The following is a 59,233-nucleotide window of genomic DNA, read 5'->3' as shown; positions in this document are numbered from 1 at the left end:
TGGTCAAGAGTACCTAGCTGGAGGGCTAGTCTAGTGTGCATGTTTTCATTGTCAGGGGAAACTGGGGGTGATTAGGGAAGCATGCCCTGTTTACAATGGCCTCAGTAATATGTTGATACAGACCACTTCCTGCTGTACCAAATCATTTAATATTGTTTTAGTTTGGCTCGCTAGGAAATAATGATTATACTACCACTAGCATTTTAAAACATTGGACTGTTTGATGTGGTCAAGACAATCTGATCAACAATTACAGTCTGTTCTACTGTTAAAGTCATGTAATTGTGAAGAAATCTGATACTTGTTAAAGCAATCACAAAGCTAAGACATTGATCCAAATACTCCCATTTAAATCTGCTGTGTTTAGGAATCACTTAGGATTAGATGCAATCAGCTGTGTCCTAGTAAAGTTGATCAAAGAAATTGTTGTGGTCTGAGTGCTTTGTTTTGACAGGAGAGCCCAGCAGAAAATAAGGAAGAGAGTTGGGAGACATTAGGTAACACACAGAGCCAGGATTTGAACCCATAACATTGCTCCAGCTGTAGTAATAACCCTGAGCTTCACTGTAGCATGGAGGAGGGGCAATCTTAAGAAAATATAGCTAATTTAAGGTTGTTTTTCTTTTTAGCAAGCACGCACTCTGATCTAGAAAAGCCGATACAGTAATACTCATTGTTTTTAGTCATCTCTCATCATATATCCTTTACATGCCCCTAACTTCAGGTCTGGACTTGAGCCCTGCTAGGCCCAGTGCCTTTATGCTTGTGGGTGTGCCTGTATAAACTAACAAAGTGTACCATACACAAAGCCTGATTGCACTGTTTATACTGTTCCAGTTTGATGTGTGAATGCTAAGTGGGGGTTCAAGGTGCGTGGTGAGTTTTAGAGACAGGTTGAGTGGGTGGCATGGACCTGAGTTATGTAACGGTTTTGACTTTATCTAATCTGAGTGCAGGTACAATATTGTGGACAGTAATTATATGTTGCTTAAAGTCTATAGGAGAATTTCAACCTGACTGGAGGAGCAGGGCCCTATGGTGAGACACAGATCAGAGACAGTTAAACCAATTATCATTGTTTCTCTGGTTTAGGCCATTCTTGCAGTGTTGAGCTTGTTTTTGATACCATACACAATACATGTCCCACGATAGAGGTAGAACATATATTGTGTATGCAGAATTAGAATATTGAGAACAGTATTTTGTGACATTTCTGTAAATTTGTGGTTAATTTCACAGTACTTTTTTGTACAATAATTTCAATGTAAACCACAACATTTACGTGAGAAGGTTTTGATGGACTGTCATGATATTGACAGATTATTGTCAGATTAATAATAATAATAATAATAATAATAATAATAATAATAATAATAATAATAAATATTGCTCATCCCATAAAGAAAGAAGTGCAAAATTGTTGTTTTTTGAAGATTTGTCAATGTAATATTTGAGGATCTTGTCTAATAATAATATAACACAAAAAATGTAAATATATCTGATAAATATACAAACGGAATGAAACTTGCAGTGTAATCTTTCAATAACATAAAGTGATTTTAGGCATGTTTCAGACACAGTTTAGCACATTTCTGATGAATTGCGAAAGTATAACATTTTTATCGTTGCTGGAATATTTGTTATTAACTTCATCATTCTTTCTGGCTGCAGTGAAGTCTACACATGGCAAATGCTAATGTATGTGGCTCTTTAAAGAGGCAAATAAGTGTAACAATGTAATGGATCAGGTCCAGCCTGTCAAACCCAAGATGATTTGTTTGGCACAAATCATGGAGTGTCTCTGCTTTGTCTGCACAGCCCAAACAAGGACTGAAAGTGACTTTACATAGGTCAGGGGTCATTCACAGTTCAGCTCAAAAATCCCGGTGAGGACCAGGATTGAGTAGTTAACACTGGGGATTGCATACTTTCATGTTGGGAAACTAAGCAGAAATTATGATCAGACAAGCCACACAAGCAGCTTAAACGTGCTTAAACTTTTCATTGTCATATCAAAAAGATTTTATTTGTCCCCAAGGGGAAATTCAGATTGTGATTATAATTATTCTATATAATCCATATATAATCCATAAAAAACGTAATTGACAACACACATCATAAATGTAATTCCACACACTGAGATCAAAACAACTTAACCAATTTACTGTGGCTTTAAAACATCATAAAACTTTTATGACTTCTAGCTTAAAATGCAAACCTGTGATTACTGATGAATTCATTTGCTGTATGGCTCAGTGTACAAGACCTGTTATTATTTTGATTACTAATATAACACCATGTTTTTATTTTCTCCACCTGAGCTAGGTATGCACCAATACCAATGCTGGTCTAGAATACACAATACTGAAAAAAATAGCTGAAACAGGTATCGGTTCCATAATATTGGTTAAGCCAATATCTTGGTTGGGCCTTGGTTGTATGTTATAAGACTATTTACAGGCTGATTTTGTCATGATGTTTCATGTTTAAACTTTTATTCATACAAAACAATTCTGTCATTAAAAATAACAGTTATCTGTGTAATCCGTCAGTTGTGTATGGAAGCCCGTTTCCGCCATGAAAAAAAAAATAAAAGCCCCACAGAAAGTCGAAATTACGAGTTTTAAACTCGTAATTAGGAGTTTAAAACTCGTAATTATGAGTTTAAAACTCGTAATTATGAGTTTAAAACTCGTAATTACGAGTTTAAAACTCGTAATTAGGACTTTTAAAACTACTAATTATGAGTTTAAAACTCGTAATTATGAGTTTTAAAACTACTAATTATGAGTTTAAAACTCGTAATTAGAACTTTTAAAGTCTTAATTGAGCTTGTAGCACACTGCAACTGAGTGTACAGAGCAGAGGAGACAGGAGGAGGACTGTTATGTTTATCACCTACATACTTTTAAAAAATGAATAAATTAAGCTCCAGTAAAGTTTCTGGCGTCTTGAACAAATCAGTGGGCCCTGAGTGCTGTTCTGACCACTCATGAGCTGTGCTCTGTGTCTGTGAGCGCTCGTTTTCCTGGTCTGAGCAGAGTGCCAGCTGGTCACAACCCCGCTGGTTTATTGAGGAAATTATTAAAATACCAAATTCATTTAATCAAAATTGATAAGGTTCACTTTTTGTAAATGTTACATTCCCAAAATTACGAGTTATAAACTCATAATTCATACTTTTAAAAGTCCTAATTACGAGTTTTAAACTCATAATTAGTAGTTTTAAAAGTCCTAATTACGAGTTTTAAACTCATAATTAGTAGTTTTAAAACTCATAATTACGAGTTTTAAACTCATAATTAGTAGTTTTAAAAGTCCTAATTACGAGTTTTAAACTCGTAATTACGAGTTTTAAACTCATAATTACGAGTTTTAAACTCATAATTACGAGTTTTAAACTCCTAATTACGAGTTTAAAACTCGTAATTTCGACTTTCTGTGGGGCTTTTATTTTTTTTTTCATGGCGGAAACGGGCTTCCATAGTTGTGCACTTATGATCCTTAGCAAAAAAAAAAGGTCTACACTCTAAAACTTTTGTCCAATTGTTAGAATATTTTTTTTCTTTTGCTTTAAATAACAGTTAGATAACACAATTGGATCTAAGTAAGGAAATAAGTGCCATATTCTGTCCCTACGCTCTTGGTTAATATCAGACTATCAGTATCGAAGCCAAAAAAGATGGATCGATACATCCCTACATTGAGCCCAAAATCTAAGACTTACAAAGCTACTAATGATTTAAAAACATTCCACAGGACATGGGCTCAACAGAAAAGGATCAGTCGTCACTTCATGAAACACTTCTGCGAGGCATGCATTCAGCAGAAACTCGCGGAAAATGTCAAGACTTCAGAAATACTGTATTAATCCATCATTATCAGTGACACTGACACATTTGCTAACATTCCACAGCCTTCATTTTGCAAATTTGAAACAAAATGGACATTTCTCGTTCTTTGACCTTGGGCGTGTCCACACTTGTCCTGATTTGGTTCTGGTTCAGGCCCAGTGTAAGTTCTAATGCAGTTTTGGTTTAGTCCCATTCTAGTCCTGGTTTAGTTCTTAGCTTAGTCCCAAGTTTAGTTATTGTGGCTATTGTGCGAGTGTGAATGCACAAGTGTGATTATTTGGACTTTTTAGCATATCGGCTATTGGCCTTAAATCTCCAGCATAGGCTAGTATTTTGTTTTGGTCAATCTGTTGCCTAGAAAATATACATAGTTTCATAAAACAGTACTACACAGCTCTCTTATAGGCCTGTGGTAAAACAAGAGCAGAGAGAGAGAGAGGGAGGTTTATAGTATATTTAAGTTACATAATTTGGGAAAAATAATCAAAATTGGTCCTACATATTGGCCCAAAAATATTGAAGAGCTTATCGGCCATTGGCTGCTCTGTATTCATAACTCTCCCCCTCATAAAACTCACTCATTCATAAAGTCCCAGTGATTGACACTTGCCTTTCCAGTAGTATGGCCTGAACTTGAAAGGTTTGAGCTGACACTTACTTAAAGGTGACATAATGTGTTAAATGGACTTTTATGAGTTTTTAACCATGTTACAACGGTATGCCTTCATCATTGGTTTACTCAAAGTTGTATTTTGATTGATTCATGCATGTTTGAGTAATTGTCTTGCATTGAAGACTTGCATGTGTGTTTTCATCTAGCCCCTATCCACGCCCACAGCTCTGTAATTAGTAGAGTTAAAAAATTCTCACATTTCAATTTTTCATCAATAAAAACAAGTAAATGAAAAGCAGATGTTTACTACGACAAAACGCCACTATGAAGTCAGTGGACCTGTTTTATTATTAAGCCATTTTATCTTAATTTAATACTTTGATTACAATGAACAAAATGGAAAATGATGATCTGCGCTATGTTATAGTTTCATACTAAATACTACCTCAAAAAGCATGATATGTCTTCTTTAATACATCAGTATAATTTATCTTCTCCTTTTTGCCCATGTTTCCCTATACAGTTAAGAGTAATTATAAATGCCATTTTGCTTGCCACTCCTTCCATACGAGCTCTAATTACAATAGGAAATCATGTAGTGTATTGGCTGGTCAGTGAGTGCATGTGAGTGCATGTGAGTCCACAGAGTAGCGTGTTCCAGTGGTGTTTGTTTACTGTGGCGTGAGGAATTTACCACAGTCTTGCTGCTCTGTCCATGCTGAATGTTGGGAAAAATGTCTGAGTAATTAATACAGAATTCCCTTTTGGGTTCTATAGGAGGTGATTCATTTATGCTACTGTTATATTATAGGAGCACAAATGTGAAAAGTGTGAATGGGGATTCAACAGGGGGCAGAGGGAGGAGTGCCATGGAAGTATTGTGTAGTAATTGTACCAAGGTGTGTCCCTTTGGCACCAGGACACTCAAGATCTAAAGCCCTGATAGAGCGGGTGTTTGCCTGGTCTGGCACACAGAACGGATCAAATGCCCCTATTCACTTTTCACTTCTTTATAGGCTATTGTATTGTCATTGATTCTACTGTAGTCCCAGGAGACTGCTACACCTTACAAGACCTTTATAAAGTCGCTACTTCACACTCACGCATAAAATGTTCTGAAGAGCAGGCTCTTGTCCCTAGATGACATCATAATCAGGTTATCATATGGTTCAAATTTACTTGAGATGGATTAATTCTGAGGTTTAAATATATGAATGAATGTATATGTGTATATATATTATATATTATATTATATTATATTATATATATATATATATATATATATATATATATATATATATATATATATATATATATATATAAATATAATAATTATTGATACTTTGCAGTGACATCATGCTGGAGGTATTCTACATGTATGCGTAGAAAGGCAGAATGTTCAGCAATATCACACATTAACAAAGACTGCCAAAAGAGTTTTAAGATCTGTCTGAAAACTCAACTCAACTCATACTAAATGGATTTAAACAACACATTTTCAGGAGCCTGTGATAAATGCAACTATTTATGGCCCTGTTGTTTCATTTTCAACAAAAAGGTGAGAGTGACTAACTGAAAAACAGATTAAAGTCTAACAAAGCCTCAGATAGAGCAGTGCTTACAGTTAGCATCACACCCCCAGCGAATGCTGATGACATCAACTACAAAGTATCAATAGATGTCTAATACAAGCCCTGCTGCCTGGTGAGCCAGTCCTTTATACTTTCTGTTTGAATACAGGAGGATCTGGAACCTTGGAACCAGATCATAGAGCCATGTAAACATCCAATTTTGGGACTTTCCGATCACAGTAGCTAATCTGTAGCATGTGTCTGAAATGCAGAAGACATTTCCTCTGAATATTCTCGTATCATTCAGAACAACAACTTCTTTTACCTCTGACCAAGTTTAGTAATTCACTTTTTGATTCCACGGAAATCTAGGCTGTTTGAAAGACCTTTGGCTTTTGTTTCTTTTTTACTTGGAAGCTGTGAAGAAATTTAGTTGTTGACTGGGAATAGGAGATAAGATACAGATACAAACAAAAGCGTGTTGTCTTGGCTCGCCAGACATAAAGGCTTTGGACTTAAGGACATTTTATTATCTAAATACAACCTGTGGAACTTGTGTTTTTGAATGTGATTAATTGGGCACTTTTAGTATGCATGCAATGAGCTGAGTAGCTGAGACGTAGTTCCTATAATTACAAAATATTTAAACTAGCTTTCGTGCTTTTTTTTGCCTCCAAAGCCATGGCACATTGCACGCCCGATGAAAGTAGAACAATAGTATAGTAACATAATGGATTAACCAAACAGTCACACTCACGAACGGGAAATACAGTGGCCATGACTCACTCTCCCATGGCAACTTTTGGTGAGGAACAGAAAAAAATGGGCTTAAAATCTGGCCTCAAATCAGGATCTGAACTTCCTGTCATGTGACTAGGGCTGAGTCATAGATGCTGCTCTGCACATGAGGGCTCTTATGATTGTGGCCTTGGAAACTGTAGACAAATACTGCACAGCAAACCAGAGACATAAACAGACAGACTTATGTTTATGCTGACAAAATGACTACCATTGTGGACAAGGAGATAGAGATTAAATGAAACAGCAGCAAAGGGACAGAGTGTTACAGAACCAGCTGCACTTTTACTGACACTGGAGCCTGGTACTGCAGAGGGCACAGTAACCTACATGTGAAACATTCATTTACCTATGTTTGCATGTTATGGTATGTTTGTAGTTGTCTTCCTCTGTTCGTCTGCTCTATCTGCTTTGACTCAAGCGACTGTTGAGGAAGTGTCTGAAATGCCTTAATATAATGTTAGAAATTCTGCTTTTTGCAAGTAAAAATGGGTCCATTGATTTCCTGTTCAAAACTGCAGAAGTGACAGGCCCCACCCCTCCATAGTGGTATTTCACCATAACTAGCAGCAGATTTTCATGAATTTACATGAAAACAGTGATTTTCTTAAAATATGGGATAACACAAACATGAATGAGCCAAGGATAAAGGAGAAGCATTATAAAAGCTCATGAAAGTAGCGTAGCATGAGTAGTGTAATATCTCCCCTTTAATAACTTGAACTATGAATGTAAATATAATAACACTGATTATGAGAATGTACCAGAAACCTCCTCTTTATTGACTCACACAGTTAGACGTCTAGAGTTTAGTGGTGCGAAAAGTGGCCTCCAGCAAAAGGCCTTTGTCCATATCTGTGTTTACTGCACAAGACAGAAGCCTGGAAGCGTCCATGTGAGGAGCCGTGAGGGCAGCTCAGAGGAATGTGCTAAAACTGGAGAAAGAGCAGAGCGAGACAGAGACAGAACTGAGGGGTGAAAGGGAGGGAATGTGAAGGAGGAGAGAGAGAGAGAGTGAGGGAGTTTACAGCACGTCATACAGGGGTGTTGTCATGACAACCACACAACCCTGAAATTATAGTCTGTATGTTTGGACAGCTTCTTATGGGCTTACTAGGTTTGCCCCTCTACTTTGCAGCTCCTTTGTCAAACGGGCAAATTTTAACCACCCTGAAAACGCGATTTGTTTTTATTTAGAGCCAACATAAGTTAACATTGTGTCAGCTGGTTGTCATGACAACGCCCCTGTATACATCCCCTAACTTCCCGTTAAATACTATGAGTCTACTACACAGACTATAAGGTTTAAAGGGAAGTTATAGGCCGTTTCAAACATGTACACAGAACTGGGAGATACTGTTGACTCATTGAGGCTGGACCCACTCCTCATGAATCAACAGTCCATTTTAGCTTGTCCCATTGAAAAGAGATAGTGACACTGTGCCTAGCAAACGTTTTGAAAGTTCAGAAGTTGACGTAATACGCTCTAATGTCATGTCTCTTCTATGTCTAAATAGTCCAATTGACACAAACACAAAATAAACTTCATTAATAAATAATGTTGAGGTGAATAGACTGGCATAGGGCACATTATTGTGTTTAATTACCGGTACATAATAATTCAATAAACTATGTGGGTGGCTATAAATCTACGACTCACAAAAGGCTTAGCTATAAACAGTGATTATAGGAACACAAGTGGAGATTAGAGGATGAGCAGTGGGAATGAAACGAAGGAGTAATAAAGTGAAATCTGGAGTTGCAGACGAACAAGAGCCTCAGTGTGGGCTGGATTTATGGTTCTTAGCTGGAATGTGCAGTGTCCAATTCCTCACTGGTCCACAACTGGAATCCTGAGCACACCTGAGGGGCCCGCCAAGTGACCTTTCACCACAAGGTCAAGTCCAAATCAGTAGCGACGCTCGACTCACGACTAGTAGGCCTGTTATTAAGCATACTATTGATTTTGTATTGCGGTTTGCTTTGGGGGGGTCAACAGTGGTGAAGTAAGCTACACTACAATAAAATAATGTTGCTATTTGACACTGGAAACGCATTTGGTATAAAAATCTTCTCATTGACAGCAGACAGTCTGGTGCTGGGGAACAAGAAAGACATTAAAATCACAAATCAAAACATAAATAATCACAAAGAATCATCATAAGATTAACAGAGAGAAGAGTGCAGAAAAAAACCTTTCAGTCAGATGCACAGCTAAACAGAAACGTATTGAGCCTGGATTTAAAGAAGTCTCACATCTTTAGAAAGACTGTTCCAAGTTTTAGCTGCATGAAACTGAACAAGGAAGCGGTCAGAACAAAAAAGGTTTCATACTATTTGCCCTAATTTACTTTGCGTACACCTTTATTACAAATATGGACCTGTAGCAATACTGATGTGTCCTAAGCCCACCAGCTGCCCTCTTTTTCATTGAGGGCTTTGCTTGTGAAGAGGTCCACTGGCCACAGATGAATCACACATTTTGGCTCCGATGGAATTCCAAAGTCAGGGCCAAATTCCAAGTTAAACACGGAAACACTTCCTTACTTTCACCGTGCTTATCTGCTAATTTCTTTCATGTTTTTTTTCTCCAACTCCTAAGAACCTCCTCACCTTTGGTTGCGCGATCAGGCATTTTCAGGGAATTAGACATGACCTGACCCAGCTGAGTCCCAGGGTGGGGTGAGTGAGCTGGGGAGTAAGGGAGGCCTGCTGTGGAGATACATGTTCCTGACCTTTTGTATTTTACCAGATGAAACTGGTTCTCATGCAGCACCTCAAACCATATGTGCACACATGCTTGCGATTTGTAATGCTATTTTCTATAGAGAGCCTATGCAATCAAATACATTTGACCAAAAATGTGTTTTTTTATTCTTGTTTCAAGCACAATGTATAAAAGGTGATGCATAAATAAACATAATTATAGGCGCCCCATTTAAAAAAAATCTTAATTATCTGATCAGCTCATTACCCAAAGCTGCCAGCTCAAACCAATGCTTACTGTTACTCTTAGGCAAGGCACAAGTCAAATTTTTTATGTATGAATGATATCTGCGTGCGTGCGTGTGTGTGTGTGAATGAATGGTGGTGGACAGAGGGGCTGATAGGGCAGATCGGCAGCCTTACATATATCAGTCCACTCTGGGGCTATGGGTAAAGTAGTTTATAGAAGTGATTTACCACACTTTATTTTGTGTGGGGACAGAATCAATAACTCAGTGCAAAACAGTTTGAAGATCTATGTCTTAAGTTGACGTATGCCTCAGTGATGAAGACATGTATGACATAATTAAAGCCTATAACAATACAAATTCTAAAATGTAATTATACAGATTTAAATGGTAACCTGGGACACAATTTTAGGAAATACAAGATAAAAAAAATAAATAAAGAGCTGACTGATTCAAGCCAAAATTTGCCAGAACAATTGTGATTGACCTGCTGATCAGTGTAGGATGACTTGTGTAAGGAGACACCTGACTCACTCTACTCACTCTACTTTGAATAAACTACACCTAGTATTCTGGTCTGATCAGGTCTGTGTGGTTAACAAATACAAAGAGTATTTAAGTATTTACATAGGCAGTCTAGAGGATTATATCCAGCTCTCCTATGAAGGCAATACTTTAGGGCCCACAACACTTAACAATTAACATTTAACTTAGAATTCAGAAGTTATGCAAAACATATTTAAATGTATGTACTGGACTGCAGCAAATAAAATATCTTCCCTGATTTATCTTCACTAATATCTTAAGTATTTTTTGCATTCAGACTAGTTCAGATAAGGTCAGTCTTTAAGTCATTTCCGTTGCAATAAATTTTGTTTTAAGATGTTTACTTAAAGCTGTTTGAACCTGACCTTGTTCTGTATGTGCCCTGGCGGGTGAACCCTGACCGCGCTCACTTTCCAGGGTTAAAGCAGGGCCTGTTTTCTGTTTGTTGTGATGTCACGAAAGAGAGGGGGTTTTTTTTGTTTATAGAGTTTACAGTGCAAACACATAGTACATTTAGCAGCAGTACAGACAGCTCCACAGTGATTCATTGGACTGTCCGAGGGCCTGGGCTTCCTTGCATAACTACTGCATTATGTAACCAATTGTCTGTATGTGTCTTGGGCAGTCTTTCCGTGTGTAATATATTGTGACTAGTGTTCAGAGGCTTCACCTTTCCCCATTTGTCACTGCTAAACAAAGGTTACTGTGGTGGTGTGTCAGAGGTGCTGGTATGCTGCATGTAAACTAGATCCTTCCAGAGCTTTTCTAGGCAGAGCACTCCTGGTGAATTATTGATATGGGCTACACCTGGTGGTTCTGGTCACACCAGAAATGCACCCGTCGACTGTAGCACTATCAATCACCACCTTAAGCAATTTGTCTATTAAATATACTAAAGTAGTGTAAATGCAGAATACACCAATAGCAATAGCCATACATTTTATTACAAAATACAGCTCAAATGCATAATGGTGCACCATGTAATTCTATTGTGGGGTTAGCCATCTGCTTGCATTTTAATTTTTATTATTCCATTATGCATATTATATTATAGCTCTATATATGTATATATGTCCATTCATCCATCCATTTTCTTCCGCTTATCCGGGGCTGGGCCGCAGGGGCAGCAGTCTAAGCAGGGACTCCCAGACTTCCCTTACCCCAGACACGTCCTCCAGCGTGTCCTGGGTCTTCCCCGGGGCCTCCTCCCGGTGGGACACCAGAACACCTCTCATACATATATGTATATATGTATGTGTGTGTGTGTGTGTGTGTATATATATATATATATATATATATATATATATATATATATATATATATATATATATATATATATAAATTATACATGGGGAAAAAAATATTCTTACGGTGAGGGTCAACACTTCACAGATTTGACTTGTAACTTGACATAACATTACCTGCTTGTCTACATGTCCAATGCCACACTGTGGAACATTCTAGGCAAAGCAATGACATCTCCATTAAGAAAAGTAGGTGGTAGACACTCCACCACTAAAGTTAAATAGTGCACCTTTATCTTAGAAAGTCTGTTCAGTTCGGTGTTTTATAGAAGATTTGCTGCAGATGATTGAATCTGGGGATAATTGGATAAATATGTTATCTTTGTTGACACAGGGATTTTGGAAGCAGCCGCAAGCATGAAATATGTGGAGCTGTGGATGTGCCCCAGAGGAGAGTCGTATATGAAGAACACAGGAGACTCATATCCTGTTATGTTCTTATGTTTTCTTTAGGATTAGCCGGTTAACATGTGACAATTAGAGATCATATACTATATAAGTGCTTGGAAAGGGACCTACAAGCACACTGTTATATTTTATTCAAAAAGTCTTTAATGTTAAGCTTCTAAATTGTCCTAATTGTCATATCACATATGAATGAATGTTTGTGTCTCAAGGGAAAAGGCTACAACCAAGTGCAAGAGATAATTGGAATAAGCAGAAGAATCATATCAAGATGTTATTATTGATCCCTGAAGTCTGCCTTTGAAATATTTTTGGCTTATTTTTATATGGGTGGAGTACAGTGGAAGATACTCACTGGTTGCACAATGATTGTCACCAATTTGAGGTGATAAACCACATTTTTAACACAGTGACTCCTGATAACCCACTGCAGTGTAGCAATAAAAACAAAATCATAAACACTGTTGAAACAGGGTTTATTAAAACCAGATTAGACTTACCTACATCACTAGGTTAAGTTTAAGACATATTTTATTGTCCCTGTAGAGAAATTTGCCCTCTGCATTTGACCCATCCTTCATTGCCGCTAGGCCACTGGTCAGAAGATATGAACACTACAGAGCAGCGCCCAGGGATCCATCTCCAGATCTTGAGCTAGGCTTGCTTGGGATTACTTTAACCCATTGTACATGTTTTAGACTGTATAGAAGAGAACAAGATTACATGGAGGAAGGTCACCAATACACGGCAGAACATCGAAAAAAGAGCTCATACGACTTTGTAATAGTTAGAATAGTTAAACAAAAGAATAAAGTGAACTTCTGGCTGTAGTGAAAATGTGGTCAAATATATTACTCAAACGCTCTCATAGAAGTGAATTGTGTATCTCTCCCTCCCCCGCCGACTCCTCCCCTGCTGCTCTGACGTTGCTCTCTCTTTTTTTATTACAGTTTTACCAACAGAAGCCTATGTGCAGATTTCCACGTGCTTCTACTGCCTCTCACGGCCATCCCTCCAGACAGCAGACCAGCAGACCAGGTAGACAGGCTGAAGAATAACTACTCTCACCTACTGCCTGGGGACAAATTCTTACAAATGAGCCACTGGTAGTAGATAGTAGAGATATTTGTGTTTGGTTGACAAAGGAGAGAGGACAAAGAGGTAAACTACAGGGATCAAACAGATAATTATGAGTTTGATGAAGGCCTAGCTAGAAGCAGACATTTCCTTTAGTGTGTTGTGCGCAGATAAACACTTTTTATAATTCAACTCCAAGAATGACATTTTCCCAGAAATCCATTGTTTTAAAGTTGAGACACAACACCTTTAATGTGGCCGGACTCCGGAGGCAGATAAGGAATCACGATAAACACTCCAGTTCACCTCTCCCACCCTTCCCAACACACAGCGTGGTACTAGAAGTCGCCGGCCCCTCCTTTTAGGCCCTTCCCTTCACAATTGTTTTCATTTCTACAAGACATGGCAAAATAGGGAGTGCCAAATAAGTTCAATAATACCTTTTTGAATGCACAGTTTATTGCTTTGTTTTGTTGGATAAAGTTGTTTTGCATCAGTAGAGTGGCAGCTTGTTATGAAACGGTGAAGAAAAAAGTTTAAAATTACAGGAAATAGCACAGTTCTAAAAAGTTCTACACACAATTCCATCCAAAATTCAGGGACAACACAAGGACAAGGAACAGATTTTTTAAAGATGCATGTAAGAAAATTTAGATTTTTATTAAAACTATTGTGTACATTAGACACACGTTGGCTGTATAATACTGTCTTATTTACAGTATGGTTGCTAGGTAACAGTTATATCTGCTGCCCAACCAGTATGTAAAATTATAAACACATAAAATTAGAAACAATAAACCAAATGTGTCAAACTAGGGCAAACTAGGTAATGTTTTAATGAAAAGTATAATTATAGTGCAATTAGTTAGTTAATTTGTGCAATGAATTGTCTAACCTGCTGTATGCACTTTAATTCATCGAAAGAGTCATTGACAAAACTGTACTACATTATCTCTCTCTCCTTATTACTATGGCCATCAGAAAAGTTGAAAGCAGTCAAGGACAGTGGTGGGAGGATAAAGGCTGACACAGAATGAGATTAGACAAAACTGGAATGTCATATGGTTACCTGTTATTACTACACCTGCACAGTACTGCCCCCTTCTGATCCTCCGTGTAACTTAACTCATGACTCTGCACTTCTGAAAGCAACAGCAGCCTACATGCATGAATTAAAAATCCAATCGTGAATTTCTGAACAAGCTAGATACAGATGTCACCAGCATTGTGTCATGTTAGAAAAATGGAGTGTACTTCCTGCTCCAGCCGTGTCCAGCTGTGTGGGACAGTAGCAGAGAATAAGCGGCCTTTGTCTGAGCCAGCTGCCAGTGTTTGCATGTAACCCGACACTATTATGTAATATGTGCACTGTAGATTTATGCCTCAGCCAATACAGGAGACGCTAAGTCCACCAGCAAAAGAACAGAGCAAAACCTTTAGTGAGTAACACAATGAGGACGATTTATAATGATTCCCTGTTTTAATGTTTTTTTTTGTCGCTAGCGTAAAGAGCTCTTTGTTTATTATGGTGTTTAAAGATGCACAGTGCTACTTTACTGGTGGAAGGTCTGTCATAGAGATGCATAGAGTAAGTACTACCTGGACGACCGAGGGATTACACAGACGTCTTTCCGAAGAATGCTCCACAGAATGGCATTAAACTGATAAACTCCTAGAGGCATCAATGGTACAAAACATTGACAAAACATTTAATTTCACCATTTTACTGGCAAAGCAATAACATCTCCATGGAGACAAGCAAGTGGCCGACCTGCTTCCAAAAAATTACATAGTGTACCACTAAGTTGTTAGCTGTTACTGCAAAATATTTAGACCTGACTATTTCACATAAACGTGGAAGGAATGTTTTGGGACTTCTGTGTTATAGTGACTTTCATCTGACCTCATTTTTAACTCCATTTTGGAAAACTCTTCCCGTAAAGCCTTTTCATTTGGGCTGTTGTGTCACTAAGCACGTGTGTCGTTTCCATAGTTACGGCTACATCTGCACTCACTGGAATCCGTGACTGAACTGTTACACACACATGCACTGAACATTAACCAAGAGGTCACCCATTTAAAAAGGTAAAACTGATTTTCAAAACCCACTATCCTACTACTCTCTAAACATTCTCTAATGATGAGAGTTCTTCTACCACTACCATTTAAATATTCTAATCAAACATCTGTCTCAGTTTATAGAAATCCACATAATGATTTGACATATGTTTTATACTTTCCTTACTCAGCCTTTTGAATTTACTATTATTATTATTACAACATAGCAATTTAAGTACAAGTTTAATTAAAGTACGAAAGAATTAAAAACACAGCTACTATTACTGCACTTACTACTATACTACTACACACAAAATGGATTCTCGTGAGTGTTATAATTCTGTTACTTCATCAAACACATACCTAGAGTTGTGTTTTGTTTTATTCACACATGTTTAAGTCTTTATTGTTAGTCTGTCTGCATCCCCGAAGTTGAAAATGCTCACCTTATGATGTCATTTAGTGGTAGTTTTCACGTTAACAGCTTCTTTTACCTTTAGTTCAGTAGAGATTGACAATTCCAATGAGTAATCATCCAAATGATTCTAGTGAAGGTGTGTGGAGTTTAAAAACACAGTGGAGCACTTCCTGTATTACATTACAAGGTCCCATCTTTCTACAAGACATGGCAAAATAGGGAGTGCCAAATAAGTTAAATAATACCTTTTTGAATGCACAGTTTATTACTTTGTTTGGTGGGATAAAGTTGTTTTGCATCAGTAGAGTTGCTGTTTGTTATGAAACGGTGAAGAAAAAAGTTTAAAATGACAGGAAATAGCACAGTTCTATTCTACTCACAATTCCATCCAAAATGCAGGGACAACACAAGGAACAGATTTTTAAAAGATACATGTAAGGAAATTTTGACTTTATTAAAACTATTGTGTACATTAGACACATGTTGGCTGTCTTGTACTGTCTTATTTACAGTATGGTTGCAAGGTAACAGTCATATCTGCTGCCCAACCAGGATGTAAAATTATAAACGAATAAAATTAGAAACTATAAACCAAATTTGTCACATCACGAGGTTCCATCCTGTGATGTGTTTTCTAGCTAGCTCTACCCAGCCTAAATATGTAGTCTTTGCTACACATGTGTGAATTAAACAAAACAAAACTCCAGGCATGTTTTTGAAGAGAAAAAACATTATAACATAGATCAGTGTAATATAATCTCTTTAACCATTTGTACTGCACGTCTAATTATATATCCACCTAAATATTTAAAAAATGCACTGTTAAAGTTACTATCATCTATTACTATTAACCCTAGTTATACATCAAACCTAAAGTTCATATTGTAGAGTAACTATTCTGCTTCCATCTTTACTAACAGTAAAGATGGACAAGATAAATTTCTACTTTTCGCAGTTTATTATTCCACTAATGTTCATAGCAAATATTTAAACAGCACTCATCATGATGAATTCCCCTTTTGTGCACCTCACCGTTTAATGGGTAATCTGTCCTGATAATTTAAGACTAGTGTGAGCACTGTCCTTGTAAAGACACTTCTCCACTATCTGCTCCACTCCTGTTTATGTACAAACACCACATTCTTGCTGGGGAGACAACCGCGCGGGATCTGAGCCTGAAGGTCAAACTCAGGGAAAAATGCAGCCTGATGAAAACGATTAGACTCCCCATGGCATCTGAATCATAGCCATAAATGGAGGAGGAGGAGGGGTCCAGAGTGCTATGTCGTTATGGAACACAAATAAGGAGGCTGCAAATGTGAAGCAGTAGTGAAGTGAAACTCAAGACCAGTGACAAAAAGGGAAGATTTAGAGCTGTGCATCATAAAAGGAAAGTGAAAAGGAGGCGCTACTTTTAGATTGTTAATGTGTTAAGCACAAAGTATACCGGCACACCCAGTTCAAAGGTCAGCAGACAACAAATAGACATAAACTTCACACCCACTAGCTCTATACACAGAGTGAGAAAACACATGCAGTAATGAACGGAGTCACAAAAGTATGTTCATGTGAGTAAACAGGGGAGTAAGTTTACACAGACGCCGCGACTACAGTGCACTCATGAATGAAGTAAAAGTGTACTAAGTATGCAAAAATGTTGGGAGCCTCATGCAAAATGTATAGGCTATATGATTAAAACTTAATGTTGGAAAGTTGACTGAAGAAAGACAAAACAATTTAAAGAGATTTTTTTCTGGCTAGTTTCAAAATGTAGTCCACAGGCAAGTGTAGAATGCCAGCAATGTACAAAAGGCAAAATTTACATTGTAGTGGTGGGTTTCAGATGACATCACAACATTCTACAGTAAAATGCAGATTTGTTTTGTAATACAGTGAGTTCTTGGGTCTAGTCACTAATAGAAATTATCAGGTTCAACATGTGTGTGAATTTACCTTTTGGATATTTTATGGCAAAGTGCAATGAAATCAATAGGGAAAACCGCATCTGGGAGTATGGTATTCTAGAAATGAAAACCAGCAATACAATAAGGTTAGTAAAAAGTTTAAAAGTTAGAAAGACACATAAAAGCAGATATAATATTTCTGGAACATTTTGCTGCTTAAGTTGATCTATTGTAGTGCATTTATAACTCAAATTTGCTATGTACTTTTATGCATTATTCATTCCTTCTGCCTAAGTATTGTATCTGTTTTTATGTAACCAGAGCTGCCCTGTACCAGACTGACAGAAGAAGTATCATTAATACGTATTCAAAATGCTAATAGAAGAAGTAGAAGTAAAGTCAAGCCTTACACTGTGCATGAACTTTTCTTAAAAAATAATTAAAAGGCATTTAATATAAAACAGTACGCAACAAAACATCAACAAGCTTAGCAATAATACTACGGTTCTGCCCTCAAAACATCAAAATTCCATAATAAAAATCTTATGTAACTTTCAAATAACAAACCCTTTATACTCTGCAGTAGTTTTAAATCATCTGTGTCAGTATTATAGCACAGGGGGCGTAGTGGGAGGTCAGCGCGCGGCCTCGGAGCCCCCTTGTCCACATGCCAACAACATATGCGTGCCAGACAGACCCTCGCCCCTCCCCCCCCCAGGCTTCAGCTCATGAGCCCTGTCTGAGCCACCCGCACACCATCACGCTCTCATTCTCTTCTACAGTACACGAGTGGTGCAGTTATAAAGCATGTGTTAAATTTGTCGGCCCCCTCTGCTGGCTTTCGTCCCGCTGTTTCTGTTCTCCTAAACTGGTGTGACTACTTGAACTACTTACAATGTTTGCTGTGAAAACATTATCCATGAGTTTGGAATGATAAGAAATTAGGACAGTTGCCATAGCGGTTAAAAAGTTTAAAAGGGAGGAAGGTCCTCAAAATGTCATATATAACAGAAGGTGAAATCCATGAATAACTCTTAAATGGAGATTGTATTTTTTGTTTTATTGATTTGTTTTTTGTTGTTGTTTTTTTTTTAAATTATTTATTAGTAACTTTTCTGGTGGGGGGTTTACCATCTGTTTGCCTTCATGGAGATAACATTGCTTTTCGCAGAATGCAGTTTGCTATTAGTTATTGCTCAGAAATACTTTGAAAACACGGGGTCACCTCTCCATAGATCTGATCTGTAACTTGGCCTGGAGGTGTCACGTACTAGTTTTCATGCACATAGACAAGTTTAATGTCATACTGTGGAACATTTTAGGCATAGCTATCACATCTAAATGGAGATAAACCGGTGGATTGGATTTTAAGTATATTTCAGTTGATAAAATATTTCAATTGAATGACAAAACAAGATACTATTTGTACATTTAGTTGTCATCATCAGAATCTTTGTATTACATTATCACAACATTACATCACCAAAACTTTTATAATACTTGATTTGCAATAGGAAACATTTTCATTTCACAATAGCCAGCCCTCTATAGTGGAAATATGAAAAAAAGTCCCGCCATTTTGAACCCTAGTTATACGTGGACATCGGGGTGTGCCATGGAAAAGGAGGTGGAACATGACGGTAATAGTTTCCAGCCGTGCATCAGGCGTATAGCGCTCCATATGCTGGAACCATTTAAGGGAGGGGTCCGGGGGTTCCTTGGTTTGGGGATGCCCTGTCTTAGATTGGGATTTCCCTGCACTGCCTGCCTTCTTTCACATATCCTTAAGTGTGTAGTGTAGAGGCGGCTCGTAATTACAGGGAGGAGTGAGTCACCACCATGTACCTGAAATAGCTCAATCTGCAGATGGGAACTGTTAAGCGGAGTCGGTCACGGAGCAAAGGGAAGTGGGGGTGAATCAGCTCATCTCCAGAGGGTTGTAATCCTAAATATAATCAGGAGTGGAACAAATTGTCAAAATATGTTTACGTTTTTGTGCATTTTTCTTTGCTTAGTGTTGAGTAGAAAGGCGTATATTCAGGCCGGGAAGCATAATGTGTTATTTGTCGGTGAACAGTTTTTTCCAGAGTAGCTTATTTCTTTGCTAACGGGCCAGCAGAGTCAGAAATGAGTCCCACCCCTTGAGAACCGCTTTGGTCGCGGCGTTTGAAAATAAGAAGAATCAACATGAGAGCAAGGCTTTTTCTAAGTTCTAAAAAATTGTGTTTGTTCAGGTGTTTGTGGCCATTTATATTTGCATTTGTCCAACAAGGAAATGCAGTTATAACCTTCACCAAAATTACAAAACTGTAAAAGGCTTGGCAAGATATTTTGTAAAATCTTTAATAATGGTAACTTTGCTTTAGAGAAATGAGTACTCTAACCTGTCATATGTACTCTAACTTTATCAGAGTCATATGCACAACAGACATCGGGCAAGTCTGCTCCCCTGAAATGCGAACACCTTCATAGAGACAAGTATGTGGCATACCCTCCATCAGAAAAGTTCCAGGTTTTACCAGTACACTTAAAAAAATAATAATAACTTCATTTGCCCATGTTTTTCTACAGTAACACCAAGCTACTGAATGGGACATGAACATATCTGGCTAAATGTTAAAGGTTGTGGAGTGAATAGAGAGTCGCAAACAGCTCCATCAATGGCTGATTCTTCTACAAGAGTCAAACTTGGCCTGGCCCAACATTCCTTGGGACCAGACAGGGGTCGTTCCACTGCTCTGCACCCCTTTCTTTTCACTCTCTGTACCCTTGACAAAGACACACTGAAGGCTCTGCGGAGGACATCATTCACAGTTAAACTTAAAGGGCCTCATTGTGCACAAAAACATGGCTATTGTTGCTCCGTCCTGCCAGTGTGAAATGTAGTGTATCAACCCCATCACCGCTATAGGCTCTATCCCAAAGCGACCGTAACACAGTTTACTCCCATTGCTGTGGAAACGGGTTTGGATTGTGCTTTTCCTAGCAGCGCTGTGCGTCAGAGCATGGAATCCTGGGAGTAATTACGGAGTGGGAATGTGGGTGGTTATATGGAGGAACTAAAGGAGACGCGGCGGATCAGAATATCACTGAGAAATACGTGGAAACTTGGGGAGAAATAAAAAACATGAAGAAGATTTAAGTTGGCGTAGGCAATTTTGTGACATCACAGACTTAAATAAAATGAGTCAGTTTTCCACATAAATATCCTTTTATAAGCCACTTGTGACTGTAACTACTGTCTGTGTGGTAGAAGCTAGCAAATTAAGATGTAGGAGTAAATGAAATCTATATCGTATCATTCAGAATGGTAGTTCAAAATATTCGTTTTGTACTCCACTCCTGACTGATTATAATAGATTTTTAATGATAGGGGCCCACAGTGGATTAGTACTTAGAGCATTTGCCCTCCAACCAGTTTGCCAACAGTTGGATCCCAGCTCTGATTTGTGCATACTTTTGTGTGCTTGAGGAAAATACTTCAACCTGTGCTTGTATAAAATTGGTGTGCGAATGAGTGAGTGAATGATTGGTGGTGTGTGGAGATGCTGTTGACGTAGATTGGCAGCCATGTCTTTGTTGTTCTGCTCCAGGGCAGCTGTGACTCAAGGCTGTAATAAAGGCTAATTGTAAATTAAAAAAAATGTAATAAATAAGTAAATAAATAATAACTTGCTGTGTATATGTTCTACTGCATGGCTGTTATCTATCTCCATGGAGATAACCAGGTGACGCTGTAAGGCAAAGTTACAGTTCAGAGTGTTTTTCACATTATGAGTATTTTTTAGCAATGAAAACACATGCAACTGAATAAATGCAGCTAACAAACCTTTACATATTATAAACTTCACCAAAATTACAAAACGACTAGTCAAGATGTTTGGTGGATGTTCACTATGTTTTAGAGAAATTAGTAGTCTAACTTAAACTATTGCATAACACTGCAGTTCCAAAGAAGTTCAAACAAACAGGAGAAGGATTTGATTGTTATACATTGATGATAGGATAAAGGAGAAAAGCTGGAGTAAATCATTTGGTTATTTTTGTTGGAAAAGTGCATAATGTTCCCATAATGGATCCATTCCCATCAGATTATGGTGCAGTTTGTCCATGTTGGTTCTTTGATTCTGCAGATTTCAGGTGTTTGTTTCCAGTTTGAACCAGGTACAAAGCATAAGAGAAGCCATTGTTTTTCACTGCACCCTGCTGCTTTGTGGGTCTGGAACATGGTCTTAAGTCTTTAATTTGAAATAACATACACGGTGCATTTTTAGCTAGTCATTTTCTTAATGGTATGTGAATTTTTCAAATCGCCTGAAGACTGAAGTCATAATGGAATGTCGTGTGATATTGAGACAAAAGGAAAAATTCATAGAAAACCTGTGAGATTTAATAATATATGTGTTTATGTGTATGACATTGATAAATAAAACAATGTGAACTGTGTAACTTTTCTGGTGAAGTATCCCGACCTTCTTCTCTCCACATAGATATTATTGGTTTCTCTCATGCCTAGAATGTTCCATAGTATAGAATTTAACTGTATATAGAGACAAGCAGGTAAACCAGAAAGCCTGGTCAGATCTCTGGAAAGGCAACACTCACAGTAAGAACAGCCTACGAAGTTTTCAGAGTAATTATTAGCCATAAAAACCCATATGATTAAATAAATGGTGGCTAGACATGTTTAATGCCATTCTGCAGAATATTCCACGCAAACAATTACATCTCCATGGAGACAATCAAATGAAGAACCCCCAACCTAAGAAGTTGAGCAGTGTACCTAAGTGTTGGTTTGTCATACTTTGTGTTTACACGTAGGCCTTGTGTATTTATATTTCATGACTTAAAAATTCTGGTTTGTCCTTCTTCTTTCCAATGACAAATAAAAAAAAAAGTTCAAAAAAGGTGGTATTGTTCAGACATATTCTCACTGATTGCAATGGCTATGGGGCAGTGAGCAGAGATATTGCACAAACCCAGTGCATCATACATATTCATCCGCCTATATCACTTACACCAGAAATGAGTCACTTTTTCCACTATTCCCTTACATTCTTCTGTACATGTGAGCTCAGTCCTCCCAAATCCTGACCGTCTGACCTCACCTTTGACTTCTGACCTCTGCCCCACCTTAGTCCAGTAAATCTTAAGAAGCAACAACACCCTCATTCAAACCCTTATGTGTCCTAAAATAGACCCCCCTCTGTTTTCCTGTAAGTCTAAGAAGCATCTTTCCTTTAATCAGCAGAGCGATCCATACCCCTCCCTTCCCCTTAATGTCATTTTGTCATGGCATGTCACCAAAACAGACACATTTCCTGACATTCGAGATTACGTTTAGTGATTCAGCGTCTGCACCTGGCTGGAATCTTGCACGCACCTGGCAGTTGTGAGTTTTCCAGCTGGTAAGGGTGATTTGATTGTTTTTTCACTGTCCCATTGTCGGGCTTGTGTCAGGATTCCAGACATGTTACCAGCGAAGTGTAAAGTCAATGTACGTGACAGCATTCAGACTCATTTATTCCGACTATAGAGCCACAACAATATGTAGCACCGGATTTTGAAAAGTAACACTTACTATATGACGTAAGATTGACTTTTGTGAACTTTAAACCATGTTATAATGCCGTTACCTCCTTAAAAACACACTTGGAGTTGTATTTTGTTTCATTCACACATTTTTGAATAACCCTTTATTATTAGTCTGTCTACATCTCCAAAGGTAGTTTTCATGTTAACAGCTACCTTTTACCTATAGTTCTAGGACTGAAATTATCCAAATGATTTTAGTGAAGGTACATCTCCATGAAAACAAGCGTGTGGTATGCCATCCACCTAAAAAATGGCATAGTGCCCCTTTCAGTTTCTAATTTATTATATTGGGGATGCACTGTACCACTTCAGAAGACCAAGCATCGATAGAATCTTTTCTTCTTTCAAAGTGTTTTTATAACATTTTAGTCTTTGAAAATGGCCATAGCAATGACTTATACTGTGTTCTATATAAGAGTTATACTTTGCTGTTTTATTTTTATTTGTTAAAATTCAATAATAATAATAATTTTCTAACTTTCTGTATTCTCTTTTATAAACTTGCAAAAACACATAGCAAGTAGGATTTTTCAGCTAAGTGATGTCTGTCAACATGTAAATATGTTTCTAAATCCTTGCAACTATCCTCTTCATATCCAGGTCTTATTTTTCTCTGATAGTTCTGTTAAAATCCTGTATCGTCCTTTAATGACTTCACTCACACTAGTCTTTCTTTTATTTCTTTGAATAGAGAGCTGAGTGAGCTTCAGCCAAGTGCACTCAGTACGGGCTTACCAGAAGGCAGCATCTGGACAGTTCTTGGTCCAGGCCTAAACAAGACCTCTCTGTGGTGCATCTCTGCTCGGGTCAGCTCCCTTTGATTCATGTGTTCTGTGGGTGTCCAATGCCCCCAAAGGTCAGAGCAAAGAAAGGAGTGCAGCACAACAACGAGAATACAGATAGAGAGAAATCCCTGTCTAGACTCTGAGTGGGCCTGCTTTATTTCAGGAGATAATTGGGTTGCATAGGAACAGTGTAAAGTCGTCCGGGACAATGTTAGCTTAATTACTGACTAAATATGACCCTTGGATCCAGTGAGCTGTCCAAACAAAAGTGGTGACAGATGTCTCTGTAAATCAGAAATCAGGCTATATTTAAGTGACCCAGATAAAAATCAGACAGTACTCACAAAATACACACAGAATAATATTTTCAAAAGAATGGATCTCTCAGCAATAAGATCTGCAAATAGAATATAGCCTTGCTCAGTCAGCTTAATTGGTAAGGTACATGTTCTTGAGGCAGCTGTCAATCAATTACTAATATTTTTTTTGTTGAGTTGTGTTCTTCTTACCAGTTATGGAAAAAATACCGAAACTTTGTACTCAAGCAAGTTGCATGACTAAAAATACATAATTACAAGAGTGAGTATTGTACTTTACACCAATCCTTTACAAACAGGGTCTCCTTGTATAAAGTAGCACTAAAACAGTACTGTCACACTGGGAGATATAAATAATATTTATATGTAAAAGATTTGTTTGTAAAGTTATATTACAGTGTCAAGTCTTCTATCTGAGTGAAATCTGAGTTAAAGAATCATGAGAATAAGCATAAGAGAGGTGAGGGTAGTATAAGTGCATAGTATTTGGACTTCCTACAAGAGAACTGACACTATATTTTCTCAGTGATATAAACTAAAGCAGTGAGCTGGTGTTTAACATTGGAAGTAACTGTAACACAACTCAAGATAAATTCCAGAAATGATACAGCAAATTGATTCATTTTTAAATTTCCAGGGCATAGTGATTGTCTTGTAGTCCTATTTGGTTAACACTGAGACATGAAATAAACACAAGCTTGAAAATGTTTGCACTCTAAAAGTATATCTAACTTTTAGCAGAATCATATCTTTGAAGTACTGTCTGTTCTCCCTTACAGAGATTAGAATGCTGTGGGGATATGAAACCAGATCATTGTGATAAAAGTGATGGCGATCAGGGAGTAGTGACAAAGATTCTTGACACTGGGCCATAAAGGTCATGGGAAGACTCCACAGTTTTGCCAAACACATGTTCAACAGCAATGCAGTCAGTCATTTAACCCTGATAGGAGCGTGTCAATGTGCTCCACTGAGAATTAAACATAGAATGACAGGTTTGATACTGTAGTGCATTTTTTCTAACATTAAATAAATGCAAGATAGATGAGTTTACTGCTATACTCTTCATTGTATGCAAATCTATAACATTTCTATGGAGACAAGCAGGCGGCAAACCATCTACCAAAAAAGTTACATAGTGCAGTGACATCTCAAAGTTGGCTTAGAACCCGCCATAAACTCTAATAACCTCAAGTTTATTTTAACAGAACTCCTGACCAGTTGTTCAGCAAAAAAACATCTGTGAGTACTGGTCTACAACAGAAAAGTCAATCTGGAATCAACAGGTAGCACACTCATGTAACCGCAGGAGGTCAGGCACCGGTGGGCAAAGGTGTTACCATTCCCCAATAAAGGCCCATATGTTCAAAATGTGGCAGACATATTGAGTAACAACTCTTTGAAATGTAGCAGGCAGTGTCCAGCTGTGGTTCCACTCAAGTGCAATGAGCTGCATCTAAAACCATAAAGTCATTTTTTTATACTGTTGTTTGTAGATGGATTAGAGAAACGGGATCTTGTATAGGCTGTGCTTTCAAAACAACCTGTGTTAGGGCGCAAAGCTAATTGTGCGATGTAATTAGTATTTATAAATCCACATAGAGTTTGGCTTAAGCTCTGTCTCTTCAATAAACACACAAAACACATATATTTATTATTGGCTATAGTCCAATCCAAGTAGGGAGCATGAGCATTATGTAATTTTAACTTGTTGGCTTCATGGTTTATTTTTAGGCAAAATACAAGCAAAATGTTCTTAATACCTTTCCTGAGTATAAAAGTTTAAGCCTTTTTGTTCAAAGTGTAGTCAAAATATTCTATAATCCTGTTATGAAAGTAAAAATCCTCTGAACCCAATCTTGTTTTGTTGTGTTTGACTGACTTGGAATTTTCACTTCAGTTCTGTTTTGTCTTTTAAATAGGGGTATTTTCCTTTTTCAGTGTCTCCTTAACAAGTATTTACTAGCCAACGTGCATTACTAACTTGACTTTGGCCCATGCGTACCCTCATATATTGCATGACCCAGAAGCTTAATGTTGAATTTCTGTTTAATATTTTATTTTCAGCTGATAGTAGCAGAGAAATGTAGGTTGTTTGGATTTAATATCCTGTTGGCGGTTCCTTCCTGTTAAACAAACATGGAAACCTGGAGGATGGGTCTGAACGTGACTGCGGACAGGACGAAATGCGGACAGGACGAAATGCGGACAGGACGAAAGCTGTCAGCGTGGACGTTAACAATCACACTGAGCACACTAAATAGACAAGTATATAAACCCATCCTATTCAATTCCTTCATGTTGCCAGTTAAGAAGGATATAGTTATGTTCTGTGTAAACATGTAGGACATTCAGCTCATTCATTTAGCATAGATCAATATCAGCAGTCATCCAGACAAGCCAATGAATGGATAAATGCCACCTACTAACATTCTTTCAGGCCTATTGGTCAGATATTATTTCGATTTTGTGGAGAGAGACTTAATGTAACACAGTTGTGAAAATAAGTTGTTCTGTTTTTTTTAGTTTTTTTCTGTAAAGGTCTGTAGTGGGTCAATGAGAGTGAATCACTCACTGCATGACGAAGGTCTCTACTTCCTGTCAGTGAGTGGGGATGTTGCCTTGAACGGTAAAAGTAAATGCCTATTTTAGAGTAAACTAGAATATTTTTGCTTGACAGTGATGACGCCTGCCTGAGAATATACTAGCATGCTATTTCTATTTGTGATTTTCAGATTATGATATGATGATGCCATTCGCCTTGGACAGGTCCAGTTTTTCTTTTTGATTACATGGTATTCTCATAAGAAATATCCAACAGATAAACGTACAAATCCTAAACCAGATCATTTATATTACTGACTCAAAAACTCACCATGTGACTGCAAAAATCAGATTTAAACACTGGTAATTTTAGCTATCCCTCATCTGTAGTAAATTGTATAGAATGTTGGTCATGTGAAACCCGGCAATAATCTTCGTAATAAAATTCTGTGTATTGAACTCATACATAGAGGAATTCCGAATGTGCATGTGAAAAGGACACTAGAATATTTGTTTTAATGTTCGTTAAATGTTGTTAGCTTTAGCTCACGCTTTTCAAAACTAACTAATGCTAGAGACACTGGGATTTGTTGGTCCACTACATGTTTTTTTTTTTTTTTTTCGTGATGTTTTTATGATCCAAAATGTTTGCATGGCAGTAAAATGAGAATTTCCTACTAGATAATACAATAGCTTATAGATACAGACAGATATGTGGTGAATATACAGCTTTTCAGTTGACTCTATCCTTAATTGATTTACAATTCTTAAATATATTCTCAAGAATAATATTACCAATTAACTACTTCTAACCTCCAAACTGAATAATTGGTGTTTTTTCAGATGTGAAATACAGACTGTGGAATGTCCTAAACAGCAGGAGACATTTGAGCCTGTTATTGTTGCCTGTTCCTACAGCTTGGCTGCTGATTGTGCCTTTGTTTGGCCGTATCCTTTGTGGGACAGGCCCATCAAACACTCATCCGGCAGCACACCAGACCAGATAACACTCTGTACATCTGGTGTCATGCCATTCCACTCATTTTTATGTCTGTAATTACCATTCTCAAACGCATACAGCAACCATAACCACCTTTTGCACTATTATTCTGCAGTAGTAGACATATGATTAGGTCGTAAATGGAATTGGATGGTATAAAATGTACAAAGTATATTTTACATCATCAGTTGTATTAGACGTGGTCTCATCAGCCTATAGAGATGACAGAGTGTATTTGAAAGGGGATGATCTCAGCAGATAAGACAGGAGTCAGACCCACACTCCCATAGTGAGTAATTTTTTTTCATCAGAGTTTGACATAATGGATCACATTCTGACAGTGAGGTGATGCGCTGTCTGTCTGTTTTCTCACCCTCTGTAATCTGTTTGTGCATGTAGGGTCTGTATTTAAATTTGCAGTACTTGTGGAATGGTAATATTGAGTAATAAGAATAGTATTTTGCACTTTACAATATTCTCAAAGCACTACCATGGGCCATTATCCAATCACTATAGATCATGGTCCTGTAATCTCTTTAATACTACTGAATAGTCCATCAGAAGCAGCGGTGCAGTATTCAATATTCTGATAGATCTGAGCCTGGGTTCTAGTCAAAACATTGTCCATTTTGTTCATTGTAAATTATATAAGTAACAATACGGGTGGGTTAAAGAAGATGTTATACTTTTCTTTTTTTAATACATTCAACATTTTATAACACATACAACATGGTGTCCAATCTAAAACTAATAATGAATAATAATAACTGCTTCATTCTTCACAACTCAAAATGTTGTGAAGAATGTTATCTTTTCTGTTATCTTTTCTATGATGTTGTTTTAATACAATGAAATATATATTTTAGCGTTCAGTATATGTATGTGTATGTTATCTATTTTCAATATGAATGCTGTTTAATAAATAAATAAACAAATATTTAAAAAACAAGGACTTTGGAAATAACGTAGTACATACTTTACTGCAAAATTAAATCCTTTTTAAAGTGTCTCCGAGGCTATACAACATCTCTGATCTGATCTGAACAGTTAGTTTGTTTTCATTGACATAACCTTGTACATTATAAAAGATGATGATGATGTATGTTTTCAGTGTTACATGTTAGTAACACTATTTGAAATCAGACAGTGAAGAAATAAACTCTTGAAAAGGGCAGCAGCAGTCAGCAGATTCAAACTAAATGACTAATCTTCTCAAAAATCTCCTGTCTATTACTTTTACAGGACAAAGCCCTCAGTGAAAGCCTGCTGCGGTTAGAGCCGGTGGAAAAGGGGGTGGGGTCATGGGAGGACTGGGGGCGGTCCTGGGCCCATGGTATATATAGTTTAGCAGTTCACCGGCTGCTCCTGCCTTGTGTCTGTGAGCTCCTGTCCCTGCCTGTGCCTCTGTACTCTCAGCCTCTCTGACCATGAAGACTTCCAGACAGACCACGTACTCCATGCAATCCTCCAGCAGCAGCCGGCCGGGGGGCATGTCTATCACCCGCACCTCAGCCCCCGTCTACAGGGCCGCCTCCATCCACGGAGGAGCCGGAGGGTCCCGCATCAGTGTCAGCTCAGCTGGCACCCTCAGGTCCTCTATAGGCAGTGGGGCCGGAATGGGGATGGGGGGCTTCGCAAGCAGTGTCCAGGTGAGAGGAGATTTGGGAGTTATAAAGCTTACATCTATGATTAGAATATACTTACTATGTACAAAAAATTATTGCTTCTCTTGCTACAGTTAAAACTTTTATATGTCGCTCTGTTTCAGCACATATTCTCACATTAATACTTTTCCTACTGCATGTAACTGTGATGCTACTTTAATACACATAAAGTAAGAGTTTAAGAGCCAATGTCCTAATTTTTTCTTGTACAGAACTTTTGTAGATGTACAGATATATTTAGACAGGATTGACTAAAACTTTACTAGCTGACATTTGTTACTGTTTTTGCTTCTCCTAATACAAACACTTACTGCTGTTGAAAGAGTAAGCGTAAAGTAACTTTCACATTAATGGGTTAGTGGCAACCATTGTTTCACTGTTGCCGAGCATGGTACCACCTGTGTAATGTAATCATAGCATCATCATAGCCTAGGATCCAGTATAGGCAGGACATTTGTCATAATTAGTAATTTTATTTAATATTCATTCATTTCATATTCATTAATAGATTTTTAAATGTTGGGTCATATCCTACTTGTCTAGTAGTTTGTGAAGAAATTATTGTGACTTGCTCAATAAACTAGTATTTCAGACAATATACATTTTTGTACCTCCAGGTGAGTGGTAGCAGCGCTGACATCATGGGCAACGAGAAGTTTGCCATGCAGAACCTTAACGATCGCCTGGCCAGCTACCTGGAGACTGTGCGTAATCTGGAGCAGGCCAATCAGAAGCTGGAGATCAAGATCAAGGAGGCCCTGGCCAAGAGTGGACCAGACTTCAGAGACTACAGCAAGTACCAGGTCATTCTGGATGACCTGAGGAAGAAGGTGAGGTTTTTCTAGTATGATCTGAAGCATCAAAACATACAGCAAATTGTCAAATGGCACACATAAAAATGAAACATGACTTCTAACAACATTATCATATCAGTGTAATCCCTCAGTTGTCCAAGTAGGATCCATACCAACTGCGTGGCTACAACAGAATATAACTTTTATTTGTTTGTTTGGGGAAATAGCTTTTCAGCAATATTTGATATATTGGCTCTACACATGGCCACATAAACAGATATACCAGAAAAAATATTCCAATAAACAGTGAATGAATATGAAGAATGGTTTCAACAAAAGTAAAAGTAAAGTGTATACTTACCTTTACAATCATCCAACCATGTAATCTTAACCATGTGATTAAATGTTAGCCTAGCTGCTTGTGTTAATGATTGACTGTAAAATAACAGAGGGTCCTGCTGAGTCCTGGCACGGTGCCCACAGAATGTCTCTGTCTGGGCTGGGACATGGACAGGGGGTAGGGGGCAGGGGCCGGAAACACTATGGAGCAGGAATGTCCACTCTCAGACAAACACCAAAAACAAGAGGCCAGAAAAGGGGCAAACAACAGAGATATGCATCACATCTGTAACAGGCCTTTTCCTCTTCCCCCACTTTAACACAAACACCAAGGGCTGGACAATTATGGACTAGAGCTGCTACACAGTAGACTACTGTGCGTTATGTAACATATGGAAGACATTAAAAACCAATTTGAACAAAAACGTGGCATATGCTCTAGTAGACTCCCATGAAAACTAAATACAGCCCAATATATCTGTACTATAGAACTATTGTGTATCGAGAGTGTCTGTTAAGATGGTTTTCATTCAAACTTCGCCTTCTGTCTCAGTAGTGGACAGGGACACTTTCCCAAAGGAACATTCTTGTTGGTTAATCTGTTCAACCACTGAATTACAAAATGTCTGCTGTAGCAAGGGGAAAATATATTGCTCATTCCCTCCCTCCTTTTTTTTTAAAAGGCACATCACAAATAGAAAACCCAAATATGGCCCAAACTAGAACTAGTTGGTTCTCTCATCAAACTAGACTGAGTTGTGGAACTTAAGCCCAGTCAAACAATAATTCAAAATACTGATGCAAAAGTTGCCCAGGTAGGGTCCATAGCAAAAAAAAACTGAATTACGTCAACAGGATAAGGGGCAATAGTAGCTCAGTTGGTAGAGCTCGTCCTCTGATACAAAGGTTGGGTTCCTTGATGATGTGCCTTGAAAAGTGCTATATAAATGTTACAATTCACCATTTGACTTTATTCCAGTAAAGAAATCTTTGGTTCCAAAAACAATGTGTAAATTTGTGGAGCATTGTAGAACTACCAAGAAACCAGATCACTATATTATGTAAGTCAAAAACAGACGCTTGGGTTTTTTGAGGGAATGCGGGTTGTGTAAACATGCAAGAGGCCAAAGGTACATTCGTTTTTCACTCAGCTCAAACTGAACTGATGCCTCTTTCTTGAAACTCTCGTGGGAAAATACATAAACCCTGGACTCCCAAACTCCCAGACCGGTCCAGAGTGTGCAGAGTCAGCCAGCCATGCCGACACACCCACATAGCCACGAAGGCTCCTCCACTGCTCCATGCAAATGTTCTCTCATCCTGGTCCTAGCTGCACGGGACATAGATGTGACCTGGCACTTTGTAATTGGATGGTCACACTGGTTCTGCCTCTTTGTTATCTTCTATTGCAAATACTCAATCTCATATAATAATGTTTTATCATAAAAATATTTAACCACAGAACACGTGATGGTAGAAAGGTTTCAAAGGTAGTCATTTAGACAATGTTTTATGATGTTTTGGCTGCCATCCAGAAACCATTTTTTGACAATAAAAGCTGCCGAAACATCTCATTTTCAAAAACAATGTCCATATGATAACTATTTTCTCCCATGGACTACTCATGGACGAATGAGGGATTACAGGAATTACATTGACTTGATTTGGGAGTGATATGAAGAAATAGCAAATTATCTCTGACTTTGTGGTGTAATGTCCTTAACCCTTGAAAATGACACAAATCCCTTTCTCAAATATTGATCGATTGCCAGTCAGTCAATGATGCGTTCATTGACTGATTGGCTGATCAGATCTCCATGGCCATTCACTTGCTGAACCAGTACAAACAATCAACCCTCTCACATTCACAATGGGACTTTAGATTTACAATCTGAACTACTATTTGAACAGATGTCCTTGTTTGTCCAACCTTTAGGTTTTTGATGCCACCACTGACAATGCTCGTCTGGTCTTAAGCATTGACAACGCCCGATTGGCTGCAGATGACTTCAGAGTAAAGTAAGTCCCTCCCCCTGTGGCTCAGAGACTGTAAACATATAGCTGCGGGTACAATCCCTGGATAATGTGGATTGGGTGTGCGCATGGTTCCACAGTGTCATCATCATAAAGGCATTGGACTGTAGGATCACCTTGAGCTCAGTCTGAGAAAATAATGGGTGGAACAGCCAGATGGATTATTGGAAGTATTGGCGGTTTGGGAATTACAGTTGGACATTTTGTGGATGGACAAGTGGGAAACACCCAAAAATGATGAAAAGTATACATTTGGTATTTGTTATGTAGATCAGCATTGTTTCGAAGTAATATGCAATGTATTGTAACTTTTTTGTCATTGGTCAACTTTGATAGCTCTTAGAAGTAGAGATTCTTAAAAGATCTTGAAAACAGTGTACTGCCTTTCTCCCAAATCCCATCCTAATTCACTGATTGAATAGAACATCCAGTTGAAGAACCATCTGGACTGGAGACATTGTCCTTCACTAGCTATATTTACCCCTTAATTTCAAGTATCCTCTTTAAGATACATAAAGTCACAGGTATTGTAGATTTGTCATTTCTCACATCTGTTTTCTTATGTCTAGATATGAATCCGAGCTGGCCATCCGTCAGTCGGTGGAGGCAGACATCGTAGGTTTGAGGAAGGTGATCGATGACACAAACATGACCCGAATGAACCTGGAAAGTGAGATCGAGGGACTGAAGGAGGAGTTGATCCATCTCAAGAAGAACCACGAGAACGTAAGTGCCTCACACCAGCTATTGTATGTCCACCTGCAGCCAGTAGTCATTCACTCTGCTCTGTTGACACTCATAATTTTGCTTGCGTGGTATTAACTCTGATGATCTAAATAAACAAGCAAGCATTGAACAAAAACAGGATGTACAAGGCCTAAAGGCTTGAGCAAACACCACACCTTGTAGATGTATAGAGAAATTATTAACCAAAAAAAACATTTTATAATCTAGACTAACTAATTAAACATATTTTAGATAGCTAAGATAAGAAACAAAGATGGGGTTGTGTCACGATTTGAAATATCTTTGTGTGAATTCAGTGGTTAGCCTCATCGTAAAGAGCATTTCCATCCAAATTTGGCAATAACGGCTTGCCACAAATGGCTATGACCCAAAAAAGCAAACTATTTATTTTCAAAAGTAAATTTAGAGATTACAGGCAACTTCTGTGTTATTATAACTAACCATTATGGCGAGGTAAAGACCAAGGTCAACAAAGGTTACTAAATTCTGTAATAATGTTGCCAATATTTAAAAGAGGTGCAACGTCAGATTCTTGAGAGTACAATGGGTGTCATAGAGACCAAGAGATTCAAGATTCAAGAAATAGGCTTTTTTCAACAGTAGCAATAGTTGAACATTGTTTGTTATCATTTAATGCTACTGAAAAGTTATTTTTCACCAAAGACTGCACCACATGACTAACTACATTGTCATTGTGTCTTTGTGATTATAGGAGGTGAGAGAGCTACGTAAACAGATCGCCCAATCAGGTGTCCACGTTGACGTCGATGCCCCCAAAGGTCAAGACCTGTCCCAGATCATGGCAGAGATTAGAGCCAAGTATGAGCAGATGGCAAAGAAGAACCAAGAAGAGCTCAAAACATGGCACGAGTCTCAGGTAGAGCACCGTCACTACTTGGTATTCGGTGTCAAATGAAAACAATCCAGCTGAGATGATGACATGGAATTTGTTTTCAGATAACAGAGGTGCAGAGCCAGGTGATGCAGAATACAGAGGCACTGAAAGGAGCACAGACCGAAGTGAACGACCTCCGCAGACAGGTCCAGACTCTAGAGATCGAGCTAGAGTCACAGAGGAGCCTGGTAAGGAGCACTGTCAGCACGCTTCATTTAACACAAACATATTTAACACTTGTCTCACATACTCAGCACTCGCGCTACAGCTCACCACTCTGTTGACAGAAGCATTAACACTCCAGTGACCTGTTGCTATGGAGCTGTCCACACTGTTGATTCTGAACTGGACGGTTTACTCTTTACTGTTGGCCAAAGCAGTCTAAGGAAACACAACCAGTATTTGCTTAAAGAATGAAATTTAACACCAACAACAAATGTAATGATCAAAGTTAGCTAAGGCCAAGACAGTCAATGTCAATGTAAGACTGATTGGTTCCGCCTGTGCTTTCATAAAAGACATTGGATGAGAATCATGTGGAAGTAACTGCCTGGCTCTGTCCCAGAAGACTAGCAGAAATAGGCAGGGTTAGTTCAAACAGAGCCAAGTTCTTATGTCATCGTTCAACACGGAGTACACCTAAGCCGATATGATATCCCATATTTATGCTGCTGTGGCCATAAAACAATATGTGCTTATGTACTGACAACAAAAAAATTGGTGTCAAATATCTGCAAAAGTTTTAATGCCGATACTGAAATTGATCCAATACCAATATCAGGACCAACATATCTGTCATCCCTACAAATGTTGGTGATATATTTTCTGTTACCTTTTCTACACACAGAAAGCATCTTTGGAAGGCACATTGCGGGACACAGAGATGCGCTACAACATGGAGATTGAGGCTCTGAACAACGTCATCTTGGGGCTTGAGGCGGAGCTCACACAGCTGAGGAGCAACATCCAGGTGCAGACACAGGACTATGAGGCTCTTCTCAACACCAAGATGAAGCTGGAGGCTGAAATCGCCACCTACAGGCGGCTGCTGGATGGGGAGGACTTCAGGTGAGGAGGCTACCATCATTGTTATGTTAAACTGTATCTATTCTACCACTATCTTCTGTACATGTCCAACCTATCACAATCTCTCTACACTGTCCAAAACATCTCCCTAAGCACTTTTCTATACTTAAAGGTCCTATATTATGCATTTTTAGACTCACCACTGTCATTTAACATTACATTACATTACTGGATGAGTGTTCATAGGTTGTAGTGAAACTGTGTAAATAAGGCTAAAACAACAACTGTAAGCTATTAGGATGACATACTTTATAGCAATTTTAGTGTTGAAATTAGGTGTAGATGTGTGGACTTTAAAGGCTTCCTGGAGGAGGATGATACCACTTCATGACATCACTAAATGTAACTGACGTTTTTGAGCTTTTGAGAAGATAGCCTAAATATGCAGTATGACTATTTATGTTTGTCTCGAGGGACTATCAGTAGAACATAGCTCAAATCAAAGAAGAAAGGTAATTTTGCATAATATGGACCCTTTAAGGAGAAGCTCAACTTCTGCCTCCTGTCTTTTCCCAGTTCAATGGAACAAAAAGTAAAGTGAATCTAAATAGTAAGTAAAAACCCTATTCACTATTTTTTAATTAAATGAGCCAATCTTATAATTGCCACTTGACTTTTTCCTATAAAAATATGAGGAGAGTCCCTGTTACATAAATGATGAAGAGAATGCTAGAATGTTGGGGGGTACAGACTTTCTCACTGGCTATTTTGTTTAAAATGGGCCAAGTTCTATATATTTCATATTTAATCAAATACTGGCCATTTGCATTTTATTATTTAAATTGGTTATAATCTCTGTTCTAGTAGTTTCAGTCAAAAAATTGTGACAATGCCCAGTGGTTGGTGAGAAACTTTTGATATGGTCTTGGTTAGAGAAATATGAATCAATTAAGGGACCTAACAATTAGTTTACATGATTCCTCTTTCCAACCATTACAGCGGTACCAGTTTAGCCAATGTTTTTTTCTAATACTGCTTTATGATTTTCTGTTTAGCCTTCAAGACGCCCTGCAGGAGAAGACAGTGAAGACCCAAGTGATGACAGTCACACAAACCCTGGTGGACGGAAAAGTGGTCTCTTCAAGCACAGAGACCAAGCACCTGTAAACAACCCGTCCCACACTTCCTGAATGCAACAATAATTAATTACAATTGACCATTTTTAGTCATGCAACACTAACTATCTTCAAGTCTGTAATGCAACTGGAGCAGAAAACCTAGTCATCTTTTATTTATTTCATTCCCATCATGTCCATGTATTTATGTGTTGACAAAATGTTTACAAAATTTGGCACACTTACGTGAAAATTTGTCCAACAAGTTTAAGAAATTGTGAACAAAACTATTTTTCATGTTTTTGGTTTTCTGTCCATTCAGTTCCGTCTTCATGTTTCATATCATTAAAGTCAACTGTCTTTACTATAACATGTTCCATTTGCATTTTTTTTTTTTTTTACTAATTTCTGTGCCATATGGTTAAGGTTACTGCTAGTCAGTTCAGTTTTGGAACCCCCAATCTTTTGGTTATAGGGCATGAGCTCTCACAGTCAATAATTACAACTATTCCAACCAATATAAAGCAATATGACAAGAAACCTAGCTATTCTTGTTCAGGGCCACCAGCTAATTCTAATAAAATATATCCAATATAGTCAGACTGAATATTAAAATGAGATATTTCAGCCACTAAATGCTAATTTCCCATTTTAAATATTCAGTTAACATGAATGTAGTTTTCTTTTGTAATTAATCATACAAAAAAAAAAAATGAGCAGAACCTTATTAGTCATCCAGAAGGATGGATGAGCAATATAATACATTCTTGAAGTAACATAGGTCTACAGTCTGCACATTCCCATGCACACAAAGATATCATATCAGCTTAAAAATACTGAACAGCTCCACACCCTTCCCAGTCACACATATTTAGGTCCCATTTTTACAACATGTCATTGACTTTCCACTGCGAGTAAAGATATACTCATTAACCAGTTTTATGACTATATAATACGACAATATGGCATCACGCCCCTTCTCTGTTCCAGGGGCAAAGTCGAGGTTATCATGCTAAAGGTAAATTTCTATTGAGGGCCTGCAAGGTGCGGCAGCAGTGGTATATAAACCGCCAGTGCACTGGTTGGTCCTTCACTGTCTAGTCCTCTGCTCCACAAAACTGCTCCACCATGGAATCCATGAAACGCCAATTCTCCATGTACTCCACCGGCTCAGGGAGGAACTACGCCCACAGTGTGAGTGGGGGTGCTGGGGGCCAGGGCACCAGGATCTCCAGTGTCACCTATGGAAGCCGCTTCGGTAGTGGTATGACCGGGAGCACCTTCGACTACCAATCCTCAGGGTCCGGTGCCACGACCCTGGCCATTGGTAACGAGAAGATTGCCATGCAGCACCTGAACGACCGTCTGGCCAGCTACCTAGAGCAAGTGAAGAACCTAGAGAAGGCCAACAGCAAACTGGAGATCAAGATCCGGGAGGTGATCGAGAAGAGGGGCCCACTAGAGGGGAGAGACTACGCTAGATACTATGCTGTCATTGCAGAGCTCAGAGAAAAGGTCAGTCCATTGTTAAAGAACTAGAAGTTACTCAAAGACAATAACCTTTTTGTGTGTAGGAACTGATCAATGCTACTTTAACCACAGCAGAAAATCTATGCTTACATTGGTTGAATATGGAGAGATATAAGTTCCAAAGGTCAAAGACCAGTTCCATCCCTTCCACAACATAGTTACAGTTTATAATTTTGGATTAAGAAATCAGGGTTAAACTTGTTTAATTAGCTCATTTGAAAGGCATACTGTATAATCAAAGTTTGGTTTTATATTTTTTATAAAGCCATTATTCAGTCTTATCTGTCAGACCAGAATGATTTTGAAACATTTATTGCTTGCGTTATCTGTAAAAAAAGATATCCGTCTCAGCCTTTTAACATTTTCTTCTCACTAATATTGCATTTCCATGTCTACATTGTAACTGTTCCAGCATCTAGGGGTCATAGTAGGTTGCACAAAGCTGGGCTCATTAGCAGTTCTAATTAAATATGTAGTTGAGCACAAAATAGCAAAAGAGCAAAACTAAGTAACATATAAAGTATTGTCAGAAGTACTAATCTAGGCTGAATATGATACCTGCTCTACAGATCATGGACATGATCAAGGGTAACGCTCACCTGGCCATCGCTCTTGACAATGCTCGCCTGGCCTCAGATGACTTCAGAGTCAAGTGAGTATGACTCTTTGATACAACTATAATCTTTATATTTGTAGTTGAGATCAAACCAGCCTAAACGCTATGTGCTGTGAGCAGGATGGAGTACGAGTTGTCCATGAGGCAGACAGTGGAGGCTGATGTGGCCCGCCTCAGGAAGCTCCTGGACGACACCAACGTGATCCGCCTGCACCTGGAAAGTGACATTGAGTCTCTGAAGGAGGAGCTCGTCAGCCTCAAGAAGAACCATGAGAACGTAAGACAAGACTTACAACACTTTAATCACTCATTAGGACTGCTGGCAACAAGGACAGCAAAGACTGCGCTGTTAGCATTGGTGTAGAACACTAGGACATTGGCTAAAAGCTACATTACTGTTTTCTTTATTTAGGTCTAGATTATCTTGAAATGAAATTGCTATTTGTTTGTTCCTTAAGCACACAACAGGATACCCTGAATGACCTGTTCAGGAAATCCCTCCCTGATCATTTCCCGTGTGCACAGGATGTAGCAGAGCTGAGGGCACAGATAACGCATGGGAGCGTGCACGTGGATGTGGACGCACCTAAAGGACAGGACCTGGCCCGCATCATGGAGGAAATGAGGGCCAAGTACGAGAGGATAGCCCTGCAGAACCAGAAGGAGGTCCAGGCATGGCATGAATCTCAGGTATGTCATAACATACATATTATAATGTGATAAATTATTGTCCTTCATGAACCTAATGTGGAATATGCTTGTGTTGTAGATCACAGAAGTCCAGGTCCAGGTGACAGAGAACACTACAGCCCTGAAAGAATCCACAATAGTGCTGAGTGAAACCAGGAGAAGATACCAGGCACTAGACATTGAACTGCAGTCCACTCTCAGTTTGGTAGGAAAACACTGTTACTTACTGACCAGCCGTTTCTTTTTTCACGTGCTTCATTTTTATAGACTTTTGATGGAATTTTGGTTCATAGGCAAAATTAACCATTGACCACTGTCCTGTTGCAGAAAGCTTCCCTAGAGGCCACTCTGAGGGACATCGAGGCGCGTTACAACATGGAGGTGGAAAAGTACAACGCCATCATCCTCAGACTGCAGGAGGAGCTGAGTCAGATCCGCACTGAGATCCAGCATAACTCCAGAGAGTACGACCACCTCCTTAACATCAAGATCAAACTGGAGACCGAGATTGCAGAATACCGACGTCTGCTAGACGGAGGAGATCTCAAGTGAGTGCCGCAAACACACCATATCTAAACCGTGTTGAAAAAGCCTAAATTAGGGCTAAACCAGGTCTATAAATGCTATATAATTTATAAGTAGAGACTAGGCCAAAAGAGGATTCAAATGTGGATTAAATTCAGTGTACCACATGTAGTAGGTTGCGTACCGTTAATATTACAGGTACCACAGCTTGAGAAACAACATAATTTAGAGAATATTCCAATTTGTCACAGATTTACATAGATTTCTGCCACAAAGAAACACTTAAAAGGTTGGCACGCTAACCACAGTATATACACATGATAGAGAGATCTTCGAACTGGGGCAGTAGACGTTGGCCTCTGTCTGCATATTGTGCAAATTTTCCCACATTCAAATGACCTTATGCAAATGGAATATGGAAAACAAGAGCTTTGAAGTCCAGAAATACCCACATCTCACTCACGGCGACACTGTGTGGCCTTGGGCAGAGCGTGCAACAAAAAGTCTTCTTAATCCACTTAGATCAGGCAGTATGGAGTTATGTCAATCAAGCTTTACATCCCATTCAACTATTAACTCATGACAGACAGTGACGCAAAGTGGCATAACTGATTTCTGAAGACAGCTTGTTTACCTGTTTACCATACTACTGTTTATACTATACTCAATTATTTCAGAATGAAAGTAGAATTTTTGCACAATTAGTGAACAGGACCATTCTGTAAATAAGACTAAAAACCAAACCATACTGTAAATAAGACTAAGCTGCAGTGTCAGTGTTTGCTACTACTGTGACTAGTGTTCAAGGCTGGCTCTCCAAATTCATTCTGAACCATGTAGGAAAGAGGGATGCCTCGATCCAGCTTGTTCAGCTCTGATACCTATTCCGATACTATAGCTTTTATAGTATATCACCCAATACCAGTGCAAAGACTGAAAACAGCATTTATTTCCTTAAAACAAAAATAAAAAGACATAACTGATCCAAATGTATGATGTAGCTGTTTTTTATCCATCTAGTAACTACAGAACAATATTGTATAAATATAATTTCAAACATTATGAGACTTTCTGGGCCAATTACGACCAAATGATCTTATTACACCAATTTATATGTCAAATGAGGATATCAGTGGAACCGATATTTAGAAGCCGATATCCAATACAGAAAATTTTTCATTATTTGTGCCGATATCCGATAACAGTATTGTATCGGTGCATATAGGAAATAAGAGTTCAAAATATAAAACATTTCTCTTGTTGTTGCTTGTTCCAGGCTTGAGGATGCCGTTGACTCAAAGACGGTGCAAACCAAAGTGGTGACAGTCACTCAGACCCTGGTGGACGGAAAAGTGGTGTCGGAGAGCAAAGACGTCAAATCCAGCGAAAAAGCAGTCAACTAAACTTTAGCTAAACTGCTTTTTCGTATGTAATAAAATGTGAAACAGACTGGCAGCTTGTGATTGTATTCTTACCCCCAACATGGCTTGTTAGCTGCCTGGCACAGGTCCATGGTGCTCCCCCTTCCACCCATACACTTCAGGCAGGGCAGGAAATTCCTCTTGCTTCTGAGAAATGAACATTGTGACCCTCCGTTCATTGGCCTTTTCAGTAAGAGCTCAGATCAGAGAGGAGTATTGATGTATTTACTGTAAAGTGAGAAACTAAAGTTAGCAGAGGTTTAAAGTAAAAATCAATCAACAAGTTGTAAAAGTAGATATGATATTGAACATTATAGTTAAAAAAAAAATCCCTTACTATATTAACAATAAGTTTAATTTTTTTCAATAAACAAGCCCCAAAATAAATCAACTTTTGAGTTTTCTGTAACACAATATAAAGTAGAACCCTTATTATTCTCTGATTTATTTTAGAATCAGAATACGTTTTATTGCCATTATCAGTGAACAAAATTCACAAACTAGGAACTTGCTTCAGTGTTATAGTACAATATTGAACAAAAATAACAGTAAACTATGGTAAAAAAAAAAAAAAAAGAAAAAAAAAGAGAGAATGCATAAAAATAAGGTACATAAATACATACATATTTCAAAATATATAAAAATAATAATAATATCAAAAAGTACAATTAAAGAGAAGTATTCTATACAGACAGAAGTCCTCTATATAAGCGTAATATTTCAAATCACGTAAATGCTATAAGATTTTAAGGCATGGGATTTATTTTTATTTCAGTAAGTTTCAGTAAAGTTGAAAAAAGGATGGTATCATTCTCCTTGTATCGGTATTTTCATGGACAAAACAGAAATATACATAAATCCATTCAAACATTCTGTCACACACATTCACAGTTTTACTCAAACATTCATTCCATTCTCACAGTGTTCACCCACTTTATGAGTGACATTTGTTTCACAGTTTTACAGTTCTGTTCCATGCAGCATTGTGCATCTGTAAAGGTCCATTCAAATGTCAATAACAGATGATAATAGCTTACATAATTACATGAGGATTTTTACTGCAGTCTGGAAAGATTGCTCAACTCTCACATTTCTCATCAGCTTTTTATCACAAGACCCACCATCCATCATTTTCATTGCTAATATTTCACATGCCAAAGGTTTATAGAGGTTATCATCTCCACTTGGCTGTAAAATCTAATGAGCAACTGGTACTGTACTAAGCTAAGCAATGTAAATTATGCTCAGTTTGTATTATCAGCATTGTGACATACCGAATAACACATACTTAGTTGCTTTTGAAAAGAAACATGTCTCCATTATTTGTATTTGTATATTGTTTTTTACATGTATTAGCTGGTCAGGACTACATTTGCTGGAGGAGTTGTGAAAGTAAAGTTGATAGGGAAATAATAGCATGTGTGGATTTCTTCAAGGTACCCACCTTGGGGATGGCTGTGCATGCTTTGATGGAATGCTAGATCTTAAGAATAGTTTAGTACTTTGCAAAATAACAACCTAAGAGATTCAGAGTTTTTCCTCTGCTCTATCTGTAGTGCCTGGTGTGTCTCTTTGGCTCTTGGTAGATTGTGTCCAGTCCTTGATGAAAGGACAGAATATGGAGGACAAAGAGGAGATCTGAGCCGCATACCTGCCATTCCTCTGTCTGCGAGCTCAAAAGGAGACACTTTGATACTGTGTTGCTCCGTCACTGCTAACTGGCACACAATGGGTCAGACGTGGGGTTTTCTGAGCAAAAGATTTCTTAAATTTAACCGCAATATTACTCATACAGACAGATCAACAGGTTCATATTCCCCTGTTAAAGAATGAGAATTCAAGGACCAATCAAACAGTCAACTCTAGCAAGACAGTGTCTGGATGAGTTTCTGGAAAGTGGTGTTCTTTGTAATGCAGCTGCAAAAAATATTTTCCATTTGGGAACAATATGATCAAATTTTACAACAAAACTAAGCAACACTAAGTAACTTTCTGGAAATGGAACGTCACCTGCCTTATTCAAATAGAAAGTTAAAACCATTCTTTGAAACATTCTCCATAGAGATAGATATGTTTATGACACACTGTGTAATATTGTAGCCAAAAGATCAACATTTATATGGACGCAAGCAAGAAGTTAGTGGAGATGCAAGCTCGCTTACAGTAAAGATACAAAAAACAAAAAACAAAAGCAAAAAGCAACGTGCTGTTTTTCGTAGTTTTTTTTTTGTTTTGTTTTTTTTTTTAATACTGCTTTGTTTGGGCCATATCCTACAATTTATATTGAAGCATATGTATTCTTATTTTTCACTAATGTTCAAACAAACATTAGCACTATGAGAAAAACTATTCTGAACCTCTCACTGAGCTTTTGCTTCATGGAAAGTGTTATGCTGCGTGGTAAATCCTGTGTGCTGAATGAAGCACAGCTCACAGAAGTCTGGCCAGGCTTGACTCTTAATATCCTCTCCTGTACTTGTTCAAAGGGACTATGAACTGAAGATCCTCACATGACCAAAACATGTTTACACCAACTTTTAACACAGGAAGACTGGTGTTTTTATCATTGTTTTCTTCCTGGCACTAATTCCTTTTCTCCTGTCCTGTAATCTGGTGTGGTGTAACATTTTAAGAATCCAGTGCCACCCATGATGAGTCTACCCTGTCCTTGGGTGTCTACAATTATGCCGCAATGTTACAGACTTTGCCTTGTTTCAGTGTTGAAAGTACACTTACATTCCATGTGTTGCAAAGAGATTGCATCATGCAGTGTGTGGATGTCCAACCCTATTCTTCATTGGAAAGATGACAGAAAGTTGTTGGATCTGAAATAAAACAAGAAAAAGTTCATTACAGTTTACAGAAAATTGAGACATTGTTGTGAAATGGGTGTACGTGAGGTCAGAGGTCAGGGCTATCACTTTTCTGATGGAGTTAACATGGCAGATAAGGTGTGAGTCATCCATCGCTCCCATGTCAACCCCCACATGCACATACACACACACACACATACTTACACACAGACAGATGTAGAGGAGAGGCCCTCACATCTGCTGGGTGTGTCCAGTCCCTCCTGTGGGACAGACGGAGGGGGAGAGAGCAAAGGGGCGTGGGCGGGAGTGGGGAAAAGTTAGTCAAGTTTTACAAGTGAAGTGAAAATGAACATGTAGTCCAAAAAGTCTTAGTCAGTGTTTCAAAACTATGAATGACCAAACTGTCAAAGGTCTGTTACAGAACCACAGTGGGTGGATTCTGTACCTGCTTCTCTACAATAAAAAGAATACAGGATGCGTAAAAGGACTACAATGTAATCTGCCAAGAAGCACAACTGCATTCCATAGTCTCACAAACATCTGTGGAGACAAATATTATACACTTCTTTGTTTGGAAAATGCCAACATAGACATATAGTGTCTCTTCAGTTCCTTTTCACACTCCTATTTCCAACTGTTATGTATAAAAATACAATAAATAAATAAATAAATTGGTTCTTCATGGTAGCCTACCCATGTGCAATGTAATTTACAGATCCCCAGAATGAAACGCCTTAGAGCAAATGTTAGATACACAAAAGGAAATCCTATGGCAGATGTTCTAGCATAAACAATTCCAATACCATCTTTTCAGTTTGCTTATGGGTGGACGGACCAAACTAAACCAGAAACAGATTTGAGCAGCCCACAGGAAGCACTTCTAATCACTGCTCACCACCAGAGGATATACAAAATCTGCCAGTAACTAGAGAGTAAACACTATAGCGTGGTTTGCTAACATCACGCACTCAAACTCAACTTTTCAGCTAGCGACTCCACAATCCAGATCATTCACCTCTCCAGCATTTAGCCCACTATCTGATCTGACGGTGCGCAAATTTGCTCAGCGTTGCAAAACTTGGATAAGCTAAAAAGAGTGTGGGAAATGGGAGAAAAGTGTTCAGAATTGTGACAGAGTAGGTGGATGTTCAAAAGTCAGATTAAAACTAACCAAAACTGGGCCTGGTGCCATCGACCCGCCACTGTTTGGGCTCTAAATTCATTTTTCCATGCTGGTGACGACCTCAGGGGTGGATTGGCTCGATGTAGCAGTGACTCATTTGTCTGGTTTCTATGGCAACCAACCAAAAGAACTCGCTGACCAGAAAAGTTGAAACTGAACCCGGAGGAGTAGGAAGGATGATTACCGCTAACCACTGCTAAAAATATGACCGAGGGGGAAGTGTGTGGCGTGGATATAGGCCCAGTCAAAAGTTTCAGTTGGATTTGAATAACTTGTGCTGAATGTCACACAGCTGAATCAGATGGAGTAATAGTTTATATTAGAGATAGTATCCATAAAACATTAGTAAGCTGAACACAGGATAGTCGAGGTCAATACCACAATGATTCAGTTAGGGGTAGTCTGTCACTCACTCAGAGCTGGAGACATAGGAGGAAGTAGGAGATGTCACTGCGGAAAAGATTCCTGTGTTTGAGCAAAGAACTGCATTAAAGATCCTATATTACACAAAATTGATTCTTGTGAGCTTTGAACCATGTTATAATGTTGTTATCTCATCAAAAACATACCCGGTATTGTGTCACACCTTAGAGTAATCCTGCAGTATTAGTGTGTCAATATCTCCAAATCTCAAAAGGCTCTGTTCCAACTAGTGATGTTATTTAGTGGTAATTTTCAAGTTAACATCCACCTTTTACCTTTAGTTCAATAAAGATTGACAATTCCAGGGTTGAAATCACCACATGATATCACAAGATGGAACAGACTGTTTTCTGTGAGGAAAGAACAAAACACCACTCTAGATAAGTTTTTGATGAGGAAACATCTAAATAACATAGATCAGCGTGATAAATGCCCTTTAAAGAGAAAAGAGAATTACAAAATAATTATATCACCAAAATAACAGACCACCAGCCTCATAGCAGTACTGCCTGTCATCAATTGGCCAAATAGAGTTTTCTGTCTCATTCTACCCTCCAGACCCTGCAGCATATGTAGCTGTCTTCATTGGTTTCATCCATGGCAAAAGAGAAAGATTTTGACAGCTAAAAAAACATACATACATAACATAACATACAACATACATAAATACGGGAAATGTACAATTATATTTGTTTGTTACAGTAAAGTACGTATTTTGTTGTGATCAATAACGCAACAACATTACCCAGTTGAGAATCCACTTTGATTTCACCATCATCAGTGTCTCGACTCAGTACACTAATACTTGTATTTATCTCTGCTTGACGTCGCTGTTAGTTTACTAAACATGTTGTATGAGTGAACCTATGTTTTGGGCAATGAAACAAGGACAACCACCATCCCACAACCATATATTTCTCATGACCTGGCACTAAAAAAGTCCTTTATTTTTTGTAAATCCTTTTGTCATAACTTGCTTTAACAAATCCTAGCAACACCAGCTGTACGCTAAATTCATATTTCTTCTCAGCAAATCAGGTAGAAGCTCGCGATTGGCTTTTACTGCACCAACCCAAAACCTATCACTCACGATACTCTACATACACACATACACTTTAATGACAGGCTGCTGCTGAATCCACAGTTAAAAGTGTCAACTGTGCAGTTTGCATTTGGAATGTTGTGCTATAGTCAGTATCTATAAAACAAAGGCCACAACTACAGCAACACCCATTTTCATACAACTTCATCTGCATAACGCCCTGAGACCATTTATTGAATGTTTTCATCAAAAACACCAAATAGGACCTCCCCATTGTGAAACTACACCATAAACATTAGAAACAATTACCATATTGCGTCACTAAGCAAATTCAAACAGGTTTTGTCATCTCACATTGTTAGACCACAAACCGTAGAGGTGTCTGCATGAGGTTCATCAATGTGGAAACCATTTTGACAGTTTAGTTATTTGCGTAAACACTAAACACGTAATAAATGCAATACAAGCTAACATGGATAATTCTTGACACAGTTTGATAAGAGAAGAAAGGGTACAAAATGATGTAAGTTCTGAATTAGTTCTGGTATTATCTGACTAAAATTATTAGTTTTGATCTACTTCAAACACTTTTTCTCTGATATCTGCCTATATTGTAAACTGAAATGTTTATTTTCTTGTTATATAGCAGCAAAATGTGGGGTTAAGTTATCCCACACCTTTTGTATAGCTTCAGATTCTTGAACTGTTGGAGGAATTCAAAGAGCCTATAATAGAACAGAGACAATATGAAGCAACACCATGAGGAATGCAAGGATTGTTTAACTCAACTTTTCTTCTAGATAATGTAAACCTGCACAGTCCATTTAGATCTTAATGGAGTATGAAAGGGTTACAATAACACAAACCATCACAGGAACAGTCTGCACAGTTCTAAAGGTGGGCCTGACCCATTGTCACAGCAGAGAGCCAGGAAGTCTGATGACACTTAAACGCACCTCCGCTCGTATTTTACACTTGACACCACGTCCAGACTGTGAAACTTTATACTGACAAATTACTTGTTTTTTTTTTACCCATGGGAATGTTAAATGAGTTGGAACCATGGTGAGTTTGGGACGCTCTGGGGTTTCACTTTATGGTCTTAGTTAAAGCAGGGGGCCTAGTTAAAGCAGAATGCTGGTTTAGATCAAGTTTGTATTTAGAGGTCTGCCGCATAATTACTGCATAGAAGATTTTTTTGGGTAAATCTTGCTCTCACAGGGTCATATTAGGACATGGTTATGCTTGTCCCTAGTGTGAAATTAAAGAAAATCAATGGGTGTCACACAACTGACAGTAGCCCTGGAGTCTGGCGAATATAAAGTGCATCCTTTAGGAGTCTGAAAAAGGAGTTAATCCCAATAACAGGACTAGGCTTTCATTTTGACTTTCAGAAATGGGATTTAAGATAGCAAGTCCGGGGCTGTTTGATGTCTTATTTACATTTATCGTGAATGTCCCATGTTACGTTGGAAGATAGCCTAAGGTCTGTGGCCATTTACACAACAAACATCTTAGTTGTTTAAGTAGACATGTAGGTAAAACAAGATGAACATTACCAGTCAACGAGTTGATTGGCAATATAGAATCTTGAAAATAAGCGATTAAAGATTGCTCAAACATACATAAATCACTCCAAATAAAGGTTCTGGTGAGTAAATGGTGAGAGAAAACAACTATAACATGGTTTAAAAAAAAGTCAATTTTGCATAATAGGTCTGCTTTAATCCAATTTGTGATGACCAAATGATTTCTTAATAAATAAAATTGAAATCGTACCTGAATTGTTTTAATCATAAGCATCAACAATTCACAAAAATACATTTATTAACACATACTATGCCACATATACTATATACTATACCAATCCAGTGATTCTTTCATTATAATACTAAGGGTAAAAGAACAAAATTAATCTCCCAACCTACAATTTCTTAAGTCGCTCACTTTAGTCCAACAAACAAGCAAGTAAAAAAAGACAAGTGACTTTTTCTCTGGACATAAAAACCCTTAGCAACTTTTGGTGTTAGCTTCAAAGTCACTACACTGGCTCGCATCTTGTTTTTCACTGGGTGGTACACCAAATTTAGCGTGTGAAAGACTGCATATAAAGCTACACCATTGATAGCTAAGAACGTAAATATCTCGTGTATTCTAGCGGACTGCAGAATGAGCCAGTAGCTAACAGTCGACGTCATTGTTAGCTTTACTACACTGGTTTGTTGAAAGGACTTTAAGTATAAATTAGCCTTGGACACACATCATTAAAAGCACCCTCTTTGTGCAGAAGTTGGGCCTTAAAAAACACAGACATTCCTCCTTAAAACGTTCTTTCTTTAAGCCATTTTCACTTGAGTGCATACAAAGACGCAGGACCTCACCTGACATCATTGTGTACACAGTCAGAAGTGAAAGGACTTGAGTTTCTGGTGAAGTAAACACATTTCTCTAACTGGTTGTTTCTAGTTGGGAGGGGGGATCGAAGGTTGGCAGCGTTGACAGAACTGGTTGCGCTAATGTGTTTTCACCGTTACCATGGTTATGTTGATAAAGGAAGCACGTTGTCGGACTGTCCCGTTTGTAGATAGGGTTCAGGGTCTGTTTGTTTTTGGTTTATGGTGGTGAACGGGGTGTTGTGGGCATATGTGAGGCAGCTGTGATCCAAGGGGCAGATAGTGATGTTTGGAAATGTGTCGTTGTGCATTCATAAAATCTGTATGATGTACATTCAGTTCTGCTGCTGGATTACGGTCTGCTCTTCAAGAAGGCCATGTGGGTGGTCTGACTCTCCAATATGAGAGTATGGGGTGGAATATTAACAACTTGTGATTGTGTTTAGGAGAGAAAAACATGCACATGGCCAGCAAAGATGGAGGGCCTCAACACACAACCTTAATTGAAAGAGCGTTATTATACATCTATATTTTATTATTCATTTACTATTATGTCCTTGGATAAATGGGTGTGCAATAGGTTTATGTTTATGTGTTGGCCCAAAATTAGCTGGCATAAACATCCCGTTGTCAGGATTAGAATCTCAGAAGTCAATCAGGTTTGGGCCTGGTCAGTACTGGAATGCGAGAGCACTGGGTATACTGAGTGCCACAGTGGTATGGCAGTGGCTCTAGTATACATACTGTCATTGTGTCTTTAAGCAAAACACATCACCCAACTTGCCTAGTATGACTGTGGTGTAAATAATTAATTGGTGGGGGTTAGAGGGGCCGCTGGTGCAGATTTCCAGTCTCTCTTAAATCAGTCCAACAGGGCATCTGTGGCTACAATAAAAGCTCACCGCCACAGAGTATGTAGTCAATAAATAAATGCAGCGTTCAGGGTGACTGGGTGACTTGAGAGGTGCTATATAAATCTAATGCATTATTATTAGAAACAATATTTTTAGGAGTTGATTGTGTTTTACTGTGCACATTAAAGGTTACAGCTGTTAACCTTTGCAAAAAAAAAAAACAACAAAAAACAAAAAAAGCTTATAAGCAACAAGAGGCACATTATCACGTAAAACAACAATCTTTATTACTTCCTCCTTTCTTGCACAATTGTTGTCCTCAGTTCACCTTCTGTAGAAACTCATATAAAGGAAGTCTCATGATGGGCTCTTTAAATCTCTCCAAACTCTAACACCTGACTACCCCCTTGTGTCAGCTCTGCTCTTCACACACACAACATTACATAAGGCCAGAGTGGGGGACAAATGAAATTCCTCAGCAAACCAACTAGAGCTTCGTAAATCTTCTTGGAATCATCTCTGCCCTTGATGTTGTTCCAGGTTTGGTCCACGGAAGCCGCCGCATACCGTGAGGTTTCGGCACAGCCAGGTCAAGCAACGGTAACACACTGCTGATGATTCCACACTTCTCCCAGCAAGTGGCTTATTTGGCCCGAGCTCACTGTGGTATGACCAAAAAAGGCATTGCATGTCCACTAGGCTACGGTCTTCTCATCTCACATGGGATTGGATAGTTGTGGAATGCTACTAAAGGTCAGTGGATTTATGCGCATGAACAGGTAGAGTTTATGTAATAATTAACAGCTGATATAAGTAAGAGGGAATGTGGGAAGTTGAAGAGGATTTTATCAGTCTGAGTAAACTTTTATAGCCCTGGGAGATTGCCTTGACAGTACAGCTTACAGGAGATAGGGCACTTATAGGTTTAGTTAGCTGTGGGATTAGCCTTAACCCTGTGTCCATTATAATCAAAGTGTAATCATAGCTCTAATGTGGGGAAAAAAGACAGGCTGGGTCAGAGCCAAGACGGATATAATAAAATGTGAGTAAAAGGCCAAGTACTTCAGAACTGATAGTTGTAAGCCAACAGTGTTAGAAGGGGGCAATAAAATAAGGACTCCACTCCTTTTTTATAGATGTTTTGATATTCTATGTCCACTATTGTGTCCGAAGTCACACCTAAAACAGCATAAAATATTAACAAGTTTTGCTAGGCACGTTGCCAGACTTTTTGGTGCTCAGGGCTCACATGGGACCCCCTTTAACAGAAAATAATAGAATGAAGGTCAAATTCTGGGCCCTAGGACGACTGATCATTTTGCTTTCAGCTTCTCCTACATTGTATAATATGATATGAATGTGGTTTATGTACAAGTGTCGGTGGTGATTGGAGGTGCCGATGTACAGATTTGCAGCCTCGCATCAGTCTGCTTCAGGGCAGCTATGACTTAAATAGAAGCTTACCACCAATGATTGTAGAGCACTTTATAAATCGCATGCATTATTAACCCCTAAACTGGGAAGAGGATGGCTACCTTGCACTGGCTGCTTTTCAGCCAGTTATACTGAACAAATTCAGCAAAAAACAACTTTTAGCACCGGATCATGAAGCAGCCAAGTCTTCCCCCTGAGCTCACGCCTTAGTCCTGTCTCTAAGTCTCTCTGGAGGTGTCTTTATGTTATTGTCTGGTGTGTGAACAGGCCCAAACTTCTGTTCTTGGCGTACGTGCCGAGTTCTTACATAAGCAGCCAACTGTGAGTGGACTTCCTGTAGCTCTCTCTTCTGGACTTGACAAACTGTGTGACTATGTAAGGGAGCCTCCTGCAGTTAGTTCATTTTAACACCAGCTCCCCGAGACCTCCAAATGTTTGTCCTGACTTCACCCAATCACTGCCCAGAGAATGATTTCATGTTACATTAAATCAGCGTTTACAACCTGGCTTCCTAATAAGAGCAGGCAAAGGAAAGTCCCGTTAGGTGGGTTGGGATGGGGGCTACCTCCTGTTTGCAGCTCCAGTGACGTCAAAGTGACAAAATTGATTTGACAGCCATGAAGTGTAGGGTTTGCAGTGACCTGACCCATTTCACCCCATTAAATTAAAATGAAAACATTTCCAGATGTGTGATGACAAGGTGAGGCAGGAAGGAGGCATGTTCAGAATGTAATAATTGTGGACATAGGAAATACAGACTTAGTACTGCTTGTTTTTTTCCAATAAATGACGTTGGTTTTGGGTCATCGCTGAGTGAGAAAAAAGGTTCTGAATAAACATGCTGATGAAAATAGCCAGTGTAGTTTCAGTATGTAAGATAGTATCTTGCATGGAGCCTGTCTGTGATTCCATGGGTAATTTTTCACTAAAACATATTGCCAAACATATTTGTTTCCATGATTCTCACACCTTCAGGAAGTCAAGCTGAAGCAAACAAACCACTTCCACATAGACAATACAATTGTGCTCTTTCCTTAAATAAAAAGTAAAGGGTTGATATTTCCGTTGTAGCAGTAGTCTTTAATTACATGTCAAACATTAATAAAAACATTGTATTTTGTTTACAGGAGTAGGTTTTGGTTTTGTACTGCTGGTGCCAAGTTCACTGCGCTATTTTTGATGGCTGTAACGTATGTGCTTAATATTTTTCCTTCTGTTCTGACAAAAATACTTGCACAGAATTTTAACATTATATGGCAGGTGCTTTTCAAGATTGGAAACATTGGATATTTGGTTACATTGAATCTACATATAGTTTTCCTTCAGTGCTTTGTTTGTGTTTTTCAGTAATATTCCAATAAAATGAAACGTGATTGGCACCAGGCTCCAGAGTCCTCAAAGAAATATGCAGTCACGTAAACTCTAAGTATCTCCACATAACAAGACAGAGTGGTAATGCATGCTCAGTGTTCCAAATGTCAAAACTGTGCTCATGCTAACTCTTACAACATTGACCATGACATCACTGTTTGCCCTGTGCTCTGTCAACATCAAAATGATAAACCAACCAAAGTATGGACTATACAAAAATAACACAGCAGCTGTTTGCTCTTCAATTATAATGTATTACAACAATATTAGCTGAAAAGAATCCATTGGTAATTTGTACTTTTCCGGCTCTCACCTATCGTAATATATGTTTGGAGAGTGAAGTCAGTTTGCATGAGATAATAGAGCCTCCTACTCCCATCACTGTGGATAATCCCCCAAGCCTCGGGCGATGATGTAATGCAGAAAGTCAGCTTCATTTCATCAGCTGCAAAAATATTGAGAATACCAAGCTTGGACGGGACCCTACTTTATATGTACTGTGTGTATGTTATCAGGAACGTCTGGTATTAAGCCCAAAATTCAGGTCTATAAACGGGAGATTGAATTCCTCCTCCTTTCTCACAAATGCTTTTCATCATTTGGAGAGGAGTATGAGGCGGACTGGCACTTCCCTGAGCTAGACTTCTGCATAACCTCATGATATGTGTTTTCAAGCCAAAACAGGGATAAAGGCAGATTTGAAGGGAGTCAAAGTCAGATGAGAGGGCAGAACGCTGATAGAAGGGAACATATAATGAGTGTTGTTAATTAAAACGAGGTTAGCTTGAATGATTTCACATGGAGCGTAACAAGGTAACAACAAGTCAAAGCCCATTGGGAAAGTCACCCGTTCAAAATTAGGGTCAAAAATTGTTCAGCATTTCTAATGGCCCAGTATTTAGTCACTGCCCTCACATTCTAGGGCAGTGGTTCTTAACCTTGTTGGAGGTACTGAACCCCACCGGTTCCATATGCACATTCACCGAACCCTTCTTTATTGAAAAATAAAATATAATTTTTTTCAAATTCAAGACATATGTATGTTTTACTGATGCACAAAATAAACCGTGTATTAACATCACTGTGTTCAAAGAATAAAACCAATACAATGCATAAACTCACAACAAATTACATACATACCTTTTAACAAAGACATGACCTTTTTTAATACTACCACACTGAAATTATATTGTATTATGCATTCCAATAATGAACTTACTGTATTTATGCTTTTTATTATTTTTAACATTTTAACACACACTCATCATCTAATTTCCATTAGGCTACAATAATGAATATTTACTGAAAATCAGTGTGACTTCTGTTGCCTTTGAGAGACCAGGTCAGAAATGCATGGCTTCACCTTGGCCACTCTCATGTCATTTTCACAGCAAAGTCTGTTCCTTTTCTTCGTTTTTATGTCGTTGTATGTTTTTATGCCGTTCAAAGTGACAGTATTCAATGACCAATACACACTGAGAGGAATCTGTATCTGCACACCCAGCTGCTCTGTTACTGCAGATTGGCATTAGCTAATGCTAATGATTACACATAATACACATTTGACCCACAATTAAGTCAATAGCAGAATAAACCACGCTTACGGATCAGGAACAGCATCCAGTCCATCAAATCATAAGGTCCTCTGCTCCTGAGTCCATCATGAGATCTTCACTCGGTTCCACGAACCGCTCCAGGTCCGAGATGCCTCTAGTTTAACTTGTACAAACATCCACAGTGTCCTCGGTCGCGTACTTCCTTTGTTTTGTCTGTTTCGTCATGTTTAAAACGCAAAACTGCTGCAAAACAGTGCGTAAAACGCAATTACGCGCGCGTAATTTTACGCGCGGATCTTTGCCTGAGGGCGGGCCGTCGGAACATTAAGGGGTTAAACACTTAGAATTTTCACTCCACATCGGCCACATCGGCTAAAACACTGATAGCGGCTCATGAGGACGCCTGACTGGAGCAGCTCGTCCCCGGTCACACTCACTGACTCACACTGAAAAATAGCGCAGAATGAATTGTTGTGTGTTTATTTTATTTTCAACTCCGGTTCGATTTTTTTGTGCGCAGCACAGATTTTCTGTGCGCGGAGACCAGGTCAGCAGTGCGCAATTGAGCACGCGCGCAGTTTAGAGGGAGCAGTGTTAGATAGGCACAGGAAAGGGTGCATTTGTCGAATTAGGACACGGCCAGAGTCTGGAGACGCTCGCAGTCCGCGAATCATATGAGTCTGGTGCGTGTCTTGACCTCCGCCGAACCCCTGGGACTGACTCACCGAACCCCTAGGGTTCGATCGAACCCAGGTTAAGAACCACTGTTCTAGGGGGAGGGCGAGGTTAGCCTTCATAATGAGAAATTGATATTAGAAAGAAAACTTTGGACCAAAAAAAAAGAAATTTAACTGGAATTTACTTTTTGGGAGAGTTTGTAAGTGTAAGAACAGAATCATCAACATATAAATGACTTAAGCAGTTTGAAGTTATCGTGAGGGACAATTAATAACAAATTAGAGAATAATATGGGGCCTTGAGGAATACCCTTTTCAATTACACAATTACCTGACAGTATACCATTGAAAAGTACATTTTGATTTCAATTCTTATGAATATTAGAGTTGAACCATAAAACTGTATTTGAACTAAAGTCCGTCAAAGAGTGATCAGCCATGTTGAAAGAAAAACAAGAAATATTGCACCCAGAATAAAATTTGGACCATAAGAAATCACGTTTTAATATGTTATAATGAGATAATGAAATAAAGACAATAATGTGCATTTAACAATGTATTGAACTGAGAAAATATGGTTTAAAACTGTCTCTAAACATGCTTTGACTATGACCTCCATTCTACAGAACATCTATTGACTTTCTGCTAAACCTTGTTAATGTTGTTAATATTCCACTCCATAGTCAGCCTTCAAACTAAGCCTTCGAACTGAGCACGACCCTAGAATCTCTCATCCCACTTCAACATCCAACTTCCAAATGAACCACTGCAAGTCCACTCTATTATTAGGCCAGCTAAACAATTTTGTTTTGATGACAGCAAATCCCTCTAAAGTAATATTTATCTGCCAGTAAATCAGATTTGCTCCCACCACATCTTTTAATCAACATGTTTGCCTTCTGCAGAGGGAACATGATAACCTCACATATGCAACTTTACAACCACAATGTAAAGGCATACACACCCTTGCCTTGAAGCCCTTATCTTCAAGCTTGCCTTTGACTCCAATAAATCAACTGATACAAGCTCACCACAGTACTCCCACTGCCCTGCATTAACACCAAGAAATGCAGTCCATTTTCTCAAGCAATTTAGCTGATTCTGTAGTCGCCAATGCAGTGTCAAACAATACACTGCTTTCACAGCTTGCCCACACTCTGGTCTGGCCGGAGGGGGTCATGTCATACAGATTTCTCAAAGGCCTTCTTTCGATGGGGGAGGCTGTCTGGTTGAGCGTCTCCAGGCAGAGGAATGCTGGAGATGCTGGTGCCAGGAACCACACAGATCAGTCAAAGGAGTTCATGTTTCACATGAGAAAGAGACCAGCCCTGGCATAGGACAACAGGGGGCACCGCTGGTGGTAATTTGTCTTGTTAACTGGGGATAGAAACAGGATATGAAATGGTAACAGCGCAGGTGTGTGGACAAAAGCAAGTCAACACGTTTTATTATGGTCAAGGCTGCACGCATCAACTGACACTATGGACACAAATGATCTGGTGATTTTGGGCTATTTCCGTTGATTTAATTAGCCTGTGTTGAGTGAGGATCAGCAGTTTGCCTCTGGCGGGCCAAAGACAAACAGTCAATAATGGGCCTGGTGACTGTCATGATTTTTAACATAGAAATACCTGCAAATTAATTTATAAGACAGTATAGCTTTCCACATATGACATAACTATAGATGTTAAAAAGATTAGAGTTTTTAAAAAAAACTATTTATCAGTGATACATATACATTATTTAGGTTAAAACAAGAAAAATGTATATTTTTGAAGCAGGTGGTTTGTCTTCACAGAACAGTGCTTAACCTGAAACAACAAAATATGTCAGTTTAATGTTTGTTCATGCAAGAACTGCAGAAAGAGTTGTAGAATAAGTTTTCCTGAAATACTGCATTATCTCTTCTCTATTTACCTCAGTCTGGATGGTGACTGATGGTCAATGAGAAGCATGTAGCAAGTATTATTACTGGATTATGTTGAAGTCACACCACATGAAGTAGCATTATGCAGTAAATACCTAGACAAATTTGGAAACTTTCAAAACCAGCCTTGTGGAAAACGGTTCAGTACAAAAGGCTGCTATTTAGAATACCTAAAAGATAATTACAGCAAATGCTACACAGCTGACCTGAGAATGCTTTGGGATCCCCCCGGGAGAGCTGGATGAAGTGTGTGTGTGCGTGGAAAGGGAAGTCTGGGCCTCCCTGCTCAGAGAGCTGCCTCCGCAACCTGGCCCCAGATAAAGTGGAAGAAAATGGATGGATGGATACACATATTGATGCATATAAGAAGAGGTGAGAGATTTCATATTGTAACATTCTCATTAAGGATAAGCAACTACTCTTTTCCAGTAACACGTCACTAATAGATGCATGACATTCACCCAAAACTGTATATTTCCAGACACCCAGACACGAGTTGTGCTTTTGAGTGTTGCCATAGCACCTACTCTTGAATGGGAAGTTGTGTCCATGTGACAGTTGCCAAAACACAAGTCCAAATAAAAGATGTATTTGAGTACAGTGAATTACAACATGCTCTTCCCTCTTTTGTCAATGAGAGAAGCTTCTGTTCACAGTTTCTAATTATCATATTACATCTAGTCCTGTTATTATGACCACATTAATAGATACAGCCTTTAATGTCCATCTATAAATTTCACCCAAATCACTTCTGATTATGTATTTAAAGTTGTTAGACATGACTACTATAATTAAATGTTCAGTGAGTGTGCTAGTGCCCATGTGTGTCCAAGGCAAGTGTTATGAGATGAACTTGTGGGTGGTTCATAATATAAACCAGAGTATTGTGTACAGAAACGGCATGTACAGAGGAATGTGCGGGGAGCCACTGTTGTCTAAACACAGATTGAGCTCTTAGGACTCACCAGGAGTCTTGGGCCCCACGTTAGCAGTAAATCTAAGAATCAGAAGCAAAAAATCCTCTTTTCTACCTCTGTTTGGTTTTGTTTGTCAGCTCTACCCCCATGTTCACACAGACCCTCATATGGATCAGTTGCACTGTTTTAAGGTTAAACAATACGATATTTAAGGAGATTTTTCTCCCCTATAGACTAGCAAAAACACATGTGGAATCAGCCAATATTACTGAATGGTATGCCATTGTTTTTAATGGAAATTGTACACAAGTATAGCCTATCTTCACTATCCATCAAACAGTGTAAATGTATTATGTGATGGAAGATGCAGTAGACTTACTCATCACAGTGAATCAGCTGGTGCTATCCAACTGTTCTAATAAATGTATCATGTTGTTATCATGTCGTTGTACTAATTATATATTACAAATATAGGCCTATTCATTCTCTTGCACAGACTGAAGAGATAGTATGATAGCTATTAGTAAGGACTTACACCTTAAAGTGGCCCAGCAACCAGATTTATTCATGGCATGCCTTAGGTATAAATTTGTGCTGTGAAAGACAACACTTATCCAACATGACTTGACTCTGAGCTAACGCTCATCTCAGTAGTACTGGTTATTTCTTTCCTTGCACTGCCCTCTGGTGGTGCTAGTAATTATACTGCGATATTTCTCTTGTTCACACATTAAAATATAGCTGAAAATTGTTAAATGTCTTGGGCGTGTAGGAGGTAATTATTGGTTGCATTACTGTGTTTTTATTATTTAATTAACTACTTAATTTATTTAATATTAATAAAATTATCCTATGTTTGCTACAGATAGTAGGGTACATAGCCTATTATTTGTAGCAAGTCACATCTGTTACTTGTAATGGAGTTTTGTAGCCTATTGGTCTCAAGTGGTAAGTTCAAGGAGGCTAAAATATAACTACACCTGCAAGTATATCAGACAACAGTCACCTTCACTGCACAGAAGTAAAGATGGTGCACTTTCACAATCCAGCCAGTAGATAGAGCTGTCCTCACTTACCGAGATCTCAGTGTAAAATAACATGTTGAGTTCATGCACACAAGCTTGTGTAAATATATTCTAGCTATGACTGGTCAAAGATTCCCATGCCAATGCCCAAAATGTCTGGACTACATTCCACCTAATGTTCTCACAGTTTGGGCCACGCTGGGAACCTTCTGGATTGGTCTAAAATAAATCAATTCCGAAATAGGGTTTGTTTATGATGCCCAAAAGGAGATGGATACATTACAACATTGCTTTTTAAGTGAATCTGTCACTTCACATGCAGTATTTCCCTCAATGCATGTTTTTCACATTTACTACTAGATTTTTTTCTTCCTTTGGATTGATAAAAAAGCATTCTTAATTCCATTTTAAGGATACATACATCCCTCTCAAATTGGTACAAAAGGAAACTCACAATAGGTATTCACTTTCAGGTAGGG

General features: G+C 38.5%; 2 protein-coding genes across 4 annotated transcripts; both read left to right on the top strand.

The window, feature by feature from the left end:
• The first annotated feature begins 29,097 nt into the window (after positions 1-29,097).
• krt18a.1 (keratin 18a, tandem duplicate 1) lies at positions 29,098-36,721 on the top strand. 2 transcript variants are annotated; one of them, XM_033969021.2, is made up of 9 exons: positions 29,098-29,392; positions 30,025-30,237; positions 32,477-32,559; positions 33,144-33,300; positions 34,034-34,198; positions 34,279-34,404; positions 35,064-35,284; positions 35,819-35,852; positions 36,298-36,326. In XM_033969021.2, exons 1-8 carry the CDS (start codon positions 29,171-29,173, stop codon positions 35,841-35,843), a joined length of 1,212 nt encoding a protein of 403 aa, XP_033824912.1. In that variant the 5' UTR covers positions 29,098-29,170; the 3' UTR covers positions 35,844-35,852; positions 36,298-36,326. The 2 variants fall into 2 exon arrangements, with proteins under 2 accessions (XP_033824912.1, XP_033824911.1); XM_033969020.2 differs by lacking the exon at positions 35,819-35,852 and having other exon boundaries at positions 36,298-36,721.
• Positions 36,722-37,427: 706 nt separating this feature from the next.
• On the top strand, positions 37,428-41,167 carry LOC117373138 (keratin, type I cytoskeletal 18-like). 2 transcript variants are annotated; one of them, XM_033969023.2, is made up of 7 exons: positions 37,429-37,872; positions 38,457-38,539; positions 38,624-38,780; positions 39,029-39,193; positions 39,273-39,398; positions 39,521-39,741; positions 40,995-41,167. In XM_033969023.2, exons 1-7 carry the CDS (start codon positions 37,486-37,488, stop codon positions 41,119-41,121), a joined length of 1,266 nt encoding a protein of 421 aa, XP_033824914.1. In that variant the 5' UTR covers positions 37,429-37,485; the 3' UTR covers positions 41,122-41,167. The 2 variants fall into 2 exon arrangements, with proteins under 2 accessions (XP_033824915.1, XP_033824914.1); XM_033969024.2 differs by lacking the exon at positions 40,995-41,167 and having other exon boundaries at positions 37,428-37,872; positions 39,521-39,745.
• The last annotated feature ends 18,066 nt before the right edge of the window (positions 41,168-59,233 follow it).

Source organism: Periophthalmus magnuspinnatus, chromosome 7, assembly GCF_009829125.3.
Source record: "Periophthalmus magnuspinnatus isolate fPerMag1 chromosome 7, fPerMag1.2.pri, whole genome shotgun sequence".
NCBI classification, from domain to species: Eukaryota; Metazoa; Chordata; class Actinopteri; order Gobiiformes; family Gobiidae; genus Periophthalmus; species Periophthalmus magnuspinnatus.
The sequence above is the reverse complement of the archived record's forward strand: the minus strand, read 5'-3'. Positions and strand labels throughout refer to the sequence as shown.

Coding starts and splice junctions, on each gene's coding strand:
- krt18a.1 (XM_033969020.2), top strand. CDS start 29,171: ATGAAGACTTCCAGACAGACCACGTACTCCATGCAATCCTCCAGCAGC. Junction 30,238..32,476: donor TGGATGACCTGAGGAAGAAG/GTGAGGTTTTTC, acceptor TCCAACCTTTAG/GTTTTTGATGCCACCACTGA. Junction 32,560..33,143: donor GCAGATGACTTCAGAGTAAA/GTAAGTCCCTCC, acceptor TCTTATGTCTAG/ATATGAATCCGAGCTGGCCA.
- LOC117373138 (XM_033969023.2), top strand. CDS start 37,486: ATGGAATCCATGAAACGCCAATTCTCCATGTACTCCACCGGCTCAGGG. Junction 38,540..38,623: donor TCAGATGACTTCAGAGTCAA/GTGAGTATGACT, acceptor TGCTGTGAGCAG/GATGGAGTACGAGTTGTCCA. Junction 38,781..39,028: donor TCAAGAAGAACCATGAGAAC/GTAAGACAAGAC, acceptor CCGTGTGCACAG/GATGTAGCAGAGCTGAGGGC.